This window comes from Anabrus simplex, chromosome 4 (genome assembly GCF_040414725.1).
Source record: "Anabrus simplex isolate iqAnaSimp1 chromosome 4, ASM4041472v1, whole genome shotgun sequence".
In the NCBI taxonomy this organism is placed as follows: domain Eukaryota; kingdom Metazoa; phylum Arthropoda; class Insecta; order Orthoptera; family Tettigoniidae; genus Anabrus; species Anabrus simplex.
In genome coordinates this window covers 88,600,236-88,672,324 of record NC_090268.1, presented here as the reverse complement: position 1 = coordinate 88,672,324, position 72,089 = coordinate 88,600,236, and positions in this window count along the sequence as shown.

Genomic DNA, 72,089 nt, shown 5'->3' with positions numbered 1-72,089 from the left:
CAATTTATCAACAACTAGGCTTACCGAAGGGGTCCCCCGCCTCCGGTATACTAGCCGAAATATACATAGACCACCTCGAACACACCTCAATCAGCAAAATAGATGGAATATTTTTTGGTGCAGATTTGTTGATGACATTTTTGTCATCATCGACAACAAGATTAACTAATGACAACACCCTTTTGGACATAATAAACACCATAGACCCACATATACAGTTTACAAAAGAATCGGGGAGTAACTGCAAATTAAATTATCTCGACATGACTATTATTAGACATGAAAATCATTTAACCTTCAAAATTTATCGCAAGCCCACTCATACAATAAACACAATAAAATAGATTCCATTCACACCAACTCCCATAAAAAAGCAGCGTATCACAGTATGATTTACAAGGCCTTCAACATACCACTACCAAAAACTGACTTCAACGAAGAGATACATCTTATTCAAGAAATAGCAAGAAAAATTGGATACAAGGAAGAAATAGTTAATTCAATTATTCAAAAGATCAAGTCTCGACCCAAAACTAAACTATTAAAAATAGACAAACCTAAGAAGGACTATGCAACCTTCACCTTCAATAACACACACATATACCCATTAACTAACATTTTCAAAAAGCACAATCTAGAAATAGCCTTCAAGACCACGCAAAATAGTAGTTCGTCGCCATAAGACCTATCTGTGTCGGTGCAACGTAAAGCCACTAGCAAACAAAATAAAATAAAATAGTTGTAGCATCATACATAATACCAAGACTATTAATAATAACAATAAATACCTTCGTTCTGGAGTTTACCGAATCAGCTGCAATAATTGCTTAACAAGTTACATAGGACGTACCGGTAGAAATTTCGTTGTCAGATACAATGAACACGTCTTACTCAATATTACAAAAGAACTATACATAACAATAGATCAATATACCAACCACAATTTCAATATTAACGAAATAACCGAAAAAACCAATATCTTATTTAACAAAATTATCCCCATTGTAAAAAATTACTATCTTAGAACAATCAACAAACAACATCACACGCAAACTACAGCGCAGGTGACGGACACACCTAACCCCGCCCCTACGCACAAGACAGCTCCCCCTACCCACCCCTCCATTCCCCTCACAGCAACAGATACTAACACTAGAAGTACACGCTACAGTACACGCCAGACAGCCAAGATGTACGCTTCTCAACCATTCAACAACAGTAAGTAACCTTACGTATGCACACACAAGTAGACACCTTCTGAACACTTATGAACTTCTAAATTTATTTTACTCTTTACAGATAATTATCAATTGTCATAGAACGAAAAAGAGTCACCAACAACAACTGTCTTTACACGTCAGTGTAATCTGCATTTAAAGGTTTCAAGATTATCAACAACTCCAGCAGCACACTCATTTTCAAATCTGTACACATTTAACAATATTAGAACATTTGCAAGCTATATAGTGGTTGGATTTTTTGTGAACATAATGTAATGATGCAAAGTGCCCCATACGAACTCAGCATGTTTACGTAATGATACAAATGCCCCATACGAACGCAGCATAAACTTGCATGAATGTTTATACCCTTCACTTTATAACTAGACATTTACATCTTAAAGTATACTTTTACCTTGTGTTGTATTTGGTGTCCTTTATGTAGTTTATGATTAATAGGTAATTTAACATAAGTTTTGGGTTACCTGACGTACCATTATTATGAGCGTAATACTATTCACTTGAAAAATGTCAATTCAGCTTCTGACACACTTTCTTTCATCTGACAAAGTATAAAGCCTAGATGCAATACGTTACAAGAGCATAATAAAGCTGAACTCGAGCACATTATCTTTTTACATCAGATGAATCATAATAACGAAAGTGGACAAAGTTGTTTTAGGAACATGTTTTACCCATAAAACTTGGACGGTAATAGAATATATGTACATAGAAATATTTTTTATCACGTATTGTGATCTTTTTAATGTTTTTAAATAGTTATCATTTTAATATGTGTATTAAGTCTTCAAACAGACTTAAGTATATAAACATTGGACTAACCACTCAGAAACATGACTACTTAATGACTGTCAAATACAATCTTTTCAATTGGTAAGGCACAACACTTAAGAATATGTAATTAATGTAAATGTACAAGACAGCTGAAGATGACTTTGTGAGGAGTCTAAACCGGTTCTGTTATTAAGAAATGTAATAAATAAGTATTGATCAGGTGGATCTTTCTTTTCTTTCTATGATATATGAATTAGGAGCTCAGAAACTTCTGAAAGGGATGAATATGACCAGAAAGAAGCAGGTGATATTAACCCTAAGCCTAAATTTAGTGAAATTAAAGAACCTGTAAATACTTCAAATTGTAAATATTATTTATTATTATTGTATCTATAATGTGATGTGTTAACCATACGCTAAATAAATAAATAGTGAAATTAAGACGATCTAAACATTGTCATTAAGGCGACACTTCGGAGATTTAAAAAAAAAACACGAAATTTTGGTCATTTTGGATAAACCTTTTATGACTGAAATTGAAAGGATTGAGTTTCTTTCTTCTTGTCACGAAGTTATTCCGATAAATTCAAACAATTTATCACCGTAATAATGCTTTGTTTGCCAATTGCAATTTTACATTTAAATGCCATTTTTATTCCACAATATTCTGCCAAATGTAACAAAATTTGTATGGTATATGTATCACAGCTATATTAAGAAACCTGCGTATGCAATTTTTTATTGCAGAACTTTTTCAAGTACTAGGGAAGTCCAAAATTTTAGAAAGTAAAACATTACAAAAACTTTAGTTCGATATATCTCCTTACATAAATTATGTACAGAAAAATTGATACGTAGTGCTTTTAAAAGAAGTATTATCTACCTAATTACGAATTTACAGTAACATGTTAAATACATTCCGTGAATACAATGGAATTAACATTTTCAAAAAGATTATTTCGGAATAACATAATTGTATATGAAGGAAGTGCTCGTGACATATCTACTTTTATGTAGGCGACATTCCCATAAAGTTTCGTGAAAATCCATGCATTAGGTAAAGTATCTTTATCTCCGAAGTATCGCCATAAATACGTTGAAGATAACAACGATGAAACTATATCTGAATATTACGAAAACTTGAGGCATTTCCGTGAGTTAATTATTGAAGGAATTAATGTCAAAAGAAGACAATGAAAGATCAGCAGGTTCCTCAAACCAGTAAGCGTGTCAAGTGTCGTTATTGAAGGTATGCCTTGACTGCCATGTTCTGATTCTGTACTGCACTAGTTAATTCTGTATTTTGTCGGGCTAAATACTGTATTGCATTATACCTTTTATACTAAATAACCTTTGAATTTCTTAAATTTAAAATATTGTACTCTACACGTTCATTTTACTGAACAGAGTGATTAAATATGTACCTTACCTCATTTCATAACTTATTTTACTTAATTCGGACATTCGTTACTTCGGACTACCTACAGCTTCAGTCCGGATTCATGAGGTTCTACTGTACCGTAAAAGATCACAAGTTGACCACTGGAGGTCGGATAGGAAAGATAATTATGATGATGATGATGATGCTTGTTTTTAAAGGGGCCAAAAATCGAGGTCATCGGCCCATAATGGTACGAAATGAAATAACAAAAAGTGCAAATTCATCCACTGACCAAAATAAAATAAAAAATGTCATGAAGAATGAATGGATGGACATGAACCCAAAAAACAAACAAAAAACAAAGAAAGGAAAAACAGTGGATCAGACGCAAAAAAGATCGTAAATAATAGTATTACTGACCAAGGGACCACTTATAAAGCACAATGATGCTTGATGTCTAAAGGGGTGCATAATACATGTCTAAGGCCCCACAGAATGGCACATGTCGCGAGTAAAGTACAACCATGGTATTTGTCATGTTGGGGTACTAATCAAAAGTAGCGAAGACTCACGGTGTTCCACACAAGATGGTACTACTCACAAGTATTGCACTTCGTACAGGGAACGCAGACCTATGGTGTTTCTCACACAATGGCGCCACTCACAGCCAACGCAAACCGATGAGGCTCCTCACCTAGGTGTACTAATCACGGGCGCCGGTATTCCCGTGGTGTTCCTCACATAGTGGGCACCAATCACAGGCAACGCAGACCCACGGTGTCGCACATATAGCGGTACATCTCACAGGCTACGCCCAGACCCGCGGTGTTGCGCACATGGGTACGACGCACGGGTACTGGAAACTCCTAGGCCAGCCTCTTTACTGCTACTAATCACAAACCTGGATATCGTGCTGATAAAACCAGATGAGCTCTATAGGGAAACTGAAGTAATAGATGGTATTAGTGATCATGAAGCTGTTTTTGTGGTAGTTAAAAATAAATGTGATAGAAAGGAAGGTCTTAAAAGTAGGACTGTTAGGCAGTACCATATGGCTGATAAAGCAGGCATGAGGCAGTTTCTAAAAAATAACTATGATCGGTGGAAAACGGTAAATAAAAATGTAAACAGACTCTGGGATGGGTTTAAAGAAATTGTTGAGGAATGCGAAAACAGGTTTGTACCATTAAGGGTGGTAAGTAATGGTATAAAGACCCACCTTATTATAATAGAGAAATAAAGAGACTAAGAAGGAGGTGCAGACTGGAAAGAAATAGAGTTAGAAATGGCTGTGGAAGTAAGGAGAAATTGAACGAACTTACTAGAAAATTGAATCTAGCAAAGAAGGCAGCTAAGGATTAAAGCATAATTGGCAGTCATACGAATTTTAGTGAAAAATGGAAGGGTATGTATAGGTATTTTAAGGCAGAAACAGGTTCCAAGAAGGACATTACAGGAATAATTTATGAACAAGGGGAGTGGGTATGTGAGGATCTTCAAAAGGCAGAAGTATTCAGTCAGCAGTATGTAAAGATTGTTGGTTACAAGGATAATATCAAGATAGAGGAGGAGACTAAGGCCAAAAAAGTAATAAAATTTACATATGATAACAATGACATTTACAATAAGATACAAAAGTTGAAAACTAGAAAAGCGGCTGGAATTGATCAGATTTCTGGGGATATACTAAAGACAATGGGTTGGGATATAGTACCATATCTGAAGTACTTATTTGATTATTGTTTGGTCGAGGAGCTATACCAGATGAATGGAGAGTTGCTATTGTAGCCCCTGTGTATAAAGGAAAGGGTGATAGACATAAAGCTGAAAATTACAGGCCAGTAAGTTTGACATGCATTGTATGTCAGCTTTGGGAAGGCATTCTTTCTGATTATATTAGACATGTTTGTTAAATTAATAACTGGTTCGATAGAAGGCAATTCGGTTTTAGGAAAGGTTATTCCACTGAACCTCAACTTGTAGGATTCCAGCAAGATATAGCAGATATCTTGGATTCTGGAGGTCAAATGGACTGTATCGCGATTGACCTGTCTAAAGCATTTGATAGGGTGGATCATGGGAGACTACTGGCAAAAATGAGTGCAATTTAACTAGACAAAAGAGTGACTGAATGGGTTGCTATATTTCTAGAAAATAGATCTCAGAGAATTAGAGTAGGTGAAGCTTTATCTGACCCTGTAATAATTAAGAGGGGAATTCCTCAAGGCAGTATTATCGGACCTTCATGTTTTCTTATATATATAAATGATATGAGTAAAGGAGTGGAATCGGAGGTAAGGCTTTTTGCGGATGATGTTATTCTCTATAGAGTGATAAATAAGTTACACGATTGTGAGCAACTGCTACGTGACCTCGAAAATGATGTGAGATTGACAGCAGGCAATGGTATGTTGATAAACGGGGTTAAAAGTCAGGTTGTGAGTTTCACAAATAGGAAAAGTCCTCTCAGTTTTAATTACTGCGTTGATGGGGTGAAAGTTCCTTTTGGGGATCATTGTAAGTATCTAGGTGTTAATATAAGGAAAGATCTTCATTGGGGTAATCACATAAATGGGATTGTAAATAAAGGGTACAGATCTCTGCACATGGTTATGAGGGTGTCTAGGGGTTGTAGTAAGGATGTAAAGGAGAGGGCATATAAGTCTCTGGTAAGACCCCAACTAGAGTATGGTTCCAGTGTATGGGACCCTCACCAGGATTACCTGATTCAAGAACTGGAAAAAATCCAAAGAAAAGCAGCTCGATTTGTTCTGGGCGATTTCCGACAAAAGAGTAGCGTTACAAAAATTTTGCAATGTTTGGGTTGGGAAGAATTGAGAGAAAGAAGAAGAGCTGCTCGACTAAGTGGTATGTTCCGGGCTGTCAGCGGAGAGATGGCGTGGAATGACATTAGTAGACGAATAAGTTTGAATGGCGTTTATAAAAGTAGGAAAGATCACAATATGAAGATAAAGTTGGAATTCAAGAGGACAAACTGGGGCAAATATTCATTTATAGGAAGGGGAGTTAGGGATTGAAATAACTTACCAAGAGGGATGTTCAATAAATTTCCAATTTCTTTGAAATCATTTAGGAAAAGGCTAGGAAAGCAACAGATACGGAATCTACCACCTGGGCGACTGCCCTAAATGCAGATCGGTATTGATTGAACCTATTTCGTACCTAATTTAGTGGTACTACTCGCAAGTACAGGCAACCCATGGTGTTCCCCGCATGACGGTACGAATCAAAAGTACACGGTAGTTTCATGATTCTAATTCAATCATTCCTTGGTCGCCCCTTTTAGTCACCTGTTACGACATTCAGGGGATACCGCGGGTGTGTTCTACATGTGCGTCCCCCACCCGCAGGGGGTAGTGTGTTTGGTTCGCGAGAGGTATTTTATTTCCCTCAAGTCCGCCGTCAAGCCGGTTAGGACCCCTCTATCCGCCACCTGGGACGCGCCACGTGGGAGTATCACCTCTCCCCCTGCTACGCCAGTGATGCCGTAAATTTTCATTGTACATTTCTTTTTAAGTACCGTTAAACATAATGTATTCGGCAAAAGCCCGGAGATACATATGATTCAATTATGTGCTATACATACTCAAAATAGGTATTCTCTATATCTCGAAATTTCGATAACTTGAAGTAACATTTATCTGCCCAGGTGATTCGCATAATAGTTTGCTTTATTACAGAAATTTAATTTTATAAGTATCTCTAAACACTTGGGGATAACCTTTGTTATGGTTTTTGGCCATAAAGTGAAGAGAGAATACCAGAAACTGTCACCGACACAACTCCCTGATATGCATTAAACTCATTAAAATTATGAAGTATTTTAAAAAGCACTGAAGTACGCGAAACTACCACATACAAAACAGATCGCTATGTCTCATACATTAATAACATAAGACTTTGACACGGGGAGAAGCACAGAACCGCTAGCCTCTTTTACTTGTAAGAGGATTGCTCTCCCGAATCCTCAGACTAAAGCACACTTGCTGCTGTAGCGAGCAGGAGACACGATACAGGAAGGCGACGGACGATGCACTCACGAAATAAGGCAACAAATAAAAACACTTGAAAATGAGGTTGGATAAATTAAACAATCACATAAGAATTTATCCTAGGGGAAGGTTATTAACCTTACTGGAGGTTATATTAGTCAAAAATAGGAAGAATAAAACATTAAGCGGAAAATTGGAAGAGGAGTTAAAAAACGGGAAGTTTCCGGGTAAATCGGTAGGGTTGGCAGGTATGCGGTGTTGCTATGACAAGCAACGGTACCCACACCGGAACTGCTTCCAGTGGGGTCCTTAGATGAACCTCTTCGCTATAGGTACCAGAACGAACAAAAATACCCACGCCACCAGACGCCCGGTGAGCATAATATCGTTCTGTCGAGTACAGTCTGAAATTTCTCAAGACCGTATGATGACCTGATCTGAAGTTTGTCTCCTGAATACAGACTATACTCGCTACGTTCTCACTAATGAGCTGACGCAGCTCAGCTAGATGCCTGTCATAACCGTTACAATTCCACTGTAACAGTGTCATAGTGTCGATTATAAAAAGAGAGTTAGGTTATGAGCGACGAGTTGCTCTTAAACCTAAACACTATCAATATCAACATCTACATCCGTAGATGCAGATGTCAGCTCGACGTCCATCCCATCATCGACAGATGGCGGGGTTGACGCCCAGAATTTCAGCGCTTTCCGGGGTTGGGGAGTTCCGCTACGAGGGGAGCGCGCAGGTTTTGGAGCAGGCGTACCTGCTGGCACAGACTCATACCCTCCAGATGGAGGGCATGATTTCCCCTTCGCAGGAGAATTGCGGGAGCGCCCCGGGCGCTATTCTTCTCAGTCTTCTTTTCGAGTTTATACGGGCTGGGACATAATTTCCCAGCCCTGGTCGACGATGCCGCCTCCACCGGCGTGGGCACGACTTTCGTCGACGACATTCGGGGGGGAGATTTAGCCTTGTGCCGGCTTAAGACTGCCAGCTGGCACAGACTTCTTTGCGGTCGAACGTTGGATGGTCCCCTCCATCGAGCTTCTACCCTTTGCGACTTCGCTCTCAGGAGCAACAGTCGCCTCGGACGTAGCAATCACCACGGGTAACGATGTCGTGAAAGACGAACCTGGACGACTCTGAGCTATCGTGCTGTAGTCTAGTGTACTGGCAGGTTTTTTCGTGGAATTAAACTTACAGCGCGCTTCCTGGTAGGAAAGATCATCCAGGGTCTTGATCTCCTGGATCTCCTTCTCACTCAGATATGTCGGACAATTCCGAACCTGAGGAGAATGAAGACCAGAGCAGTTAGCGCATCTGTAAGGAGTTGTGCACTCCTCCGCGCCGTGAGCTACTCTTCCACATGTACCACACACAGATTGATTTGAACAACGAGATACCATATGTCCGAATCTCTGGCAATGATAGCATCGCACAGGAGGCGGGATTTACGGCCTCACATCGCAACGATAGGTTGTTACCTTGACTTTGTCTGGCAACACCGACAACTTGAAAGAGACAATGAAGGCGCCAGTGGCAACGTCGTCTTCGTTGACCTTGCGCATAATGTGCCGGACGTGTGTCTTGCCACGGTTCTTCATGTCTTCTATCAACTCTTCGTCAGTGTTCAAAATAAGGTCGCGGTGAAGGATGACTCCGCGAACCCGATTCAAGGATTTGTGCTCCTTCACATTGACGGGGATTTCGCCAAATTGATCGCACTTAAGCAACTGATCGGCTTGCAGTGCTGAACGAGTCTTCAAACGCAAACTACCGTTGCGCATTTTCTTGAGGTCCTCAAGTTCGCCGTAGACGCCTTCAATGTGTCTACTAAAAAGGATAGATTTTGCCAGCTTAAAATCATGCCCATTGGTTCTAGTAGCAATCAGATACCTAGGGAAGGTGGATTCCATTCCTTCACACTCCGCACGTTCCCAGGTTGTTGAACCTCTCAAGGAAGCAAAAGTTGAGGTTTCGGTGGGGGACCACATTGGACTGGGCGATGACGTTTCGAAGCGAAGCCCGAAAACATCCTTCCCGAATGCCACGCACTCCGACCAGCGGTCTATGTAGACGAACCTAGCAGCCAAGGAAATACCCACCTGGGATAGCCGGTTCTTCCCGGGGTCCTATGTTGGACGATGGCTCATACGGGATGACTGAGGCAATGAGCACTAGGACTCCCTTCCTCCAGTCACCCGCAATAGCTGTACCCCATAGCGTGTACTGAGCACTAAATATATCGGAAAAATTAAAAAAAACAATAATAATATAACCTTCTGGCATCTCTGCGGGGACCTATGTTGTCTGGCGGATACTACTGCAAGGGTACATGACGCTCCCACCCGCCGCTCCTTGTGTGGTTACTGACGCGGGCTTTCGGGCGTAAACGCACACGTAAGAGGACCATCTCCGAGCAGTACGCACATCAAAAATTTGGAATCGGTCTTAAACTAACCCTATAAAACAATAATTAATAAAGAGGGGACCATGGCCACATGACCCTTTTAGTCGCCTTCTACGACGGGTAGGGATTACCTGTGAATGTATTCAGCCCCTCCCATCCACAGGAGGTCCAACACACGATATCAAGCCGCAATCCATGTTCGCACCTTGGTCGCCCCTTTTAGTCGCCTCTTACGACAAGCAGGGGATACCGCGGGTGTATTCTACATGAGCGTCCCCCAGCCGCGAGGGGTATATCAGGAGGCGTCGTCGCAGTCAGTGAACGAATTTGGTAATGTCGACTGTTCCACAGTCTCGCGTATGAGCAATATCCTAAGACATTAGAAAGTTTTTTGATCTCATTTAGGGAAGCACCTAGAATGGTTATTGTCTCAGGATATCTTTAAGTACAGCTCGAAACACTGGCACGTTATAGCTGCCATTTTGTATCCACGCCACTCGCTGCTTGTTAAACCATCATGACTGATAGAAATTAATTTCATTGTTAGCCCGTATTGTCACTTGAACAAGCGTTGTGGTACATTTTAGTAAATTTCCGCCTTTACAATAAAATAAGTATGTTATTGTTACTCAAAATAACATTGACTTAATAGAATGGTACATGTTTCGCCCACTTTAGGACATCATCAAAGATAGTTATAGGACAAAGAAAAATAGAAAGAATGATACATTAAAATGCTTAAAAAGACAATGGGTGATTCTGCTGATGATGTTTGGTTTTCGCAAGTGTTGCAGTTGTGTGAGTTCCTGATGTGTTGATCTTGCGGAAATTAGAGTTCCTTTTTAGTTGAAGGCTGATACAATTACTGCAGGAGCAACTTCTCTTACACAGTGCACAGACCGGTGCCGGGGTCATCACCATAGATGTAGAAAGGTGGTTCTAAATGAGGAAATGCTGGTTGAGATAAAGAAAACTCATATTAATTGTTGATCGTTATGAAAACTATACTTTGACGGGAAGAAGAGGCGAGTGCTTGTGCACCACACGCGGGAAACTGGAGATGGAAAATGATGATGATGATGATGAAATGAGGAGGGGTGAATGATTACTTATGTCTGCGCTGGTCTCGTGCTGATTAGAAATCCGTTTATATATAGGCAGGTACTCTTTGAATAAAATAACTTCTTTACCCTTTTGGTGAAGATTACAATACATATAAAATTCAGAATTTCTAAGCTTAATTTTCCGGGTATCTATAAAGGTATTTCTTAGGTTTTTGATTGACTTCATCTGTGAGACCAAGATCCTGAAGACGAATACTCTCGTCATCGAGATTTCTTGTGTTGTTAATACACTCATGTTCATAAAAACCAGAACACCTTGAAGAACTAGGGATTGTAAGTTCATATTTACAGAACATGTGCATTAGTATGTTCTGTAGAAATGATTAGCATTTGAACTATGTCGGCCCTTAGGTTCAAGGTCCACATCGATATCTCGGCGCACCACCACCGACTGGTAAAATGTGCCTGTGGTTCTCGTTCTCGTTATAAACCGAAGGTAATGGATCAGTGTGACTTGAGCATACGTGCAGGATGCCTCGCAGACATATGCGAGAACCGTACCTTCGAATGAGTGAGTTTGAAAGGGGGAGCATCATTGGCATGAGAGAACGTGATGCGTCCATCTGGGAAATTGCTGCTCATGTGGGACGAAGTGTGTCGGCAGTGCAACGGGTGTGTACGAAATTGTTCACAGAAGGACGTAGAACACGACGAGGTAGGTCTGGTCGAACCACCCAGACCAACCCCCGAGAAGATCGACACCTCATCCGAATGGCATTGCAGGGCAGATTTGCGTCCTCCACAGCTCTGGCGCAACAGTGGAACAGTGTAACACACCGTACCCTATTAGGAGTGACAGTCCGTCGCCGTTCATTATTGTCTCGGTTACCGGCGAGTCGTCCACTTCTCCGCCTACTTTTGACTGACGTGCATAAACATGCTAGACTGCAGTGGTGTATGGAATGACGTCACCGTGGACAGGAATGGCAGCAGATAGTGTTTTCGGACGATTCCACGTTCTGCTTGTTTGAAAATGATGGCCGCATTTTGGTTCGCCGCAGACAGGGGGAGATGTATCACGTTGACCACATTCGCACAAGACATACAGCGCCAACTGAAGGCCTTACGGTGTGGGGTCCTATTGGGTAGTACCACAAATCACAGCTGGTGCGTGTCCAGAGCACTGTGGCCAGTTTGATCTGCGTGAATGATATCCTGTGACCCGTCGCCATAGCCTTTCTGCATAACACCCCAGACACCGTATTTCAGCAGGACAATTCGCGACCACATGTTGCTGCACGAACACGTTCTTTCTTGTTGAAACAGGATGTCAGTATATTGTCCTGGCGCGCCCGATCACCGGACTTGTCGTCTATCAAAAATGTGTGTGACATGGTGAAACGACAGGTGCGGCGCTATGACCTAATGCTAGCCACCAAAGATGAACTGTGGAACCAGGTGAATGCAGCATGGATGGCTACACCCCAGCAAGCCATTCGCGCCTTATACGCGTCGATGCCATCACGCATGGAATAAGTTATCAGTGCCCATGGTGGACCCAGTATCTATTAGGTAACAGGACACATGCTGAACTTAGGTGACTGAAATGCTAATCGTTTCGCAGAACATACTAATGAACATGTCCTGTACATATTGTGAGCTTTCACATATTCTGATTCAGGGTTCAAGTTGTTAGTGTTATGCCTCGGCTGGTGTCATGCGGAAATGCAAGGAACTCCACTCAAGGTACGTGCAAGTTCGTCGAATCTGGTCACAGGATCTCGCCGTTTAGATTTTCGAAGTCCGACTGACGTATGAGAATGTAGATATGTCCAATAATTACTGAAAACTATACCATACTATGATACTAAACTTAAACTACTATTGAGAAATCGAAGAATGATTCTTTTCTTGGAAGGATATTCCGTTTAATGAATATCATATCATGAAAACACAGTTACAAATTAATCGAAAAGCAACATAAATGGACGTCTATTTGAAACTGAGTATCATGACTAATTATAAATGTCCAAAAGTCCCTAAACTTTTGTTGGTTATTATATGTCACCACATTAAACTCCATTCATAACATAAATGAACATGTTAGCTTCGCTATCAACCTTAAAATTCCAATGAAATTAAAAAAAATCAACATACGAGATGCTGAAGGCTTAATTACGTTATTAACTCATTATTCACATCAGTTATCTTTTGGCTAATAAAATGAAATTAAAGAAATTTTATTCACTGGCACTCTTATTCACTATCCCCCACAATGCGTATCTTTCAGTATTCTGTTGTTTTGAAATTATCGCCTAATTCAGTAAATCTAAATAAAAACAACGCGGATGCTCCAATGATATGTTCTCAACGTTGTCGCATATACCAATATATAATCAGGAAATAGGACTACAATTATGATCCCTCTAATTACTAAAGTCACGTAACAAATTAGAAAAACAGCCTCCTTCGAAATTCTGCAATAGCTGCGTCTGCACAACAAATTCCTGAAAATAAGGACATCAATAATAATAATAATCCAAACTTCCGATGACTCTGCGGCCTCTGGTATTCTCCACGAACAATCCTGAAAAATCTGCACTCAATGTTCACTACGAAATCTGTGATCGACCAAAAGAATATTATTTAGCAGGAAATCAAGCTATGCATTGCTCAGAACAATATCTACACATCTCATACGACATGGTTTTCATCTACATGGTGTCATTTATTATTGAAGATTCTATTTCATCCCTTCACATCTGCGCGTAATTCACTCACATTAACTCTTAGGTTATCGCATCTTTGACGATTATCATGTAAGAGACTCTAGTATTCTTCGAAAACCTTATCACAAAAAATTCATTCATGCTTAAGTACACACCATTCATTACCACCATTAAATTCATAAGCATGGCGAACATCAATTCTCACCACAATAAATATATCACCGGGATCTTTTCGAAGACTGTATCACATTATTTAATGCACAACCCTAATGAATCAAACAACACAATTATTCACTTTATCTCGACGATCCTATTCAAAACCCTTCTCATTTTATATGCGCAACATGCGCAATAAATTCTCAATTCATTTTCCAAATACTCAAGAACGTTATTCTCGAAGACTACCTTGTCCTTGCATATTCAAAATTCAATATCAATGCGATAATACTGTCATCTTGTTCGCGAAAGTTACGCATATGATGTGAACATCTGATATTGGATGACTAATTTTACACAGATGCCAAACATCTTATGGTCACCTTCAAATAAATCATATCTACATAATAAATCACACACTGAAGTTCACTTATGACGACATTACCTTAGTAAAATGCAGCGACCATGACTAAAAATCTCCTGAACGATGTCTACTATTAACTGCTTGAACTCAAATGTACTGTATAATGGACGACAGATTATAATTTTCCTGGATTATTCATGTTGAAAATACAATATTTCCTGTCCGTTATGGAATAATGATCGACGATCATACGATATCATTCAAGTTGTTTTACCTATACATGTCACATTTTGACACCACGAATCAATTCTACACTACTGCATAGCAGAATAGACGAAAGACATTTATTTTAGGGTAATTATCGAACTGGTGGCTTCGGGAAAATGACGTGTCCCATCTCTCGAACCTTAATTTTTATCATTTGGCATCCATCTCAACAATCTCCGGGTCTCTTGGGACCACCTCTTAATTTAGCACATTATCATCTGGTAACTTGACATCATGTAATCAATTTCCTTCATGTGTGGAGACATCGTAATACCTTAAACTTGTAATGAAAGATTAGTACAATGTCATATGCAAAAATGGCTTTTACAATACACTGAGTTAGCACTCGCCTTATATCTTGAGAGAGTAGGTATATCTTTTCCCTTTTACAATGAATAATTCGTGCTATTCATACAATATTTTTACAATTATAATTGGCTTTTGATCTCGCTTCTTCCTAATCGTGTACGATACTTCAGATTTTTAGAATTATTTTATTGTCCTTATTGTTTTCTCAAAACAAAATCCAATCCTACGATACAATAATGAAAGTCTGTTTGCATTTAATATATCTTCCGAATTTGGCAGGCTGTAATCTCCCTTCCAGATGATTTTGACATTTAACGCATAACCTCTTTGATACAGAACGCTCTTGAAATCGCTGATCTTTGCAAAGGAACCTGTTTAACAATCCGTCGCCTTCACAACTCGACGTACCAATCCATTATCTCAATATGGGTCTCGATTCTCGAATTACATCATAATAGATAGACAATGTATGACCACCGTATACGAATTCAGGTTGGCCTGTTCAGCAGTTGCTTCTTGGCAGCGGACCGGAACGGTTGTCTTGTATAAAGTGTGTGCGGTTGCAAGTAACGTACGGTCGAGTGTAGTGCAGTGAAGCGTGTGCTACATAGCGTATTACTGTCATTTAACTATCCATGTAGTGCGTGTGACATGGCAGAACATAGTGGGGGTGACGAATCGCCTGATCCGTCCCAGCTACAGGTTGAAGGGGAAGTAGAACTCCGGTGATTGATTGATTGATTGGATTTGATTTGATTTGATTTGATTTGATTTGATTTGATTTGATTTGATTTGATTTGATTTGATTTGATTTGATTTGATTTGATTTTTGATTGATTGATTGATGTTTGTTGTTTACAGGGGCCTAACATCGAGGTCATCGGCCCCTAATGGTACGAAATGAGACAAAATGAAATGACAAAAGTACGAAACCCTCCACTGAACAGAATTAAAAGCGTGAGGACGAAGAACGAATGGATGGACGGATATGAACTTAAAGCGATCAGTGGATCTGACCCACAGTACCTCACATGAACAGAAGCTGACACAAAACAATAGTATTACTGACCACGGGACTGCTTCTACAGCACGATGCTGAATCGATTATGCTTATAGTCGAAACGGGTCCAAAATCGAGGTCATCAGCCCCTCATAATGGTATTTATCGCTAGGAAAATAGAACTATGCTATGCGTAATGTTGCGGTACTAATCAATACTAATCGCGGTATTCCACACATTATGGTACTACTCACAGGTAGTGTAATGCGCACATGTAACACAGACCTATGGTGTTTCGCACATTGAGGCGATAGTTGCAGGCAACGTAAACCTATAAAGGCAACGCAAACCTATGGCGTTCCTCACATAAGTGGACTAACCACATGGACTCGTACTATCCCGTGGAATTCCTCACATAGTGGGAACTGAGCATAGGTTAGGCAGAACCATGGCGTCGCTCATGCCATGGTGTCGATCATATAGGGGTACGAATCACAGGTACTGTAGGACCCCCATCCTGATTCGCACACTGTCGCTACTAATCACAAACCTATTGCGTACCTAACATAGTGGTACTACGCGCAAGTAAATGCAACCCATGGTGTTCCCTGCGTGAAGGTACTAATTACAAGTAGTTTCATGGTTCTAATTGGATCATCCCTTGGTCGCCCCTTTCAGTCGCCTCTTACGACAGGCAGGGGATACCGTGGGTGAATTCTTCGTCTGCCTCCCCTACCCACAGGGGTGTGTGTTTGGTCCGCGATAGGTATTTTATTTCCCTTAAGTCCGCCGGCAAGTCGGTTAGGAGTTAGGACCGCCCTATCTGCCACCTGGGACGCGCCATGTGGGAGTATCACCTCTCCCCCTGGTGCGCCAGCGTAGCAGGTTCGTGGATAGAACTCCGTATAGAAGATGATAATTCATTAATTGATTCCGCTCAATTATCCAGTTCTTCTCAAAATATGGAAGGATCCAAATGATCCACCCCGCTCTGATTCCACTCCTCCTGTTGTAACTGAAACGTATCCCAGAACACACTATGGACCATACATTGTATAAGTGGAATCCACCAATCCACAGTATATCAGTCATTTGCACCCGATAGCTTTGGAGCGCAAATTTCATGAAAATAATTTAAGTGCGAAATCCATTACTCGCAAAGGACGTAATCGCCTTCAGATTGAATTCGGATATGCAGTGCAAGCGAATACTTTCTTAACTAATCCTCTTCTCCCTACCCTTCAAGTTAAAGCATTTATACCAATTTGCAATATTATGCGTGTGGGTATCATCCGTGATGTTGAAAAAACACTTACGGAATCTGAGATTCTAAAAATCTTAAAATCAACGATCCCACTCAAATCTGTTAAACGCCTTAACCGCCGAGTCACACAACAAGGTAGTACATAATATCTAGCCACGGGCTCCGTTAAAATGGTATTTCGTGATCAGGAGCTGCCTTAACACGGTTTCCTATACAGTGTTTATATGGAGGTTGAACCGTTTATTTTTGTTCCTATTCTTTGCCGCAAGTGCCAAAAGTATGGCCATAGAGAAAAATATTGTCGGGCAAACACTACCAGATGTGGTCGCTGCTCACTCTCCCATTCTACTGAAGACTGTATAGAAACATTATTTAATGCGTCCACTTTCAAGGTCCCAATCAGACTGGTTCAGCCTCCCGTCCGGAACAACACCACCAGCTCCAAATTAAGAAAGTCATGAGCACTGAGAATAAGCTTCATCCCCCAAGTTATCCTCCTGATCGGCATCAGCAACAATTTCCCCCTCTTCCTCAGGCTACATCTCCTATGCCTGCCGAACAACCAAGAAAACGCAAATTCACTCAAATTGTTACTCATCAACCTCGGCCTGTAGCTGTACCAGGATATGACTGAGATGGTTACTTAAATCTTACCCGTGTTCCTCCAGCACCAGTTTCTCAATCCCATTCACTGCCGTCCACTTCCCATTCAACCGCATCATCTGTACCACCCGCTTTAAGAGCTCGTCCTGTATCCGGAAGTGTGTCACACCCACCATTGTTAGACAATACCCCACGCCAATGTGTACTGTACCGGGTGGTACATCTCCATGCCGCTAATTCAAACTTTGCGCCAGTTGAAACTCCTCTACTGGAGGAAGTCTGAACTTTATCTACTGTGTTAATTCTCAAGTTTCTCGTTTTCGATGTATTTTTGTTTTGCCTGTAGTAAGAAGTGTAGACATTCTCTTCCAGATGGCACTACTGAAGGACTACAATTATGCACTCTAGTGCGAAGTGAAAGAACTGTGTTTTTGGAGAAAATTTGAATTCATAAGTTTGTTCTTTGTTAAATTTCTTTCAGTTATTGTTTAAGTTGGCAATATTAACCCTTTCTTTCCGCCAGTTTTGAATTCGACCAATAAGGAATTTCTGTAATTGATTTCCCACCAATAATGTGCTTCTTCTTCATCTAGTGTAGGGGCTTTCGTTGTTAGCCAATAAAATTATTGTGGGCGGGTGTTCTAATTCCTGAAACGCCTCGAACTTTCCACGAGGGTATATAAACTGCTGATTTTCGGGTCTCCGCGCCACTTCAGTAACATCTATCAGTGTGTAAAGTACGTAGCAGGGGGCGGGAAGCGCCTCTTTCTTCGGGCTGCAGTTCAACCACCAGGTAATGGCCGTTTAATAACTTCTTTTCTTGCTAGCTCAGCAGTTTAACTCTTGGGGTAGGTCCGAAGCCTTTCTACCATGTAACTTTCCTTTAAAATGTAAAGACACTTGGTACCAATTCTATCTTTTTAAACTACATATTGGGATAGAGAGTGCTTAACCCTCTCGAGCTCCCACTCATATGGCGTTGAGGTGAACTTATTTTCACAACCGTTTCTTCCTTAACATAATGTAAATTGTCTCCTTCTATAAGTCAGCTCTTTAGTATGGGATTAGCCCTTGCATTAAAGGCCTAGCGCCAAGTAGGTTTTGAATAAAGTATATTAGGAGTGTAAGAACACCTCCTCTCAAGTTGGTATTTTAGAGACCATGTAATTGACCTATTTCTTTACTTAATAGGCCTCAGTAGGTTGGGTATTTTTACCCCTGTTTTCATGTACTTGGAGGAGTTTGGTGTGGCCTTTGATAGGCTTGAACTTAAGAGCGGGCTGCTCTTTCTAAAATTTTGTTTTCTGCGCGCCTCGAGGAGGCTTTACTGTGTAATAGGGAGCAAGAGCTCCTGGGCATGATTGGGGTCTTCTGCCCTTTGTTGAATCTTGTATATAGTAAAGTTGGGCTCATTGCTCAAGAATTATGTGTCTGGCTCTCGGAGCCCAAATCCTGTAACACTGTAATTGTACATTTTCGTTTGGTTGCCTTGCTACTCTGTACCTGCCACTCTTGTTATTTCTTTATTTTGCAAAGAAAATATAACCTTGTTAAATTAACTTTAATTTCGTATTTTGAGACCTGTTCACCCCAGCACCTTCTTTCACCTCTGCACATCCACATTACTCCGTAACATGTACATCTACGAAATATTACCAATAAACTTGCACAACTAATCCAACTTATGGGAGATAATCATCAAGTATCTCATGCTCTTCACATGCTAAAGGACAGTGTATACTCTATGTTTTCTTTTTATGAACAGTCTCACGCAATGGAATGCCAGGAGCATCTTAACTAAACAACATGAACTAAAATTACTTATCCAACAAACACACCCTCAGGTTATAGCTTTACAAGAGACATAGTTTTTGCCGAGTCATCATTTTTCTGTTCCAGGTTATAAAACTGAACGATATGATGGGTGAGGATTTGGTGGAGTGGCACTTCTCGTTCACAACAACATGTCATATCAACCATTACACATTACTACTCAACTTCCTTCCACCTTCAGTCTTGGTATACTTTATCGCGATGTATACATTTTCAATATCTATTGCCCCACGGATATTTATCTTTCAGAACAACAATGGTCGAACTATTTCGCTCAATTTGATCATGCCTCAAAGATCATCATCCTCGAAGATCTAAATTGTCATCATACAGTGTGGGGTAGTGACTCTGGCTCTCCAAAAGGTACCCATCCATCTCTTATATGCGTCATATCAACATAATCTCATAACACTCAACGATGGCTCTCCTACAAGATTGATTCCCTCAAGCTCCCCTCCCAGGGCGGTAGATCTTACTCTCTGTCGTAGTTCTATGGTACCATTCACAACCTGGCATACTTTGATGGATATCTTTACAAGCAATCACTTTCCTATCATTATTACGTACGGCCTCAGTAGACCGAATCCGTCTCTGTTTGACCCCAGACATATTTTTACTGTACGATATCTTGAGAACTTTGACGCGAACACCTTCCGCGACTTTATCGCCACTCAACTTTCTTTTATGCCTTCTAATATGTTAACACATGATTCACTCCTGCAGATCGTCTTTCGCTATATCAATATCTATCACCATTTTAAAGTCGTTCAAATCCCTCAACCACGGCAACCTTGTCGTCTGCGATGGTGGGATGATGAGTGCCACAACATTATACAGAAACGTAAAAGATTATTTCGCCTTTATCGAAAAAACTTATCGCCTCAACTACTTCGCTTTAAAACACCATGTTACGGGGGTTACCCGTGGAGCAGAAAGAGGTTAAATAAAACTTTAACAAAGGTTATATTTCTTTAGAATTTTAAAAATTTAACAAATAACAACGTGACAGGTACAATTAGCGACCTTGAAACAAGACTTGGAAATATCCAAGATTCAGAACTTTAACAACTTTGGGCTTCAAGCCCCTAGTTTTACAATTCCTGAGCTCCCAGCTCAAATTTAAAATTCAAGATGAGAACTAATTTTAAGGGCAGAAATCCTTTACTTCAAGAGCACTTGCTCCCTAAATACAATATCAAACCTTCCAGAGGCACTCTTTACCATTACCAAACCTTGAAAAGAGCAAACAGGTTCTCAGTTCCTTACAGCCCGCTCAAGGCAAAATTATATCAAAATCTAGCATCACAAGGCACAAATTACAAATGGGAATAATCTTACACAGGGGTATCTAGTACCAAACCTACTGGGCCTTTGCGCAAAAGAAAAGGAGGTTAAATAAACGGCCCGAAAACAAACTAAATGGAGGCGTACACTGCGCTCCCAGATAATGAAAAATTGAAACCTAAAGGGCTCTCGGCCGATGAAACAGGGGCTAATCCCAACCTACTTGAGGTGGCGCGCATGGAAATAACTGTAATACATTACAGAAAAAAAGGTTGCTAAATGGCAGACACACTTCAAATCAAGATGAAGGGGAGCTCGAGAGGGTAACTCACTCTCTATTCCCGATTTACAATTAAAGATTTAATGTTTTTACATTAGCCGAAAGAAAAGTTACATTTCAGAAAAGTATTGTTACATAATTAAAGACTCGGACCTTCCCCTCGGATTAATTAGCGGATGCAGCAAGAAAGATAGAATTTATGTGGCCATTACCTTGTAGATATTCTGCTGCCCGAAGAAAGAGGCGCTCGCCTCCTGCCTTAACACACACACTTATAAAGACGGCGATCAATTGGCAAGGAAACATGGAATGCCGCAGTTTATATACCCTCAGGGAAGGTTCGAGAGGATTCTGGGCTAATCCGTACACACCCTCTCAATTTTATTGGTTAAGTTCAAAAGTTACACACAAAATCGAGCAAGAAGCCTGTGATAGGTTGAAAATTAATTACAGAACTTTTTCATTGGCCAGATTCAAAACTGGCGGGAAGAAAAGGAAGTGTTGCCAACCCAAAAATAAATAAACAGAGATTCAGTTATGGAAAACCTAGGAATATGAAACTTCTTTACGTTAAAAGTTCTTCCACCTTGCACCAGAGTGCATGATCATAGTTTTTTGGTAGTGACACCTGTGGAAAAATGTCCAAACTTCTTGATGTATAGCAAACAAAACCAGGAGAAATTCAATCAGTTTAGGAAACTTCACAACAATACAGTTACTTAATATTTCAGTGGTGACATCTTATGATTAAAGTTCCAAGTTCGTGTAGTATCAGTTTCACCTTTTGATCTATACAGGAGTTTATTAAGACGCTTGTTTGAATGAGCCGAGTTGAGGTGTACCTCCCGGTACACACCATATTGCTTATTCCCGCCGAGTTTTTAATGCCAAGCGACGGGAAGCGTGGAGGAGCTTTATTTCATCACTCACAACATCCACACCGGTTATGCAACTCTGGAATTCTACTCGAACACTGACTCGTGTTTCTCAACATGCCGCAAGTGCGATAATCCCGCCTGATGTGCTTGAGCAGTTTCTTCATTCGCTCACTCCGGACTATGTCGTCCCTGCAGTTACCCTTTCCCAAGAATATTCCAACCGTTATTCTTCTGTGTTATTACAACCCATTACACTCTATGAATCCGAAGCAGTAATCCCCACATCCTCTCCGTCCTTACCCGGCCCCGATTACATTACCTACAGTATGCTGCACTTGTTGCCTCCCACAGCTACGCAAGTGATTCTTATAATACCATATTATCTACACTTAAAGTGCCATATCAAATAAATTATTTCTTTCTTGAGCCAATCCTTAAACCGAATAAGATAGCTTCTGATTTTCATAGTTACCGTCGGATTGTTCTAAGTTCGTGTTTGAGGAAAACTTTCCTTAAAATAATACTACATAGATTTCTCTTGGTGCTTGAATATCATAACCGGGTCCCAAAAAAACCAATACGCGTTTCTTAAAGGCCGTAGCACTCAAGATGCTATAAACACCTTTGTACTCGATCTACTATTGGCCAAGGCACGTCGCCATAGTACCATCGCTACGTTTTTTGATATTAAAGGAGCATATGACTATTCCGTTACATATGTTATGGGATGGTCTTTCTGCAAAGAATTTCCCACCGGGTTTTATTTCCCTTTTACAGCAATTATTTATATACCATAATCTTATAATAAAATCGTCTCAACATCCTATTTCTAGTCGGCAGACGTCAAATGGTTTGCCGCAAGGTGGTATTTTCAGCGGGATACATTTTGCTCTTTACATGAGCGATTTTGACAGGTTAATAACGCGCTCCACCCGCATAATAGCGTACACTGACGATATCGTTCTATACCTATCTCACACCAACATCGATACATGGCGAGAGCGAATGTCACAACTTATGAGTGAGGCTACCTCGTGGTTGGACTCCCATGGCCTTCAGCTTGCAACATCCAAATGCGTAACGATGATCTTTACCCATCGCCGTAAATATGACCGGAACAATCTTCTGTTCGATACGTATTCTATTCCTATATGTACCCATTATAAATACCTTGGACTACATTTAGATCATAACCTAGCCTGGACTCACCATATTAAACATTTACGTAATAAATCTACTTCTTATTTTAATGTCCTCCGAACTGTTACACGCAGAACGTGCGGACCCGGCGACCGCTCTTTCTTTATATAAGGCCACCCTCCATTCCTGTATGGCCTATGGTGCCTATGTCCTAGATATGGCTTCTAATACTACTTTAACGCATCTAAATAAAAAAATTCAGCGCTCTTCGCATCTGCTATTCACACAACGCCCACTAACGCATTACTTGTGGAAGCTGGCGATCCCCCTCTAAAAATACGCCGACTTATGTTAACAACAAAATACCTCTTCAAGAAATTTGCCATCATAGCTACTCCCCTCATGCCAAAATTACAATTATTTACGAACTTTCCGCGCTTCCCCATCAACGTCTTCCAAAAATGCCGGCACTATACCACGTATATAGTTATTTACATGGATATCGTGATGCTCTTTTGCGCATGCCTATATTGCCGTATTTCTCTTTCTCTTATGAATGTTTCATTCATCATCCTTATTTTATTCTCCCTACTGCCTATAATTATCGCCGTGTTGCAAATCAGCACTGCTCACAGGCACAGATTCAAATCAATTACGTGTCTCCCCCTTTAAAATTACTGTCGATGTATACACAGATTGGTCTAAGTCATCGGCTGGCGTTGGAGCGGCCTTTTTCGGTGTTCAACCTCAGTTTGACCAACAATTTAGATTACCTAATTCCTTCTCCATTTATTCTCCGAACTTTTTGCCTTGCGCCAAGCTCTCCTTTATGTTACACAACACAATTATGAAAAGGCAACCATCTACACCGATTCTATGGGCGTATTACAATCTCTCTCATCCACCTCCTTCTCATACAATTGGTATCTATATAATGTAACACATCTCATTTATGCCAGGGACCACATCACATCATCGTCTGCTGGCCTGATAGAGGAACTTCATCGACCGGTGAGCAATGCTTGTCTTTGTTTTGTCATGTCCAACGGGAGTCCTACACCGTAAGCTGCTACGGCCATTGAAGGCTGCTTGAAAAGGTGGTCAGATAGGTGGACAAGTGCTCCGCGTGGGGTTTCACCCCTGGACTGTGTCGTGAGCAAGACAAGGATATCGCTTGTGGTGACTCCTGGACTCTCTGGTGTACCAACCCCTATGTACTTTCAAAGTTATTAGTGAACATTGGAGTAGTTTAGTATAGTGAAGTGACTCTCAGGGTACCAACCCCTATATACTCTCAAAAGTTATCACTGAACATTGGAGTAGTGTAGTACAGTGAAGTGCTAGTGCCCAAAGCAGTGACGTGTTCACCTGGACCACAATGTACCCCGTAAGAGCTGCAACCACCAGTTCCACTACTACCACCACTACCACCTCAGCAACCCTAGCCAATACAGACTTCATGCTATATAGCATGGCTCACTCCTGCTCAGTGATGTGCACCAACACCGATCCCACACAAGCCTCACGAACCTCACATCAACTGCCAGTAACCCCGGCATCCACTCGGGATTCCTCTCGAGTGGGACCTAAGCGACCTATCACCAGCCCCGCAGAGAATAACTCACAGGACGAAGATTCCAGCAACCGAACAGACACCTGCCTTCGCTGGACCAGAGAACCTCCATCCCCCCACACCTAACACCTCCTCCACCATTGAATCCCCCCCCCCCTCTCAGGAGCCCGAAGACCCATTTCCAATCCCAGAACCCTCCAGAAAGCCACCCTCGGGACTCATTCTTTACTACTCCTCCAGCCACCCCCCGAATATCGCAACCCCAGGAACATTTTCACAAAATTATTACAATTCAACTTCAAGCGGGAAGACATCGCAGATATTCGCCCCACTAACAATGGGGGTAATTATTAAGAATAATTGTGACGACGCGGCCCCTAGTGACTCTAATGCTACACTTCCTAATAATACTAAACCTAAGTTTGACTCATATCCCTACCCAATTAATCATCCAGGTTCGTAAATAGTCTTTGTCTCATCCAAAACTCATAATAACATAGGTAATTTACATCCAATGGCACTAGGTCGACTCCTGTATGAAAGTAAAGTTCCTGTAGAATCTATTCAGCAAAAGGTAGAAACAGAATACAAATAACTTTTCAATCTGCCACGCATGCTAATACATTTTTGCAAAGCACTTTTCTTGCATCACATAAGCTGCAATCATTCGTACCACATTCAAACATATTTCGTATTGGCATCATTCGAGGTGTAGAAGCTGATATATTTGCCTTCATGAAAAGCGACATCAATGTACAGTCAGTACAGCGATCCAGTCGGAAGACCATTCAAGATGGTAAAGTAGATTATGTACCTACAGGATCAGTTAAAATAATTGTATTTTGTTCGAAATACCTCCCAAAATATGTCTCCATCTACCAAGTGTTATTAGAGGTTACTCCCTTCATTTTTTATCCGATCATTTGTTCTAAATGCCAAAGATACGGCCACACTCTTCGTAATTGTCAATCTTCCACATTTAGATGCCGTAACTGTGCATTGAATCATGCCACATCTGACTGTCTGTCTAATGTACAACAATGTTTACACTGTAACCTAAATCATATCACAGGTTCTGCAGAGTGTGAGGTCCATAAGCGACAAGTAGACGTTGAGACATTATCTATACACATTAATTTCTTATTTTCTGAAGCTGCTTCCCGTGTATATCCATCACAGTTTAATCCAAATGATACTCTTCAGAATTTTCCTCCCCTGCCTTCCCATTCAAGTCCAACTCCTGTGACGGTGACGTTTCTTTCAGTAAGATTTTCAATTCATGATATTTATTTCGTATACTCCTAGCATTCAATTGTAGGATTTTCATTGTCATGATTAAAAATTATCTGGAGGCTATCAGGTAATTGGCCAATCACAGGTAAGATATTGGGTTGATCCTTAAGTGAGTGAGTTGAAATATGAACGTATGAATGCAAGGTAGGACTTGTTCCCTTTGTGTAGCGGAGGGGACTGGCAAGACGGTATGTTGTGCAGGTTGCAGGGGTATGCGTTTGCGAAACGTAGAGGGGAGAGGCTGTGAAGGGGAATTGGGGGTATTGCTGAGTTTGAATGGGCATTTGCCGGGGTACATCAGAGGGCTGATCAATTTGCAAATATCCGGTTCTATCATATCCTTGGGGTGTCTGTAGTTATCCGGGTCCGTGTGGTCCTTGTTGGGCTTGGGTATCGCTACTATTTTTGCAGTTTTCCATAGCGACGGGAAGCAGTCTAATATGAGGGCCGCATTGTAAATATCAACCAGGCGTCTAATTACTGACAGTGGCAGTTCTTTTAGGGCTATGTTAGCAATTTGGTCTGGCCCAGGGGCTTTCTGATTTCGTAGATGGTATATTATCCTTTTAAGTTCTGCGATCGAAGTTGGTCTTGGGCTGCCTTCTAGTTTTTTCTCTCGATGTAGCTTCATGGCGTTGTCAACGTGATAGCAGTATTCAGCATTACTTGGTTGTGGAGGATTAGGCTGGAATCTATTTTCGAGGCGTGTTGCTAATAGTTCAGCCTTTTCCTGGTCTGCCTGTGCAATTTTTTCGCCCTTCTTGAGGGTGGGGAGATGTGAATTGTTTCTTTTGAGTGCTCGTGTCATTTCCCAAATGCTTTTGTCTTCTGTTTTAAGGGAGATTAATGTCTGCTCCCATATGTTGTTATTGTAATGTTTTATTTGTTCAGTGCATTCTCTTCTGAGTCTATTATAAACCTTTTTGTCCGCTAGGAGACGATACTTTTGCCACGCCTTCCGGGCAGCTCTCTTGAGTTTTATAAGAGACTTAAGTTCCTCCGGTAGATCAGCAGGTGTGTGTTTTTCAGGAGGAATTCTAGCATGTCTAGCAGCTGTTTTAATGCTGGCCGTTAACTCAGTTATTGTTTGTGTGAGTTCCTGCACCGTGTTGGGTTGGGGGGGGGCGTAATATTCATTTAGTACTTCTTCCAGTCCACATTGCGCCAACTGATGATATTGCGTAGTTTAGGGTTTTTAATTAGTGTTTCACCGATGGTTAATAGGACAGGGTTGTGATCGGAGTCAGTAGCGACTATAGTTTCCACTTGGACCTCCATTTCGATATCCTTACATAGGGCGATGTCAAGTACGTCTGGATTCTGCCTAGGATTCTGTGGTATTCTGGTGGGTTCCGTAGGACCAATAGCATAGATGTTATTTGAATTGACGTACGTTAAGAGTTTTCTACCCGCAGTGTTGTTAGCTCGTGAATTCCACGTGCTGTGTTTACTGCTTAGGTCTCCTGCTAGGATGGTAGGCGTTCCATAGCCAAGGAGTAGGTCTAGATCCTCTGTATGGAGTGTCCGTTTAGGCTGCTTATAAGTTGATATGAGAGTAAGTGGTCCACCCCTTCCCTCAACTCTAATAGCCGTCGCTTCGAATTCCGTTAAATTAGGCACAAGAAGTTGATGATGCTTTAGATGATTTTTGATTAGTGTGGCAGTGCCTCCTTTGTCTCCAAGACGATCTGTACGGTATACTATATACCCAGGGACTCTGAATCTGTGGTTGGGCTTCAGAAAAGTCTCCTGGAGTAGCGCTATATCTATGTTGTATTCCTGGAGTATTTGCTTAAATTCGGTAATCTTCGGCCTAATGCCTTGCGCATTCCAAATGAGACACCGTAGACAACGTGATGTGTGTGATTCATTCACTTCGCTTCTGTCCATGGAAGTTCATCATAAGGTACTCAAGTGCGACTTGGGCGCTGGTTCGGCCTTCCCTTGGGTAGAGGATATTAAACAACATAATGTTTATTTCTTCAACGATGCCTGTAGTTTGTAGTTTGTCCGTTAGGAGGAGATACTGTTCCGAGTGTGGGAGTTCGGAGAGCTGTCGGGCTGCCTCCTCCTTATTCTCGGAGAGTGTGATGTTTGGCTGTCTTGAAATTAGGGCTTTTCTATATCGTGGCCCGGGTTTAGGCACTCTGTTTACTTTAGAGCTGCCTACTACCTGGTCAGCCACTTCTTCTTCTTCTTCATCTTCTGCAATCTCTTCAGTGAGTGGGGGGAATTCCACTTGGCTATGGATGTTAGGCATCGGTGGCTGCCTGCGCTGTTGGCTTTTCTTCTTAGCCTCTTTTAGTATCTTACACCCCCTATAGTTTGCAGTGTGTGTACCTCCACAGTTACAGCACTTAAATTCATTCCATGATGTAACTGGGCATTATTCCGTAGCATGTCTGCCAGGATATTTAACACACCTGGGTGCCAGGTGACAGTTTCGTTGGGTGTGTCCCGGGCGCTGGCAGCGCTTGCATTGTGGAGGTCCCACGGGTCTACGGAATCTTTCCAACTGTGACGAAGTGGTCGAGAATTGAGGTTTCGTCGAAGATTTTCCTCCCCTCGGTATCATTTGTTAGCGTGACTGCGAAGAGTGGGATGGGGCGCCGTACTCTTTCGGTCTTCTTCTCTCCGTCCGTGGTTGTATCTTCTTTCAGGTAGGGTTTTGTCAGTTGAATCACCTTCTTAGCTGGATAGCCTTTTTCCAGTAGTGCTTGTGTAATTTCGTCAGTTGGGGTGTCAACGGGCAGTTTTCGAATGACTGCCTGGATTGTTCTGGCTGGTTCAGAGCTGTGAGTGAAGTTTTCTATACCTTCTTCCTTACTTAATAAGTCAATAATTTTCTTATAGTCAGACATTAAGTCTAGGTGGTACTTAATGGCGCCCCGGGAGAGCGTTCGGATGTTAAATCTGCCAGGCGCGTGTTGATTAAAGAAGTCTCTTCGGAGGTTCGAAGGTTTATTGTCTTTTTCTATTATTATAGGTGGAGGGCGTTCTCTGGTGGCTGGTACTTGCCCGTCCTTTTCCTCGGCGAGTACGTTGAAGGAGTTTGTTGTGGCGATCTCCTTATTACGTTGAATAACAGTTGCTTTGGCTGCGTGTTTCTTTGTGTCTTCAATGTAGCCTTCCGCGTCTGGGGCGCCCTTAGCCCTTTTCTCATTATTCCTTTCTATTGACGGTGGCGTTATGGTGGCCAGTGTCCTCTTGTTTGGGGTCTGCTTACTTGTAGTAGGTGTGCCCAGAGTAGTCGACAGATGTTGCTTGAGAGCAATTCGTTGGTCATTCGGGTAGGCCTTATTGATATATTCCTCCGCTGGTCCACTTTGGTTGGAGGTAGAGATGCTTGCTGTCAAGCTAGCAGGTTTCTGGGTAGGAGACTTATTAGTGGTGCTAGTCTCTTTCTTCTTTTCTTCCCTCTTCTTCTCTTCCTTCTTCTCCTCTTCTTCTTTCCCAGGTGACAAATTCCTCTTTAGAAAGGAGTCCCTATTAGCCTGGGATGGGGTGTGCGTGCGTGGAGCAGGATCGGCCGGAGCTACTCGATCCACCCCGGGTCGGCCCTGTCCAGGCACTTTGTCTGCGTGAGTGCTGCTTGTAGGCATGACAGCAGTGTCTATGGGTGTGTGTAATCCCAGGTTGTGTAAGTATTGTGTTCCCTACCTACCTAGCTGCACCAAGCTATACAAGCCAAGGGCCCGTTGGCCGTCCGAGAGGGTAGGGGAGGGCGGGTCAAACGCCCGTAGGCGGACCGGCTGGACGAGTGCAAGGGTCCCAGCACACAGGTACCGTTGCTCCAGGCGTACGTTTTTTGAGTGGTGCCTCCCACGGCAAGAAGCAAGCGAGTAGCATGGGTGAGGGTTGGTCCGATGGGCGGCGGACCGGCAGACAAATTTGCTCCGAAGGTCCGGGCGGTACTCCGGTAACCAGCGTACCAATCCGGGTACCAATTTTTCAACATACAGAAAAGCAGTTCAAATAAGGTCACGGACATTCTGTAATACTAAAAAAAATTATCTTGGTTGTCTTTTAGTTTATTGTGTAGGAGCACAAATTGTCCATTTGATGATCTGCCACTTAATACAGGATGGATCCAATGTTTTCTATGACACTGACGACGACGAAGAACAACCAAGCACATAACACAACAACGGAATTATTATTTAAAAAAGGAATGCCTTCCATATGAAGAGCAATGGCGATGTTTTGCTACTCACAATATACAACCAAAACCAAACCCCATTGCACTACAGCCCTTGAAGTGCCTTGGCCTATCAAGCGATCGCTGCTCAGCCCGAAGGCCTGCAGATTACGAGGTGTCGTGTGATCAGTACGACGACTCCTCTCGGCCATTATTCAGGGCTTTCTAGACCGGGGCCGCTATCTCACCGTCAGATAGCTCCTCAATTCTAATCACGTAGGCTGACTGGACCTCGAACCAGCCCTCAGGTCCAGGTAAAAATCCCTGACCTGGCTGGGATTGTGGTGGTGATTATTGTTTTAAGAGGAAGTAAAATGAGACTGTTCCTAAAAGGGGCCCGTGGAAGGCCAGGACTTACCCAAGTTGGTTCACAGAGAGCATAAAACAAAAATTGAAAGAAAAAGAATACTACCGAAAACGGAAGCACCTTTCAGAATATTACAATAGGCAATTTAAAACGTTAAGGTCCGAAACTAAGTCTGCAATTAAATCCTCATATAACGATTATGTAAAAACTGTAGAGCAGGATATCACTGATAACACCAAAAATTTTTGGACGTGGGTAAAGAATAAAAGAAAAAAAAAACAATAATCGCAGTACCTATGAATACGACTCTAAAGTATTAGAGAATGATAGGAACATTACGGAAGGGTTCGCAACGTACTTTCAATCTGTATATTCCCAAGATAGAGCTCAGTATAACATTCCAAACGTTCCATCAGGAACCATTGGCAATATCCACATTGATAGCATTGCTGTAGAGGATGTTGAACTAGCGTTAAAAAAAGCTCAAGCCAAAGTCTTCCGCGGGCCCAGATCAGATACCACTGTATCTTATAAAAGGTTGCAAAGATGTGCTGAAATATCCTCTCCTCTTCATTTATAACTTAATTCTGAAAACATCTGTATTTCCCACAGTATGGAAACTGTCCCGAGTACGCCCTGTGTTTAAATCGGGTAATCCAATGTTAATAAAAAAACTACCGACCAATATCAATTATTTCAGCTATAGCCAAGGTTTTCGAATTTTTATTATGTCGTAGACTCACAGTCTATACAAGACCTTTAATATCAGAACAGCAACATGGATTTATTTCAAGACGATCTACAGTAACAAATCTCATAAATTTTACACAATCAATATCCTCAGAACTTGATAGAGGTGGCCAGATAGATGCAATATTTACTGACTTCGAAAAGGCCTTTGACAAAATTGAGCATGACATTCTCCTAAAAAAATTAAATATGCTTGGATTATCTTACCCACTACTATGTCTTTTCAGCTCCTACCTAAGAGATAGAAAACAGTATGTAATATATAAAAGAAACTCGTCCAGAGAATACCCTGTAAATTCAGGAATAGTCCAGGGCTCTAATCTTGGGCCGTGGATGTTCCTGATGCTAATCAATGACTTACCTGAACGAATAAAATTCTCGGACTCTCTTTTATTCGCCGATGACTTTAACGTATTCAAATCGATTGTCACCATTAACGACTGCGAACTTCTCCAGGCTGACTTAAGTAACTTACTGCAATGGACGACTGAAAATCAACTATATCCAAATGTAGAGAAATGTGTATCCATGTCGTTCACTCGAAATAAAACGTGTATTTCCTTTAACTATAAACTAGGTTACGATGACCTGAAACCAGTAAATGAGGTTAAAGACCTCGGGATATTATTAGACCGAGAACTCACCTTCACTCCACATATACAGAAGGTAGTTGCTGAGTCACACAGGGCATTAGGATTTGTGATGAGGAATGTCAAACCCTTTAAACTCCTAAAAACCTCTATACACCTCTACAGCTCTCTCGTCAGGCCCAAGGTAGAATACGCAAGCGTTATATGGAATCCAGCAAACAAAATATATATTGCACAGATCGACAAAAATCCAAAAGAGATATTTAAAATACTTACATTTCAAAAAAACCGGTAATTATCCACACATAGTATACAACGAACTTCTCCTAAATTTTGAAATAGAAAGCTTGGAACTGAGGAGAAAAAAAGATGACATGAAGTTTCTGTACAAAACTGTAAACTCTATTATTGACAACCCTGACTTTTTATGCCTCTTGAACTTCCACGTGCCCCGCTTTAATGCGAGGACAAATGTAACTTTTCATAATAAAAAAGTCAGAACAACCGTTCACAAAAATTCCCCACTCTACAGACTATGCAATGTCTACAACAGTGCAGTTCAGAAAAATAATTCTTTAGACTTCTGTGTACCTCTAGGCCTGTTTTTACAACAATTCACCATCTCCGTGAAAACTCTGTAATGCTGAACCAAAAAATGTATTATAAACATTCTACATTAAGCCCTATCCCACAAATGTAATTATAAGTGTTAGAACTAAAAACTAAAAACAAATAATAGTTTAAATATGAAATTACGATTTTTTATTATTTTTTATATTTTTTTCCTCTTTCATGTAAAGATTAAATTAGATAAGATGTTAAATACTGTTCCTTACTCATTGTAAATATAATATTAGAATAGTTTAGATATTATGATATTAGACTGATTGAAACAAAAAAGTGTAAACATTTGCCACTGTAATTGGGATTAGAAATCCTGTAGTGCGCAGTAAATAAATAAATAAATAAATAAATAAATAAATAAATAAATAAATAAATATAACACTAATCAGAGGGAAAAAATGGAAGGGATCCGACACTTCGAAAAATGAAGGTATCGGCCAAAGGAAGACAAGGGCCACGAAGGGCGTGTAAATGAAAGACTCCCTAGCCCACGCAAACCTAATAGCGTCGGGGTCGGAAAAGAACAAGAGTTGACCAAGAGAGGTCGGATAGGATAGATGAAAGTCAGGATCCTGGCACAAGTGGAAGCAATGTCAGGACTCAGCTAAGGGCCCCGTGGTCGCCAACCCACGCTCCGAAGTTCAAACCCCCTGGGTCCCCTTTTAGTCGCCTCTTACGACAGGCAGGGGATATCGTGGGTGTTATTCTACCGCCCCCACCCACAGGGGGGCCTGGCCGGGAATCGAACCCGGGGCCTCCATTAAGAGGCAGGCACGCTACTCCTACACCACGGGGCCGGCATCACCATATACTGTACAACACACTAATATAATCACACCGTAGAAACACGCAAGTGTGGCCACGTGTTGTCAAGTTGGTGAAAAACACGCAAAAATCCAGCGTGAACAAACCGCAAGTGTGGCCACCCCCCCTCGCAGGTCGTCCAGCTGCGTGAAAAACACGCAGTCCCGCTGCGGGAAACCACGCAAGTGTGGCCGTAGTCTTAGCGGGAGACTCTCAAGATGGCTGGCGGCTGAAGGCTGAGGCGAGCCGGGGCTCGCGCAGGCAGGACGTACGGTGAAGCGCTCCAAGCGGCGGGAAGCGGTACCTGGAGTACCGCGAACAAGCAGATGCCGGGAGACGGAAGCGAGCTGGCGGCTGAACAGGGTGCACGCTCGGGCTTGGACCTCTGAGGATGTTACTCCTTCAAAGCATCAACTTGGAATGGCTGTGGGTGTAAGTGCTGCTAATCCTTCGGCACTGCAATCCCTAAAAACTATTCAACATCTAGCACTTCATATTTGTTTTGGAGCATTGCCAACTACCCCGACGAATGCTCTACTAGTTGAAACGGGTGAATCTCCCCTTCAAATTCGTAGAGAATATCTTGCTTCAAAGCAGGGGCGAAGCGTCAGGGGAGACAGGGTAGACAGCGTGTACCCTTAAAGTTTCGTGAACGAGAGACTGTCTAGTAAATTCAATTCTTTTTATAGAACATTAATTATTTCCAAATACAAGATATTATTGTATTCCCCGCTTTACTTATTTTCGACTCACTTCGGCAATGCTCGGGCTCGCGTCAGTTACATGAAGTTCGTAGATGATAGTAGACGCTGTCCATTCTGTGTATTTTCCCTTTGATTTTTAAAGCTTTCAGATAGAGTAACACTAACGCTATCTGTAGGTGCTGACTGTGGAACTATTACTTTCCTATAGCGAGATTGCTCCGCCCAGTAGACAGACTTACCAGCGTCTCTTCTTGCTCTCATTGGCTAGTATTTGGACCTCAGTTATAAAGATGCTCTTTATTGGCTACCATCTCAGGCATGCTTTAAATGTAATTAATTTGACTTTATTATAAGACACGTCTAAAAATAAAATACTGATATAATAATATTCAAATACGAAACATAGCAAACTTACAGCTAATAAATGAGTGATAGCACCAAAATCCTTCAAGTACATGCATTTTCTTGCCCGCCAATATTTGTTACGGTTACGAATGCGGTGTGAGTCGTGAGAGCAAAGTGGCTAATAGGGTATGCGTGTGCTAGTGTCTTATAATAAAGTGATAGGCCTAAGTGTTATTTTTTTATTATACAGTAAAGGAATGGTGAATAGTTACTGGTGATAAAATATAAAGTGCAATTCTTGTTTTTATGGTGTGGCAGTTTGTGTTTATTGATGATAGGCCTATCATGGCTTCTGAATTGAACAGTCCTGACTTCGATTCAGTTGTGTACTTACTTAACAATAGTATTTCCTCCTTGTCCTCAGAACAAAAGATAATGATAAAAAATTTACAGAAACGGCCTGACCTAACATTATCACAACAGGACGGAAAATTTGTTCGAAAATTTCAGAAAAGCTGGTATGATAAATATCAATGGTTGTGTGGAACTGGTAAAGGTCATGAACAAAAGTTATTGTGTTTTTATTGCTTGATGTTTGGCGTTGACGGGGAAGATTCTTGGCGCAGAATGGATGTAAACTCCATAAACAATTTCGAGTAAAAAGCTAAAAAGCACGCGGCATCTGAGATTCATATAAAGTGCGCCGAGAAATTTCACATGTTGGGGCGGTGCTGTATCGATCATGCCGTTTCAGAGGGCCAAAGACTACAAGCCATTAAACACAATGAAATTGTTTCAAAAATAGGAAAATTGTCAGCAGATTAGTAGACGTTGTTTGCCACTTAAGTATTCAGGAATTGCCGTTCAGGAGTCATGGCGAAAGTCAATGTTCTTCTTTATGTTCATTTAATAAAGGGAATGACTTGGCTACTCTTGACTTACTGGCTTCGGAGAAGTCTTTCATGAAAGACCATTTAGACTCAGAAAATGTCTTCAAAGGTACTTCTAGTGACATACAAAATGATTTGATTAAAGCTGTTACTGTTGCCGTTCAGGAACGTATTCGAAAAGAGATAGAATTAGCTGAATTCGTTTCTGTCCTAGCTGACGAAACTGCAGATGTCTCCGTTAAATCACAATTAAGTATTATTGTGAGGTATTATGTTAATGGTAAAGTCGAAGAGCGGTTTCTAGGCTTTTATGACGTGTTTGCTGATAAGACTGCTAGTAGTTTAGCGGATGTCATAATCTCAGTTCTGAAAGAATGGAACATTGATGATACCAGACTCGTATGTCAGATGTATGACGGATGTACAGTAATGTCTGGTCATAAAGGAGGTGTCCAGGCAATTGTCAGACAGTCTTATCCTCATGCCATCTTCGTACATTGTTACGCCCATCAACTCAATTTGGTTCTTCTTCATGTTGCGAAATCTACAAAAGAGATGAAATTGTTCATATGCAATTTATGTCTTCCACACATTTTTCTCTCGTTCTTCACGTCGTGCAGAATTGCTGAGAGAGCAAGGTTTTCAGCTTCCTCATCCTTCTCCTACCCGATGGAATTATCATTCTCGGGCTGTTATGACCGTGAAAAAATATTATTCCGAGTTGAAGTAGTGTGATGGGCACGGAAACTTAGCAAGGAATTAGTTAATGACCTTGTTTGGTAATTGTTTCTGGATGAGAGGTACTGAAGGTCATCTCTCAAATCGGTATTTTGCTCCGTAGAACACTATGCATAACTGACACAGAAATAAAAGGAGTGCACGTAGGGTTATACAGTCGGTTGTTATCGGATTTTTCTTAGTTTCAGAGACATTAATATAATATTGATAATATGATTAAATAGCTTTAAAAATATCTGTCTACCCCCTTATTTTCCTCACGCATCGCCACTGCTTCAAAGTACCTCCTCAAACGTTTTATAAAAGTATCTAATAGCATTGTACCCAAACTTCAAGTACTATCTGAGAGGTTCAACTCTCCTAAAATGCAAAATAAAAGAACCCCAGCATTAATCGGTGCATTTCAACACGTCTCCTCACTTACAACAACGTTCATACGTAGCCAAGTCCTTCCACTTTGCAACAAGGTATCAAGAACACGTCAATGCGGAAAAATATAGAAGGTTTTCCGCAATGGGAGTGCAGTTCATATGAAAGAGACGGGTCATGAATTTACAGATATCAAACAAGACCTTGTAATTATCAAAATAAATAAAGGAAGACTGATCAACAGTTTAGAAAATACTCATTTTTCTGGAAAAGTTAATAAATAAGGACAAGAACTTAAATGAGATGAATGAACAAAGAAATCCCTTATACAAACATTCAGTGCATAACACTATTGTTTCTACACCCTACTTAGCAGATATAATGTCCTCATAATTTCTGCCGGGTCGAGTGGCTCAAACGGTTAAGGCGCTGGCCTTCTAACCCCAACTTGGCAGGGTCGATCCTGGCTTAGTCCGGTGGTATTTGAAGGTGCTCAAATACGACAGCCTCGTGTCGGTAGATTTACTGGCACGTAAAAGAACTCCTGCGGTACTAAATTCCGGCACCTCGGCGTCTCCGAAGACCGTAAAAGTAGTTAGTGGGACGTAAAGCAAATATTATTATTATTATTATTATTATTATTATTATTATTATTATTATTGTTACGGAGTTATCCGTGGAATGCAGAGGTGAAAGAAGGTTCGGGCTGGAATGGGTGTAACTACAAGTCCGAAAAATGAATTAAAATTTCAATAAAGGTTATATTTTCAATAGACAACAAGATTTAACAAATTTTCACTAGGTGAAATAACAATAAAAAACACAGGTACACTGATAACTTTACAAACGAAAGCACAAGTTTCGGGGTCTTTACAAGTTCTGGTTTCGAGCCTCAGTTCCACAACCCTTGAGCTACTAGCCCTAACATTACCAAGGTACACTCATTTATTCAAAGGGCAGAAAACCCCTTCATTCAAGGAGCACTTGCTCCCAACTTTTAACCTTAAGCCTCCCAGTGACACTTTTCAAACACAAGAAAGAGCTGACCCGCTCTCAATTTTTCAAGCCTATTAAAGGCAATACCAGACTTTACAAAAACTTACCATCGAGGCACAACTTGCAAGAACTAAACAAGGGTATCTCGTACCCAGCCTACAGGGCCTTAAAAGAAAAATTGGTTAATTAAACGGCCCAAAATACCAAGATGAATGGAGGCGTTGTTTGCACTCTTACATGAAATTTTATAAAACCCAAGGGCCACTAGGCCGATGATACAGGGGCTATTCCCAAACTAGGGAGGTGACTCGTATACGAAAATTTTAATACATTAAGAGTAGAAAATCGGTTATGAAAACGTAGCCACCTCAATTCAAAATGAAGGGGAGCTAGAGAGGGTAAAGCACTCTCTATTCCCGGTTTACAATTAAGTAATAAGAAACTTTTACATAAGCCGGCACTAACTTACATTTTTCGAAAGGTAGGTTACATTGAAAACGTTTCGGACCTTCTCCGAGGGCTAAACTGCTGAGCTAGCAAGAAATAAGTAGTGTAGTAAGTAGTAGTGTAGAAGGGCTGCTGGCGGATGAAAGAGGCGCTTCCCGCCTCCTGCTATACTTCCATACACTAAGCTAGATGTTGTACGAGTGGCTGAGAGCCAGGAAAATCAGCAGTTTTTATACTCTCGGGGAAGATTCGAGACCTTTCATGAATAATTAAGACGCACCCACATGCGTTTATTGGCTAACTAAAATTTACACATCCAAAATTGGGGAAGAAAGATACAATTGGCTGAAAATTAATGACAGAAATTATTGATTGGCTAACTTCAAAACTGGCGGAAAGAAAAGATTTATATTGCCAACCCACAAATGAAAGAACGAAATTTAGTTATAGGAAATCTTATGAGTATAAAATATCTTCAAGTAAAGTTCCATCACTTCGCACCAGGGTACATGATCATAGTTTTTTGGTAGATACATCTGTGAGAGAATGTCCACACTTCTTAATAGTAAACAAAAACAATTCGAAATTAACACAGTGACATCTTCTGATAAACGGTTGAATTAATTCAGTTTCAAAGTTCAGAGTTCCAGCTGTAGAGAAGTACTTTAAGGCGGAAAATTCAAATGTGCGACGTATAGGTGTACCAACCGGTACAATTATTATTATAATTTCTAAATAGTACATAACCAGTACTCGAGACTTGGGTAAGTTATTGCATAAGTTGTTGAGAACTTAATGTCAGTGATCAAAAGTCTCGGCACATCATTTTAAAAGAATAGGAGTGAAATAGAGTAGCAAGACTAAAATGGCAATGGGTAGGACACGTAGCTCGACAAGACTACAACAGGTGGACTTCTAGGATTGTTCACTGGAGACCATGGGGACACAAGAGAGGCATTGGAAGACCCCAGAAGAGATGGCTCGACGACGTAAAGCTGTTGGCTGGAACACGCTGGTTCCAAATGGCTCAAGACCGAAGACGATGGAAACATATGGAAGAGGCCTATATCCAGCAGTGGATTGAAATAGGCTAGAAAAGAAGAAGAGAAGAAAGGAGTGAAATATGTTATGTAGTGGCCTATTTGCATGCAAGTCTTGTTTGTACATGTTTATTACCTCGTATTTGCTCGGGAACACTCTTAGTTAGCTGGGGTATATCTGTGCAGTGGTAGCGTATATAGTTTCGCAGTTAGTGCATCAAGCCGTGTGTTACATACTGAGTAAAATAACGGAGTTAAATGACGAACTAAAAATGTAATCGTATCTCTCCGATTGAAAAGGTATTCTCTGCGTAAAATTGGACGCAAAGTAAACAAACCGCATTCCACAATACACTATGCGTTGAACAAATTCAGGTATAGAGTAACCACAAAGAATTTGCAAAGAAAAGTTACTGAATAAGCGAGATGAACGATATATTGTGAAACTAGCAAAACAGAATCCACAATTAAGTGCGCCTAGATCCGCGCAATGCTGGAAGTAAGTACGAAGAAGAAAATGTCAAATCAGACAATTCGTAGGGTACTGTGAAAATATGAGTATCACGGTAGACGACCATGGAAAAGGACGTTTGTCACTAAGGGAAATCGATAAAGCAGAATTAAATTTTGCAGAGAGTATGAAAACAAGGTTTGTACATTCTGGAACAAAGTTATTTGGTCAAATGAGTCCAAAATATGTCTATACGGCTCGGATGGAAACAGTTACGTATGGAGAAAAGTAAATAAAGCCAATAAACCTTGCAAATAAGCTACCCACCGTAAAACATGAGGTGGATCAATTATGATTTGGGGGTACATGTCGTCTTATGGAGTGGGGAATGTCGAAATCATCAATGGAATCATGGACAGATGGGGTTATTTAAACATTTCAAAGAACAATGTCAAACAGAGTGCAGTAAAAATGGGGTTGGGGTCTCGCTACATCTTTCAGCAAGACAATGACCCCAAGCACTGTAACGTGTTCAAATCGCTTACCTAATCTTTCTTCTACGCTCAAACCCAACGCACCGTCTCGCTACACGAACTGTCTGCCTTCACGCCTGCCGCTTGACTGCTTGGACTGTTTCATCGCTCCACGCGAGGCCCTGTGACGTCATCGCTTCTAACATGTTCCACGGCGACCTCGGTTCCGTATATATACGGGCTCCGTGTGCTTGTTGGATGTTCAGGTGTGGATCAAATGTTGTAATAGGCAGTGGAAGCTCTGGAAGTGTGCACGGCTGGCCCGTGTACATACTGGTTTTAAATTTCTCCGTTCCACGTACTGGGTGAGCAGACTTTATATTTCTCCTCATATTAACATTCATTCTAAATTGCCGTTTTTCTTCGGCTTGTTTAATGGAATCCGAACTTTAGTCCTTTTTAAGGGCATTACAAAATTGACACTGCTAAAATTCAAACTCCGAACTCGAGATAGAAAGGGGAATTGAGAATGTGGATTGGACTCGCGATGTGTGATGTGTGAACTTCGCCTTCATTCATGTGATGTGGAAGCTTCGCGGCCTGATCAGCACTTTGTCTCCTTATCCCTCCTGATTTGTCTTCTTTCTTCGCCTCATTGCCCTCCTTTGCCTCTCCCTTCCTTTATTATTTTTATCCTTTTGTTTACCTTTGTTATTTATGATGGTGTATCGCGGTCTGCTAACCCTTTAATGATGTATCTACACTAGGTATGTTCGATGTTCATATGTTTCCCTATATTGTCTAAGCTGAACCACGAATCTGGGGGATTGTGGTAGCATCTTGCAAAGTACTCGTTTTTTCGTATTGTAAACCCCTTTTCAATTAATATTACTGCCAATTGATTTTTTAACTATCTTATTCCGGTTCATCAAATGGGCCTCTTATGGGAGCTTGTATGTAAACAAGAACATTGATTTGCTCAGGTTTAACCTTTTCACTCGAATTTGTACGAGTCAAGATATTGTAATTCACGGGGCATTTACCCCTTTGGTTGTACCTCAAAGACAGTTGTAATTCGCGGGACTTTTATCCCTTATTGTAACCAAAGATAATGTTGATTTTACGGGTCATTTTTACCCTTTGTTGTAACTGTGTGTCCCTATCTAAACTAGATTATTGACTATTGAAATTGTCCCCCGTGATTTGTTTATCTCTCTTTGTTGGATCTATATCTTGTTGTTTTGAAAACTTTATTCAATATATATGTTATTTAAAAAAAAGAATTCTGTGTTTTGGGAGTTCTCTTTTCTGGTATTCCTTTCCTACGATTTAACATGCACTTACCACGATAACTCCTCTTGGGTATGGCCCACCATTGTTTTTTTTTTAATGTTCCGAAGTACGGCTTTGTGTATATTGCCTTCCTCTGCGCTCCGCTCTGCTGAGTTCATTGCCTTGTGTGTCAGAACGGGTCTACTGGAGCATTCTGCCTCTTACGCATCGATATTGAGTTGATACTTGCGAAAGCCGTTTCTATTAATGCTCGGCGATATAGTGGAATCGACCTTTCATTTTGATCTCTTCTAAAAGGGGATTGGTAAGCTCAGGCCACTAGTGTGTAACTTCATGACATTTTACAAAATTGTACCTAACAGCACACAGCTGATATTAGCAAGTAGTGCCTGATATGGAACGTACAGGCGTGCACATTAATGGTGCCCCGACATAAACAATCAACACTGCCCCACTCCAGTACTGAAAAGAATGGGAGAGAGTGAAGGGGTGGTGTCGAAGGCCAATCCAGTACAAAACATGGGGGAAGGGAGTGAAGGGGTAGTGTCGAAGGCACAATGACCTACCTTCTCGCTTAACGCATTGCTGCACGGACTGCATGCAGACAGCCCGCTACAAGACTTCGTTGTGATCGAAATGGGCACAATGGCGGATGTATTGAAGTACAGTATTAGGCTACCTACTCGTCCGGCCCCGCGGTGTACGGGGCAACGTGTCCGGCCGGCGCGGGTTCGATTCCCGGCCGGGTCAGGGGGTTTTAATTGTAAATGATTATATCCCTGGCCTGGGGACAGCGTATTTGTGTCGTCCTTAACTTTTCTCACATTCAACACTCAACACTTCCGCAATTCCAATTACATGCAGATTCATATATTGTGTAAGTAGGGGCAAAAGAACTCTATAGGTCGACGCTCCGAACAAATAGCATTTTAACATTAAAAAAATTAAAAAGTAACCTACTCTGATAATTACAGTATTAAGAGGTAAAGTAGGTTTTTAACGGAAAAGTATTTTATACTAGTTAGGAATATTTTGTAGCTGCGTTATATCGGGTCTACCAATCCTTCTTCACCTCGTTCTTGCCATATTTCTATCCATCTCTAAACTGTCTTAAGACTGCATGGTATTGCTTGTGGTGTTGCTTGGGGACCATGTGAGCCTCCCACGTGCCAATAATACGTCCTCGATTCACCTGTGATAGGATAGGAGCCATCTTATTACAATGTTACAGTATAACGCCGGAATACACACACTGTGTATTCAGCACTACCTGTTCACTCCCTTCCCCTCCTTTTCAGTACTGGAGTGGCCTTCAACACTATCCCTTTACTCTCTCCCCTTCTTTTCAGTACTGGAGTGGGGCAGTGTTGATTGTTTATGTCGGGACACCATTAATGTGCGTGCGTGTACCAACGCAACTGGGAACTCCTGCCCAATCCCCTGACTTGAACCCCATAGTACCTTTGTGGGTCGATCTAAAAAGAGGGGTTCGTGCAAGAAAACTTCAATCACTGGAGCAGTTAAGAAGTATAGTCTACGAAGAATGGGATAAAACCGACCCAAAAAGATGTGAGAAACTGGTTCATTCCATGCAGCGAAGGTGCAAGGCAGTTCTCAAGGCCAGAGGATACTCGTCGGGATATTAAAGCCAAGGTAGCAACTGTTTTTGAGTGAACTTTTCATTTTCTTCAGTTAGTGTACAAACAAGATGGTTACACGATGAAACGCCCGGCTTTAATACATTGCTTGTAGTTGTGTTAATTGTAAGACCACAGATCTGCTTTTTATTATTTACATTGTTTATTAGTGTATCTACTACGATATGGGAAATAAAATACAACACAATAATTGTGTACAAAAGTTTAACCGTTACTTCGTTGCAATAAGTTGGTGTACAAACAAGACTGATGCACTGTAGATTGGGATACATTGATTTATTAAGTAGGAATCGAAACCGCCCAGCAATTGTAACAAGCAAGCACGAGGGCTCTACGTCACAGCCAGAAGCCACCTCTTCGCGAGAAACAAAAAGTGACGACATGTCCTCGCTTCCCCTCCCCACATTCGAATCAAGCTAGCATACAGACCACATCTCATCGCTATTACACAAGGTCGAGGACAGTAGAAACAGACCCACACCCGTAATTCTGGAGAGTAAAGAAGTGAATTGGACAAGGATAAGTTCAAAATTTCTCAATCAATTTCCATTATTTTAATACGAAACAATTTCCTCAGACAACACTTCCCCAGGCGATTTTAACTGACAGACGAATATTTCTTTCTGCCGGTTACAGATCGTACAACAAGCTATCCAACCTGATATGTTTATGAACACAATTCTTAATTCAACCAACAGCGGATATACCCTTTCCACTTAGAAAAGGACAAACAAGAGGATCAACCATTTTAGTACAGTACAAAGTGACTAGGAAGAAAACTAGAAGTCAAGTTAAGAAGAAGCACATTTCAGCAATAATAATTCCTTCAGGATCACAACACCAATTTTTAGTTTTTTAAACAACAAGTGATTTTATTTAGCCTTCGAAACTTAAAATGATACCGTACCAAAGATATTCTAGCTCATAAGATAGTAATTTTTAATTCATTTTAAATTTAACGTCCTTGTAACAACCGTACCTCCCGTCGCACATTACCCCCCCCCCTCCCTCCAACCCATAGTCCTTACTAACATTAGTTTCAAAGTCAACAAAGATTTAACTATGTGATTGCTTTATGCTTTTATCTAAGCTTTTGTGTATGCAGCTGATGATCGCAAAGCGATCGAAACATGTCCTGTTATTATTAATGATTTTATAAATTGTCAAAAGCAAAATAAAAGAAAGGTATCGATTAGGTGGAAATATTTTCTTATATTGATTATATTATATTATCGACACGGCAATGAAGTGGATAGTTTGTAATATTACATCAATCTGAAGTACAACTTACGCTTATTTGGATCCCTGCACATAAAAACATTCCTGGCAACGAAAAAGCAGATAAATCAGCCAAAGAAGCATCCGTGCTATCTACCCTCCCTTGACATTCATGGTTGCAGCAAATGACTTAATTCCTATGTTACAGAAACAACAAACATCATCATGGCAACGGAACGAATCTGCCAGTATGAAAGGGAAATTCTATCATAGAATCCAACCTTTACTTCCTACCTCACACTGGTATCAAAAAACATTCCTTACGACATATAATTAATATAATTCGACTTCGTTTCAACCATGCCCTCACTCCTCTATATAAATTCCGCTTTAACATTGTCAACCAGCCCCTATGTGCAATGTGGTTCAACTGATGCTGACACTAATCACCTAATTTTACAATGCCCGATATACAACCCCACACGAAATCGTTTGTACACAAGCTTAATACATTTAAATCTCTCTCTCAACGAGTGTTGAGTGTATTGTTTTTAATCCCACTCCAGAGATACTCCACATCTTAAACAGGTTTCTTGATGAAGGTAAAATTGCGCTCAAAGAAATGCCATGTAATAATTTTCTCCCGTATTGTACAGTCCTCCACTTTCCGATTCTCCGTCAGATTCTTCGCAAATTCTGGCATTGGTTTGGTTCTTTTTTTTCAGTAGCTAACGCAACAACTTCGCCTCTAATTGCATTGCTACTGTCTTTTGTTACTACTACTACTACTACTACTACTACTACTAGAGTTTTTGTGAGTACTTCTATCAAATACAGTACAGACAATACACGACACTTCCGTATTTAGCCTTGTTAAAATGGGAGGCAAGTCCCAAGTGGCGCTCCTACTGGCTTGACCTGAAAATTCGCGCTAAATTCAAATATCAATGGACATGTATAATCGGAAATGGATAAATAAATAAAGTCTAGAAAGAGTTACTAAGATATTAACTTCAAAGTTGCTAAAGCAATTCTGGATAAATGAATGAAGAATTATTTAACAGGTTACTATTTAAAGACTGAAATTAGACATATAATCAAGATGTGAAATGGACTGCTTTCATTTATGCATTAGCCTACTTTTTTAGCTTTAGCATACCTGCCTGACCTTTCACGACTAGATTTGTCTTTTTTCTCATTTAAGAGCATTCTATCATCACATCAAGATACTTGTCAATAAAAATATTGGCACATTCCTTACACACATGATTCAATGCATTTAGGCCTACATTTAAGAGCTGGACAATTTTCCTTTTAACTTGAAGCCTATGAACAGAAATAAAATCTATAAATTTAGCCGCAAAAACATTCAAAATTTCCCTATAAGCAATACTTGCCATTACATTAAGGTAAAGCAAATTTGCATCATCATATTGTTTCAACAAAATATGTACATTTCTTAACTCACCCATATTTTCTTCAGTGCTTGACAACGCATTACGGCATTCCAAATGGGGTAACTTGGAACACAACCAGCCACACCCATATGCATATGTATTTTACTGAATTAAATCAAACCCACAGATCACACCTACAACAACACATCGGTTTTGAAGGTTAACTGCTGCACTATAAAATAAAATGTGCGCATTATATTTTAAGCCAGTTAAAATATGGGTCGAGCAGGTCAGACGATTATGAAGTACTATAAAAATCTCTGTCACTGGAAGAATATATATGCAAACACAATATTACTTACATTTTTTTGTCACGAGGGAAACTGAAGAAAGACCGCGCATTCTTTACTTCATAGTTACTGCAGCTAAACACAACACTCATACCTTTCCCCTCATGTTGAGAGGAGATATCAAGGAATGACACACGCTACGATTTAATTATGTCAACTCACTGAAAACGAACAAATAACACCAAAAACTTCACACACAAATACACGTGCTCTTATGACAGAATCAGTAGTTCTCAGGTCAATCCGCTAGAGAGCTCTAATAGCTGTCCCTCGATATCTCGCCGAGTGTCGCGTATTGTCTCCACTGTATTTGCTTCTACTGTCATCCAGTTCATTCATCACACGTTACGGGTTTAGGTTATGACTTAGATACTAACAACAAGCTATTCATGTATTTTTGCCATATTCCTAGATCAATACTTCCCGGTAATCCCTATACTCCGCACGGCTCTACTTCTAAATTGACGTTTAGGCCAATTTTGGCTCTGTCTGGTGGTTGTGCACCGAAGTATAGACATCCAACCAATCCCATTTATATCGATTTATATCGGCAGAGCACGATCTCGAAACCTAGTTGCCAAGTTTGATATTTACATTCACCACGCGGTTAACCTATCTAGCTCAACGTGTATGGTATTCGGTACGGTTCGCGATCATTTGCATTTTCCTCCAATAATTAGTGCTTTTTCATATTTTTATTTCTCTAGTATAGTACAGTATAGCGTAGTTTACAGTTTAACATAGCATAAGTACAGTATAGGTTTAATTATTAAATAGCCGCATTTTTATTTACGTCCGTGTATCAGTGTACTTAGTTCGTCGTGTTTACCATGTCTCAGTGTAGTTCGGGAAAGCCAAGTGGCAAGAAATCCAGAGGTGTGGGACAAAGCACGCCCTTGAGAAGCCAGGCCCGTGAAATTGTGTCCAACGTGCGCGAATACTTTGAGACAGAAAAGAACAGTACTACATTGCTTCCCTTAGCACAAGCCGTACAGAGAACTGCTGACGCTACCAAAGTAAGTAAATACACAGTAGTGGCAATTGGAAAGGAGAAATACCACGCGGAGGAACAATCTCCTGGATCCCCTAAGTTTGAAACGCCGGGTAAGAAAAGGAATCGGGCCAAACCAGTGACGAACTTGGACAGTTTCGAGAAAGATGCCATTCGTCGTCATATTTATGACTACTACCGAAGAAAAGACCACCCTACTCTTGCGAAGCTGCGTGAGTCTCTGAAGGAAAGCGAACTATTTAATGGAAACAAGACTTCACTGAATGTTGTGGTAAAGGAACTGGAATTCCGTTACAAGAAATTAAACGGTCGGCGAGTGTTAATGGAGAGAAGTGATATTGTGATGTGGCGCTGCCGGTTTTTAAGGGACGTTAAAAAGGAAAATTTTGATTCGATTGTGTGGTTAGATGAAACATGGATTAATGCAAACCATACCGTAGGCAAAGGCTGGACAGATGATTCTGTGGAATGGGCAGTGCCCATTGGAAAGGGGGGTACCGCAAACGGATTTGTGATGATGATGATTGATGCTTGTTGTTTAAAGGGGCCTAACATCGAGGTCATCGGCCCCTAATGGTAGGAAATGAAATAACAAAAAATTCAAAATCATAAACTGACCAAAAGAAAAAAAAATCGTCATGAAGAAGGAGTCGATGGACATGTAGCAAAAAAGAAAAACAAACAAAAACCAAATAAAACAAGCAAACAAAAAAATTAGTGGATTCAACTAAAAAAAAAGATCATACATAATTTATTACTGACCAAGGGACCACTCACAAAGCAGATTCCTGAATAGAGGATGCTTGATGTCGAAAGGGGTGCAAAATCCACGTCTAAGGCCCCACAGAATGGTACATGTCGCGAGTAAAGTAGAACCATGGTATTTGTCATGTTGGGGCACTGATCAAAAGTAGCGAAGACTCACGGTGGTCCACACAAGATGGTACTACTCACAAGTATTGCTATTCGTACAGGGAACGCAGACCTGTGGTGTTTCTCACACAATGGCACCACTCATAGCCAACGCAAACCGGTAAGGTTCCTCACCTAGGTGTACTAGTCACGGGCGCCGGTATTCCCGTGGTATTCCTCACATCGTGGGTACCAATCACAGGCAACGCTGACCCACGGTGCCGCTCATATAGCGGTACAACTCACAGGCTATGCCCAGACCCGCGGTGTTGCTCACATGGGTACAACGCACGGGTACTGGAATCCACCAGGCCAGGCTTTTTACTGCAACTAATCACAAACCTATTTCGTACCAATTAAGTGATACTACTCGCAAGTACAGGCAACCCATGGTGTTCCCCGCATGATGGGACGAATCAAGAGTAGTTTCATGGTTCTAATTCAATCATCCCTTGGTCGCCCCTTGTAGTCTCCTCTTTCGACAGGCAGGGGATACCGCGGTTGTATTCTACATGTGCGTGCCCCACCCGCAGGGGGGAGTGTGTTTGGCCCGCGAGAGGTATTTTATTTCCCTCAAGTCCGCCAGCAAGCCGGTTAGGATCCCCCTATCCGCCACCTGGGACGCGCCACGTGGGAGTATCACCTCTCCCCCTGCTACGTCTGCGTAGCAGGTTCGTGGGGTGTGTACTTGCGGCGATCCTCCTAAAGTAGTGTGTGGTCGACCTGTGCCGAGTACCATCTCCCTCATTTTGCGAGATGACGAGCAGTCAGCAGACCTCGTCATCTGTTTTATGAGAGACAGTAGGTTGTTTTATCGTCTATAAATGCAGTATTTCCTATTAGTCTTTATAGTATTGTTTACTACGTTTTATTCTATTGACACCATTGCCCGGTTCCAAGTCCGGAATGGGAAAGGAGGAGGGTTAGCTGGCTTCGCAACCAGCTGTAAAAACAGCTAACGCCGAGTGTCGAGCGGTGGTAAATAACTCAACCCCCATAGGGACCAACGGCTTCGGGCAGACGAGCCCCTTTGGATGGGGTGATGGTCCCCCCAGTGTAGGAAATGACACTGGAACCCATCGTCTGTGTCTTTGGCCCAACGGAGAAACGGACGAAGGAACCTCTTTTTGTAGTTCTCATCGGTCGTGGAGCGGATGAGGTCATGCCAGACCGACTGGCTGTGAAGGTGCAACTCAATGGTATTTCGAGTCTGCGGCAGTCCATTTCAGTTATCGTACTAGAACCTGCATGTCGCATTTAATTTGTGTCGCAGGGTATAGTTCCGAGATCATAGTGTGTGGGTCACTTCCTTGCAAGCTGCGATCCACCTTAAAATTCCGCTTGTGGCACTTTTTCCTGCTGTCTCTCCCTTCAACTCAAGTCCACCGGCGATAGGATAAGGATGGTAAGGATGGTGGAGGCAAGTTTTTGGGTGAAACTGGAAGTCTCTAGTTCGGACCTGCACGTTGGCAGCAGATGTGTTATGTCGTCTTTCTGAGACCCCGAGACTACTCAGGAATTCGGTCCTGCATCTGTGTTTGGGCAGGCCTATTTACGAACACCGCTGCCCACCCTGAATGGAGAAGGCCCTAGAAAATGTGGGCTAAGCGTCGGTAGTCACACTCTCAGCCGGCTGGGAGGCCGCGCCCAGCGGGTGCAGTTGAAAAATTAAGATTACCAAAACATTGATTATAGGAACCTGGAATGTTCGAGCCCTACTTGATTTGAAAGACAATAACAGACCTGAGAGAAGAACAGCGCTTGTCACCCATGAGCTTGGGCGAATGAACATTGATATTGCTGCCTTAAGTGAAACCAGACTGTCCAGCGAAGGTAAACTTACAGAGTTCAGCTCAGGCTACACCAACTTCTGGAAGGAAAAATATGAGGGAGAACACAGCATTCATGGTGTGGGATTCACTGTGAAGACCACAGTGGTGAATGATTATCAGCTAAATTTAACCGCAGTCAGTGAAAGAATTATGACTCCAAATCCCACTCTCTGGAGCCAAAGCAATGGCACGTCCTTGATTATATCATTACCAGGCAATGTGATAAAAAAGATGTCCTTGTTACAAGGACCGCAAGAAACGTAGATGAGTGCTGGACAGATCATAACCTCCTTTCTTGCTGGTTGAGAATCTCAATCTGTCGCAAACCAAAAAGATCCATCCACAAACTGCCCAGAAAGAAATTCGACACTTCTAAACTTCAAATTGAATCCATTGCTACAGATAACAGAACTGTAATCTTAAACAAACTGGCTAGTCATCCAGTCAGCAGTGATAGTACAAATCATCACTCATCACTGAGTCAAGGAAACAATTGGTTTTGTGAGGGAAAAAAAAGACAGGACTGATTTGATGAAAATAATGAAGAAATTAAATGTCTGATTAATGCCAAATGGGAAGCCCACCTATCCTATCTTCAAGATCAGTCTTCCAATGTGATGAAATCATATTTCTTGGAACTTAAAGGAAAATTTCAGGCACAAATTAGTCAAATTAAGAATAACTGGTGGCAAAAAGCTGCAGAACTGTAAAGGCTATATGCAAAACTTCTATGCTGGCATAAAGGAGATAAGAGGACTGGGGCAAAAGTCATGGCAACTAATTTTTTTTCTTGTAGATATGTGAACGGATCACAAATGTATATGTGTCGTGTGGAAGTTCTGCAGGCATACTATGTATGCAGAACAACAGATGGCAGTGTGATAGCTGGTAGTAGCGCAGCGAGGGCTGTGAAATCAGTCAGTTGGTGAGTGTCGTGCGAGATGGAAGTAACCCGTGTCGAGCAGAGCTCTTACATCAAAATAGCCGCTCTCCGAGGGAGAAATGCGATCGAATGTCACAGTGAATTAGTGGAAGCCCTTGGGAACAATGCCCTACCATACCGTACAGTAGCACGGTGGGTAGGAATGTTTCAGCAAGGACGTGTGTCAACCAGTGATGAGCAACGTTCGGGACGACCTGTCAGTGCGCGGACCGACGTAGCACGTGCCGTCATCGAGCAGCCTGGATGAAGGCAGACGATGGACGCTACTGGTGTTAGAGAGGGCAAGTGGCATCGAGAAACACACCGTCCACAGGATATTGCGTAATGAGCTGCAACTGCGCAAATTCACATCGCACTGGGTACCGCATGCACTGACGGAAGTTCAAAGGTGGGTGCGCTATGCAAAATGCTCCTACCACCTTCCACGCTGGCAACAGGATGGCGATCAATTCTTGTCATGAATAATCGCCATCGATGAATTTTGGGCCAGGGCATACGAACCAGAACTGAAATGTTAGTCCGCGGAGTGGCGACATGCTGGATCACCAAGGAGGCAGAAGGTCCGTCAGAATCCTTACCCAGTCAAATTGATGGTGATCGTCGCGTATGACGTCAGGGGTGTCATTGTTTGTCACTTTGTTTCACATGGCAGAACAGAGATCACACATTACTACAGGGACTTCCTGGTGCGACAGGTACGACGTGGCATTCGGGAGAAACGTCCGGATCTTATGGACAGTGCAATATTCCTGCACGACAATGCAAAACAACAAAGCAGAGTGTGTAGGGCAGCTACTGCAACGTTGGGGATGGGAAGAATTTGAGCACCCACCGTACTCTCCTGACATTTCAACCTGTGACTTTGATCTCATTCGAAAGATTAAAGAACCACTACGTGGTAGGCGGTTTGCAACATGGGAGGACATTGCTAATGCTGTATGCCAACAGGTGACCCGATTCACACATGCTGAGGCAAATGGTATTCAGCTCCTCCCACATCGTTAGCAGTATGTGATGTCAGTAGCATGGGACTACCTTGAGGGTCTTTAGGCCCAGGTTTGTCATGTCCACTTTATACTGTGTTGTCATTCTTTTGCACCGGGAAGGCCTATTGCCCTGTATACTACCGTAATAAATTAGTGTATTGTGATATTTCAGTACTATTCATTGTCCACACATGTAGTTAACACCTTGTCCTTTCGTCTGTATATATCACATTTTCCAACCGGACTGGTATCTTCAAGAAAATAATTGCGTTGACTTTTGCCCCTATACTCATATATGGTCCAATTCGATCTACACCGGGGTCATTGAAGACTGCTGACAACTCCATCATTTTAACTGATAATGGAGAAATTTTACAGTTTTGGAAGGAACATTTCTTTTCACTTCTACTGTAACTGTCTCAAATGTTGCTGAGGACTTTCTTCGTAATGTCTCTCAGCAGTCCCAACAACCATAGATGGCAGTTCCACCTACATATAGAGACTTCACTAAAGCACTCAATCAACTAAAACCAAGAAAGGCTCCTGGTCCTAATAACATCCCTCTGGAACTGATACAAAATGGAGGTATACTATTCAAGACCAGACTTTTCACACTCATCCTCTTGATTTGGGAAACTCGCTCCAGAAGAAGAAGAAGAAGAAGAAGAAGAAGATGATGATGATGATGATGATGATGATGCTTGTTTAGAGGGGCCTAACATCTAGGACATCGCCCCCTATGTCATAATCACAGCCAACGCCAAGGCCCGCGGTGCTGGTCACGTGGGTACGACGCACGGGTACTGGAAACCCACAGTGACCCTCTCTCTGCTACCACTAAGCACAAACCTATTGTGTACCTAACATAGTGGTACTACTCGCAAGTAAAGGTGACCCATGGTTTTTCCCGCGTGATGGTACTAATCAAAAGTAGTGTCATGGCTCTAATTCAATCATCCCTTGGTCGCCCCTTTTAGTCGCCTCTCACGATAGGCAGGAAATACTGTGGGTGTATTTTTCTTCCGCGTCCCCCACGCACAGGGGGTAGAGAGAGAAAAAAAAGAAGAAGAAAGAAGGGATCCGTCACTTGGAAAAATGAAGTAACGGACGAAGAAAGGCAAGGGCCACGAAGGGCGTGAAAATGAAAGACTCCCTAGGCCTCAAATGCTCTAATACTGTCGGGGTCAGGAAAGAACAAGAGTTGACCAAGGGAGGTCGGACAGGATAGACGAAAGGGAGGAGCCTGGCACAAGTAAGTGGAAGCAATGCCAAGACTCAGCTAAGGGCACCGTGGTCGCCAACCCACACTCCCAAGTTGAGAGCCCCTCGGACCCCTTTTAGTCGTCTCTTACAACAGACAGGGGATACCGAGGGTGTACTCTTCATCTGCGTCCCCCACCCACAGGGAGTCATTAGAACTCTAGGACATGAACGGCTTGTTCACTCCAATATGACCTAATGTCTTGTACTTCAGTGCAAATTGTTATATAAAACATATTGATTTATGAATAATCCTAGTACCGTATAGCATCCACTAAGAATTCTGATTTGGAGATAGATTTCTTGGCTGATGACGCCTGCAATGACAGGCGAAACATATACCATACTCAAACTTAATATAATGATAGTGTTATAGTCCTAAAGACTTCACTAGTATTGAATAGGTGGTTTCAAAAATTAATTGTTTAATATTTAATAATCGAATTTCAATACAGTCAAAATGAAAATAATCACTTGAGATCTGAATTTACCAAATGTCAATTGGGAAGGTAATGTGAATGACAGGGAGCATGACCAGCAAATGGCAAATAAATTAATATGGCAAGGACAGCTGATTCAGAAAGTGATGGAACCAATATGAGGGAAGTATAATCTGCATGTGGTGCTGATAAACCAGATGAACTCTACAGAGAAACTGAAGTAATAGAGGGTATTAGTGATCATGAAGCTGTTTCTTGTCATAGTTAAAAATAAATGTGATAGAAGGGAGGTCTTAAAAGTAGGACAATTAGGCAGTACCATATGGCTGATAAAGCAGGCATGAGGCAGTTTTTAAAAAGTAACTATGATCCATGGAAAACAGTAGGTAAATAAAAATGTAAAAAGACTCTGGGATGAGTTTAAGCAATTGTTGTGGAATGTGAAAATAGTTTTGTACCTTTAAAGGTGCTAAGGAATGGTAAAGACCCACCTTCTTATAATAGAGAAAAAGACGGACTAAGGAGGTGCAGATTGGAAATGGCTGTGGAAGTAAGGAGAAATTGAAGGAACTTACTAGGAAATTTAACCTAGAAAAGAATTCAGCTAAGGATAACGTGATGCAAGCATAATTGGCAGTCATACAAATTTTAGTGAAAAAAGGAAGGGTATGTACAGGTACTTTAAAAGGCAGAAACAGGTTCCAAGGAGGACATTCCAGGAATCATTAATGAACAAGGGGAATATGTATGCGAGGATCTTTAAAAGGCAGAAGTATTCATTCAGCAGTATGTAAAGATTGTTGGTTACAAGGATAATGTCCAGATAGGGGAGGTGACTAATTATTAAAATTTACACTTGATTACAATGACATTAACAATAAGATAGAGAAGTTGAAAACTAGAAAAGCACCTGGAATAGATAAGATTTCTGGGGATATACTAAAGACAATGGGTTGGGATATTGTACCATATCTGAAGTTCTTATTTGATTATTTTTTTAATGAAGGAGTTATACGAAATGAATGGAGAGTTGCTATTGTAGCCCCTGTGTATAGAGGAAAGGGTGATAGTCATAAAGTTGAAAATTACAGGCCAGTAAGTTTGATATGTGTTACATGGATATGCGTTACATGTAATCTTTGGGAAAGCGATCATGATGATGATGATGATGATGATGATGATGATGATGCTTGTTGTTTAGAGGGGCCTAACATCTTGGTCATCGGCCCCTATGGTACGAAATGAGACAAAATGGGATTACAATTTAAAAGTACAAACTTCATCCACTGACCCGAATTCAAAACGTGATGATGAGGAATGAATTGATGAATATGAATTTAAAACAATCAGTGGAAAAGACGCGCAATGCCTTACATTCCCAGAAACAATATTACCGACCAAGGGACTGCTTCCATAGCCCAATCCTCAATCGGTTATGTTTGTCTGAATGGGTCAATATGTATGTCAACGATCCCGCATAATGGCACTTATCGCTAGTAAAGGAAAACCATGATATTTCTCAAGCTGCGGTACTAATCAAAGATAGCGTAAACTCACAGTTTTCGAAACATTAAGGTACTACTCACAAGTATTGTACATCGTAAAGGTAACGCAGACCTATGGTGTTTCTCACACAATGGCGCCACTCATAGTCAAAGCGAACCGATGAGTCTCCTCACCTAGGTGTACTAACCACAGGCGCTGGTATTCCCGTTGGGTTCCTCACATAGTGGGTACCAATCACAGGCAACGCAGACCCACGGTGTCGCTCATATAGCGGTACAACTCACAGGCTACGCCCAGACCCCGCGGTGTTGCTCACATGGGTACGACGCACGGGTACTGGAAACCCCCAGGTCAGGCTCTTGCCTGCTACTAATCACAAACCTATTTCATACCGAATTTAGTTGTACTACTCGCAAGTACAGGCAACCCATGGTGTTCCCCGCATGATGGGACGAATCAAAAGTAGTGTCATGGTTCTAATTCAATCATCCCTTGGTCACCCCTTTTAGTTACTTCTCACGACAGGCAGGGGATACCGTGGGTGTAGTATTTGTCTGCGTCCCCCACCCACAGGGGGTAAAGAGAGAGTAAAAAGAAGAAAGAAGGGATCCGTCACTTCGAAAGATGAAGTAACGGACGAAGAAAGGCAAGGGCCACTAAGGGCGTGAGAATGAAAGACCCCCTAGGCCCCGAATGTTGTAATACCGTCGGGGTCAGAAAAGAACAAGAGTTGACCAAGGGAGGACGGACAGGATGGACGAAAGTGAGGAGCCTGGCACAAGTAAGTGGAAGAAATACCAGGGCTCAGCTGAGGGGCCCGTGGTCACCAACCCACACTCCCATGTTGAGAGCCCCTTGGGCCTCTTTTAGTCTCCTCTTATGACAGGAAGGGGATACCGCGGGTGTAATCTTCATCTGCGTCCCCCACTCACAGGGGTAATGTGTTTGGTCCGCGAGAGGTATTTTATTTCCCTCAAGTCCGCCGGCAAGCCGGTTAGGATCCCCCTATCCGCCACCTGGGATGCGCCACGTGGGAGTATCACCTCTCCCCCTGCTACGCCAGCGTAGTAGGTTCGTGTGGTGTAATAACGACCACCTGTATATTTTTTAGCTTTGGTGTCTGTCTGTCTGTCTATAACTTGCAACCTACTGGAGATATTTCGACCAAACTCCATGTTTAGCATCCACCTGTGCGTAGGTAAGTTTGTAGGCCCATATCATGTCAATTTCTCGGAAGGGACTGGGGGTTTATAGGGAACCGAAACAGATTTTACTCTCCCACAATCTATACAAGACCAGCCTGACAGGAAATTGATCAACCTTGATTTTTCCTGGAGATGTCAACCAAATTTCATATTTGGCATCCATCTGTCCAAGGTTAGGTTTCTAGATACATTCCTTTTCAGATGATGATGCTTGTTGTTTAAAGGGGCCTAACATCGAGGTCATCGGCCCCTAATGGTACGAAATGAAATAACAAAAAGTTCAAATTCATCCACTGACAAAAATAAAATAAAAATGTCATGAAGAATGAATCGATGGACTTGAACCCAACAAAAACAAAAACAAACAAAAAACAAAAAACAACAAAAAACAGTGGATCAGACTCAAAAGAAGGTAGTTAATTAGAGTATTACTGACCAAAGTGCCATTTATAAAGCACAATGATGCTTGATGTGTGAAGGGGAGCTAAATTCACGTCTAAGGCCCCACAGAATAGTACATGTCGCGAGTAAAGTTGAACCATGGTATTTGTCATGTTGGGGCACTGATCAAAAGTAGCGAAGACTCACGGTGGTCCACACAAGATGGTACTACTCACAAGTATTGCTATTCGTACAGGGAAGGCAGACCTGTGGTGTTTCTCACACAATGGCACCACTCATAGCCAACGCAAACCGGTAAGGTTCCTCACCTAGGTGTACTAGTCACGGGCGCCGGTATTCCCGTGGTGTTCCTCACATCGTGGGTACCAATCACAGGCACGCTCACCCACGGTGCCGCTCATCTAGCGGTACAACTCACAGGCTACGCCCAGACACGCGGTGTTGCTCACATGGGTACGACGCACGGGTACTGGAAACCACCAGGCCAGGCTCTTTACTGCAACTAATCACAATTTCGTACCAATTTAGTGATACTACTCGCAAGTACATGCAACCCATGGTGTTCCCCGCATGATGGTACGAATCAAGAGTAGTTTCATGGTTCTAATTCAATCATCCCTTGGTCGCCCCTTATGACAGGCAGGGGATACCGCGGGTGTATTCTACATGTGCGTCCCCCACCCGCAGGGGGTACTGTGTTTGGTCCGCGAGAGATATTTTATTTCCTTCAAGTCCGCCGTCCGCCACCTGGGACGCGCCACGTGGGAGTATCACCTCCCCCCCTGCTACACCTGCGTAGCAGGTTCATGGCCATACCTTTCTAAACTCCAGGAATGGACTGGGGTTTATAGTGAACCGAAAGTGATTTTACTCTCCGACAATATATAAAACACCAACCTGACTGGAATTCGACCAACCTTGATGGAAATCCATTTCTTAAACTTTTCCTCATGTGCATTTTTCGAAAGTAGGATTAATAAGGGAGATGTCATCAATGGTCTGTTTTGTCCAGCAGACATAGCCCAAAAGGTGTTGTACGTAGAGCAGATTCCTTATCTATATAAATAAAATCGTTACCACCGTGAGTCTGTACATTTACTATTTTGGCGAAATTTTCATACAGCTATCCATTTCAGGTGTAATAATGACTATCAGCATATTTGTTAGCTTCAGTTTCCTGAAAGTACTCATATTTTACTGCCCCCACCCCCGAAAAAGATTGAGGCACAATCTGCCAGACGAGCTAGAAAATTGAAATTTGACTAAATTATATGTCGTAGCCTGTAATTGACGGAAAGCTTCCAAGATCTTTAAATATTTAATTTTTAACCCCTGAAAAATATCGGAATATCGAGGCAATTTTAATGTCAGTTCAGACCTTCGTTTCGAAGTATTTCGCTGCTAAACGGTAAGTCGTATCAAAAAACGGATGGCACAGTCAGTCCAATTTGGTGTGATCTACAACTTTGATCCTATGATGCTTCGTTGTATCTCTATTCCTTATATGTTAGATTTGTCTCTTTTTCTCGATTATACCTATTTTTTGCCCTTTGTACACGTATAATTTGTCGTTTGAATCACTTATACGAAATATAGAATCTTCTAATTCTGCACGAACTTTGGCCCACCCAGTATCCTTACGTGAGCTAAGTTCTATGTTTGTAGCTCTCATATTAGTACCCAAAAGTAATGCACTGTGAGAAAACTTAATCCAAATTTCATCTTATTCAATGTTTATTACTCAATTCTACCCATAAATAGACGAGACAGGAGAAAATATATTACGACCAGCCATTTAGACCACTAAACGAGGCGTCTTGTGGTACAATCCGTTTGTCGATATGATGTACCGTTTAGCAGGAGTTAATCTGTAAATGAACGTTTGCAATATTGTAAACATGCACATATTTCGTATGTCGTTCTGTATACTGTACATTCATTGAAGTCGAACCGTAGCGATGTAGAAAGGGTGTGTTTACCATTTAATTAATAATTTACATCAATAGTGACTCTCAGCATGAGGGTGTCTGCTACTGTAATCATTCCTCTCCACATCGACTTTGATTGGCAGTAGGAGTGCGATCCTTCTCCAACTCCTTTCTTACTAGCATTAGTAAGGAGGGACTACCATTGTAATTAATAATTCCCTTCTTGATTTGACTTGGCAAAGGTCAAGGAAGCGGGCAGTTTTGTTCAAAACTCCCCTAACCAATTGTGTTTGGGAGTAGGCATGTATGCAAGCCATTATAAACAATTTTACCCATCTAAAATGTGACTGGCATTAGGCATAGTGGCCTTGCTATTATAATGCAAACTCACCAACTCTGTGTGACTGTCATTAAGAAAAGGGGCCTGTCATTATAATGATAACAGCACAACTCAATTTTGACCCGCAGTAGGAAAGGATGCCTGCCATTATAACGAAAACTCCCCAAAATCGATTGTGACCACGCATTAGGTAATGGGGTTTCCCATTATAATGAAAACTTACATACTCGATTGTGATTGGTAGTAGGCAAGTGAGCCTGCCGTTATCATCACAACTCCGCAACTCACACTTTACATTGGAAACAACGTATGGGAACCTCTCCCTACCATTTCTGGATAATGCTAAGAGACATGCAATTTAAAAAATCTTATTCACTGCATGTACAGTAATTTATTTGATATCCGTATACAATGTAGAATACCGTAGCGAAGCACGGGTACAATTGCTAGTTTCTGAATAATACAGATAAGTGAAAACTAAAAACAGCATTTATTTACCTCTGCTTAAAGTTATTTATGACACAGAAGTGCCATGATGCTGATACCAATCAAACTTTTCCGAACTTGGCACATTTTTTAGCAACTCATCATTTTTTAAATGTAATCATGATGATGATTGATGATTGTTGTTTAAATGGGCCTAACATCTAGGTCATCGGCCCCTAATGGTACGAAATGAGACGAAATGAAATGACATATTAAAAGTCTAAAATTCTCCACTGACCAGAATTCAAAAATGTGACAACGAAGAATAAATGGATGGACATGAATTTAAAACAATCAGTGGTTGCGACCCGCAATGTCGCACAGGCACATAAACGGACGTGACAATATCGTATTACTGACCAAGGGACTACTGCTATAGCATAACACTGAATCGATTATGCGTGCAGTCAAAAGGGGGTCCTAAATCGAAGTTATCGGCCCCTCATAACGGTACTGATCGCTATCAAAATAGAACCATGGTAGCTGTCCTGTTACGGTACTAAACAAAAGTAGCAGAGACTTGCGGCATTCCACACATTATTGTACTACTCAGAGCTTATGAAATTCGACATTTAACACAGACCTATGTTTTCCCACTTTGCGACGCCATTTACAGGCAACGCAAACCTATGGTGTTCATCACAGAAGAGTACTAACCACAGGGACCTCTCCCTATCCCGTGGTGTTCCTCATAGAGTGGGTACTAATCATAGGCAAGGCAGAACCATGGTAGCTATCATCCCATGGTCCTGCTCATATGGTGGTACTATTCACAGGTACTGCAAAAGCCGACCGCGCGGTGCTCCTGTGTGCTACTAATCACAAACCAATTTCGTACTTAATGTAGTGGTACTACGCACAAGTAAAAGCAACCCTTGGTGTTCCCCGCGTGATGGCACGAATCAAAAGCAGTTTCATGGTTCCAATTTAAACATCCCTTGGTCGCCCCTTTTAGTCGCCTCTCACGACAGGCAGGGGATACCGTGGGTGTATTATTCGTCAGCCTCCCCCACCCACAGGGGGTGTGTGTTTGGTCCGCGAGAGGTGTTTTATTTCCCTCAAGTCTAAATGTAATCAAAAAGTCCTGCCAAGATATTAAAAAAAATAATTATATTGCAGCAATAATATTTGTACCGGGCGGAACACCTCCGCGCCGCTAATTCAAACATTGCGCCAGTTGAAACTCCTCTACTGGAGGAAGCCTGAACTTTAACAACCATGTTAATTCTAAAGTTCCTCAGAAGATGTCTCTACTGTAAATTTTGAAGAGTTCTGAACTGTGTCTTTTTCGATTTATATTTGTTTTCTCTGTAGTGAGAAGTGTGAACATTCTCTTCTAGATGGCACTACTTAAGAACTACAATTGCGCAACCTGGTGCGAAGTGAAGGAACTGTTTTTTGAGAAATTTTGTGTTCATAAGTTTGTCCTTTGTTAAATTTCTTTCAGTCATTTTTTGGGTTGGCAGTATAACCCTTCTCTTTACGCTTGTTTTGAATTTAGCCAATCCCGAGTTTCTTTAATTAATTTTTAACCAATAATGTGTGTCTTCTCCGATATGGATATGTTGCTTCATCCTAGCCAATAAAGTTGAGGGGGGTGTGGGTTCTCATTCATGAAACGTCTCGAATTTTCCGCGAGGGTATATAAACTGCTGATTTTCTGGTCTCGGGGCCACTTCAGTAACATCTCTCATTGTGTAATTATGTAGCAGGGGGCGGGAAGCGCCTCTTTCTTCGGGCAGCAGTTCAACCATCAGGTAATGGCCGTTTTATAACTTATTTTCTTGCTAGCTCAGCAGTTTAACCCTCGGGGTGGGTTCGAAACTTTCCTCATGTAACCTATATTTAAAATGTAAAAGACACGTGGTATAAATTCTGTCTCTTTAACTACAAATTGGGATAGAGAGTGCCTAACCCTCTCGAGCTCCCATTCATTTTGTTTTGAGGTGACTACGTTTTCTCAACCGTTTTTCTTCGTTTCATAATGTAATAAAGTTTTCCTATCGTGTCACCTCCGTAGTATGGGATTAGCCCTTGCATAAGCGGTCTAGAGCCAAATAGGTTTTTAAAATGGTGTATTAGGAGTGCAAGTTACGTCTCCACTCAAGTTGGTATTTTGGGACCATGTAATTGTCCTGTTTCTTTATGGAATAGGCCTCAGTAGGATGGGTATCATTCCCCTTGTTCTTGTGTGCCCGTAGGGCAGCTTGAAAGTGGAGTTTGGAGTGGCCTTTGAATTGGCTTGAACTTTGAGAGCGGGTTGCTCTTTCTTAAATAGTATTTTCTGTGTGCCTCAAGCAGGCTTAACTGGGTAATTGGGAGCAAATGCTCCTTGGTATGATTGGGGTTTTCTGCCCCTTTGTTGAACCTGGTGTATAAGTAAAGTTGGGCTAATTGCTCAAGAATTGTGAATCTGGGGCTCGAAGCCCAAAATCCATTAATAAACTGTAATTGTACTTTCTTAACTTGTTGATATACAAATGAGTTCCTGTTATACTTGTTATTTCTTGACCTTGAAAAGAAAATATAACCTTTGTTAAATTTTAAATTAACTTTAATTTCGCAAGTTGAGACCTGTTCATCCCAGCACATTCTTTCACCTCTAACTACCACGGATAACTCCGTAACAAGTGGTAGCAGAGCGTGGTTGAATGGGTCTCAATTTAGCCCCCTTTGACGGCTAAACATTGCTTTGATTCGAACTCTAACAATTTTCTCAGTTGCTAGAATTTTTGTTTAAATTTTTTTTTCAAAGATTTTCTGTCATCATGTCCGGCCCTCGCGAGGTTCTCCATCCTTTCTATTTGCGTAAAGAGGAATTAATTTATGAACTATCTCTCAGAAACGTTCAATCTGGAGGCACGGTTGCAATCGACTCCAATAAGCTAAAAGATTCCCTTGATTTGCCTATTACCATCCCGACTTTGGGAGAGAAAGAGATTGACGACGCTCTCTCCACGATCAATGTTAATACTACTGAGCTAGCATCTGTAGTTAGTTTTTTTAAGTAAGTGATCCATCTCCTAATCAACTCAAACGAGTACAGGCTAGGCTGTTCCACTTTTATAATAGGGTGTGTGATCTGTTGTCTCTAAAGTTAAATGACCTTCAGGGTAAGGAAGCTAGTGCCCTTGCCGAAACCTTGTCTAAAATGTCTGGCAAAGTTAGCCATTTGTTATCTGGATCCGCTATTCCTAAAGTCGACCAGCCTATGGTAGTAAATATTGTAAGTGTGGAGGATTCCTCTAAAGAGGAAGGAAGTAGTACTGAGGCGACTACACAACGAACATCTGCCCCATTAGGAACCGAGTCCGATCGTCGCACGTCCATTCCACCCTTTGTGTTAAATAATGCTTCTTCTGAATCTGCTTCTCCGCCACTTAGGCCCCTTCCTACTACGTCTCCGGGTTTCAGCAGTTTGCCCCATCCTTCAGTAATGTTGCTCAGAGGTATTTCTAAGTTTTCGGTTAACTCTACCAGTGACGTAATTTCATTCTTAAGGTTTTTAGTTGAGTTTCAGGATCATGCCCTTGTTTTTTCTCTTTCTGCTTGTCAGATTTTGCAAATCATCTATCCCTATGCAATGGGTGTTCTCTCCGACAAAATAGTTAGGGCAATTGCGGAACAGTCATCCATAGAAGACTTCCATGCCCATCTGTTGGCAAATTTTACCCCCGGCCGAGCTAGGTCTTCGCTCATTCAAAAGTACTACTACCGAGTACAACGGTTGGATGAAAATTTAGCAGACTTCATCCAAGACATTAAGTTTTACACTAGGGTATTTGCCCTTCATTTTCCCGAAGATCAAATTGTTCAGGCCATAGTGAAAGGTATTTCCCCATCATACCGCTCATACTTGTGTTGTGCGTCGCGTCCGCAAACTTTCGCTGAGTTAGAGGCTATGGCTGTCTCAGCCGAAGGAGTCAGATACGCCGGTAACTTGCGTGTAGCGAAAGAACCCCCTCCATCATCTGGTAGTTTTCGGCCTCCACCTCGCCGACCCATCACACCCCGTAAATGGTACGCTTGCGGGTCGCCTGACGATCTTCGCAATAAATGTCCAGTGATCAAATCTAGTAGGACAAATAATGGAGCAAGTTCATCCCAAGGTTGTTTTAAATGCGGCGCGTTTTCACATATAGCCAAGAACTGCCCTAATGCTAACAGCACTCCCTCCTGCTCAAATTCTGGTGCAACTTCCACCAAGCACAATAATAATAAGTGACTAGGGGTTTTGGCTGTGTCGGCGAACCCTTCTCCTCGAGGCTCAGCCCCTAGTAAACATGCCGAAATTTCAGGGAAAACTCTGTCTTCAAATTTATCTTTTGAAGGTCCCAAAGAATGTCTTAGGATTGCGGCGGATACCTCCGCACCTGTTCTTTTTCTCAAAATTGAATTAAATAAGGAACCGGTAACAGCTTTATTAGATTCAGGCAGTGTTTGTTCTATTATTTCGGCTGAATGGTACTCCAAATTGAAAACTGTTTGTAGTCTTCCTGATTTTTGTTCGACTTCGGTTCAATATTTCCGCAAATTCCTCTCCATTAGAAACTTAAGGTTTTCTGTATGCCAAAATTCGTATATCTAAATTTACTTGGAAAGTTAAATTGTTTGTGGTAAAGCACTTATCTTGCCCCATTATATTGGGAGCCGACTTCATCTCCCATACTGGCCTAGTGCTCGATCTTCAAAGTAAGTCGTGCACTTTCAAATTTGCTTCTAATTGTAAAATCAGCTTATTGAAATGTAATTCTGTATCATGTTCATCTGTTTCGCCTACCCAGGATGAGATGTTGTTAGATCTTAGACATCTACCTGAGGAGCAGGCTGATAGTATTCGTAAGTTGTGTCAGTCGTTTCCAGAGGTGTTCTCGGATACTCTTGGTGTTACTGACCTTATTGAATACAAGATTGAGGTTACGGATTCGACTCCTGTCCGTTTTCCACCTTATAGGCTATCTCCACCTAAAATGAAGGCGCTGAAAGAAATCATTGATCAGATGCTGAAGGACGGTATTATTCGGCTCTCTAAGTTGGCGTATTCTTCGCCTATTTTTCTAGTCCCGAAACCCCAAGGTGGCTTCAGGCCTGTCATTGATTATAGGGCTCTCAATCGGAAGGTGATGTTACAATCTGTGCCCCTTCCAGACCTTCACTCTTGTTTTTCATGGTTTCGGAAGGCTAAGTTCTTTACCATATTGGATCTGAATCAGGCCTATAATCAAATTCCTCTGGCTGAAGAATCTAAACATCTTACAGCGTTTGCCACGGATTGGAATTTGTATGAATACAACCGCGTGCCTTTCGGGCTCCCCACGGGAGCAGCTGTACTCACTAGACTGCTAGATAGGGTCTTCTCCGACATCAAATTCGAGTTCTTGTACCACTATCTTGATGATGTCGTCGTATTTTCGGAGACCTTCGAAGAACATCTAGATCATCTGAAAGAAGTTCTCAATCGCCTCTGTAAGGCTGGGTTAACTGTGAATTTGTCCAAGGTTGCCTTCGCTAAGCCCTCCATGTCATTCCTAGGGCATATTGTGTCGCCCGATGGTGTCGCAGTCGATCACTCTACAACACAGGCCATCCGTGATTTCAAGCCTCCCAAGGACATCAAAGGTATTGCTAGGTTCATTGGTATGGTGAATTTCTTCAGGAAATGTATTCCAAATTTCGCCAATAGAACGGCGCCCTTGAACTTACTTCGTAGGAAAGGCGTCAAATTTGAGTGGGGACCTTCTCAACAAGCCGCTTTTGAAGATCTCAAATTAGCTCTGTGTAACGCCCCTGTTCTGGCCATGCCAGATTTCTCCAAGAAATTCATCGTCCAAACCGACGAGTCGTCGTCGGCGGTAGCTGCAGTCCTTCTTCAAGAGACTGAACTAGGGAGGCGACCCATCGCCTATGCATCTAGGACTCTATCGGCTCAAGAAGCCAAATATTCCATCCATGAGCTCGAAGGTTTGGCAGTCTTATTTGCTTTAGAAAATTTCCGTCTCTATCTGGAACATGTCAAGTTCGACTTGGAAACTGATAACCAAGCCTTAAGTTGGGTCTTAGGTAGGCCGCGTCGTACTGGTCGTATAGCCCGGTGGGCCATCCGAATTTCGGCCTTCCAATTTGATGTTAGGCATATCAGAGGTACTGAAAACGTGGTTGCTGACGGACTAAGCCGTATGTTTTCCAATGATGTGGAGGCTCCTGATCTGGATGATAGTTCTTCACCTCCCGTGTCCATACTGTCTGAGGTTAATGCCATCTTAACAGATGCTCCCATGCTCTTTAGGGATATTGAGAAATATCAACGTGAAGATCCGACGCTGGCTCCGATCATGGAAACCCTTTCTTCTGGGGAACATGTCGTCCCGTATGTTTTGAGGAATGGTGTTTTATGCTGCCCGTCGAGGCATGATCAAAAAATGAAAGTTGTAGTTCCAGCTGTTCTTGTACCAATGATCTTCAAGTACTATCACGAGACCCCATTAGGGGGGCATTTAGGCATCTTCAAAACCCGTGAAAAGATTCGTGAAATGTTCATCTGGAAGGGTATGGACGGAGAAATCCGTGAATTGGTAAAATCTTGTAAATCATGCTGGCTTAGTAAACCTACCATGTCAACTAAGCAAGGGCTTTTGTCTTCTCATCAAGCGTCGCGCCCCATGGAACGTCTCTACATCGATTACGTAGGACCCTTTCCCCAGTCAAAGGGAACGCTAACTAGTTCATCCTTGTATGTGTAGAAGGTTTTACTAGATTTTCTTGCTTATTCCTGACTAAGCTGGCTACCGCTCAGTCCCCCATTACTTGTTTAAATTCCATTTTTGCTTCTTTTGGTCCGTGTCAATATATCCTGTCCGACAATGCTAAAACTTTCACTTCAAATCTTTTCCGTAAATTTTGTTTTGATCTAGCCATCTCGAATGTGACTACTTCTGCTTATTATCCTCAACCATCTCTGGCTGAACGGGTTAATCGTAATCTGAGGTCGGCGCTGATTGCCTATCATCATGAAGATCATTCTAGGTGGGACACGTCCCTGCATTGGTTAGCTTTTGCTTTGAATTCGGCGGTTCATGAATCTCATAAGTTTACTCCAGCTTCTTTGATGTTCAAGTTTGTTCCCAACACGCCGCTCTCTAACCTCTGGTCTCTGAGTGACATTCTACCTGAGACAATAGATCCAGGTAATATTAAGGATCTTTGGAAGAAGGCTAAAGCCAATCTTAAAGTGGCTCATGAAAAGGTTAAGGAAAGATATGATCGTGGACGTAGACCCACCCATTTGTAGGTAGGTGACCAGGTGATGGTCAAAAATATTTTTTCCGCGGGCAAGCTTGCCCCCAGATTTCATGGGCCGTGTATTATTCTCGATTTTCTTACGCCGGTTACGTTGTTATTAAGCAATCCAGCCACCGAGAGGATATTTAGGGTTCACCTGTCCCAGGTGAAACCTGTGTAACTTCCGCGCTAACATAGCTGATTTTATATTTGTTTGTACATTTTGAAAGTATTCGGAACGTTATATATTTTTGGGTTTCATTTTGAGGCCTTCTGCCCTTGAAATCAGGTTCTTTGTATTTAGGCATTTATTGTAAAACCTTCCCCGACCAGTTAAACTGCCATCCTGTCCTCGCCACGGCCATTACCATGCTCCCGTCTCCTGCTCATACAAAACAGTGGCTAAGTAAAATGAAAAACAAAAACCTCCACGCCGCTGGCCCCTCCTCTTCACCACAATGACTGTACCCTAAAATCATTATGGTCCAACAAATTCTGCCCCGAGATCTTAATGTTTCAGTGCCCCCGCAGCCGCGCGGCGCCGTGCCGCTCCTGGGGTAGAGCACGGGCCAGATCTACTTCAGGGAGGTCAACCAGTGTTCGGCGAGCCGGAGACCTCCTCCCGGCCAAGGCTGATGTGCGGCGCACCTTCTGCTTCTTGCCCGCGGTCTGTAAACTTTCGCCGCGTGTGCGGCGTGCTTTAGCACCACTACCCCTCTCATAGTGCGGGAGAGCGGTATCTCAGGGTACTTGAGGGGTCCGAGCGGCCTCCTCTGGACACAAGCTGCTGCGGCTGGTCTCGCCATCAAGTAGTATACTTAATCAGCTATATGGACACTTCATATCAACAATTACTACATTTTTGGATTCAACTGCAACCTTTGGTGGACTTAGAAATTTTTTTTTCCTTTCAAGAATTAAAAGTTTTTCCTTCTGAATTCAACTACTACAAGCATAAAGACATTACATCAAAAGTTACTACAAAGAATTTTGAAACTGGATCCAACCAATTTAAGAAAACTTGTTTGTAAATCCTTCTGCAATTAATTTCTATATCAACATCAAAACTTAGCCCTTTAAAAAAAAATTTGTTTTCTTCTGTGTCACCCCGTGGAAGGACTTTTGGGTAGGGGGGTGGTCTGTACCGGGCGGTACACCTCCGCTCCGCTAATTCAAACATTGCGCCAGTTGAAACTCCTCTACTGGAGGAAGCCTGAACTTTAACAACCATGTTAATTCTAAAGTTTCTCAGAAGATGTCTCTACTGTAAATTTTGAAGAGTTCTGAACTGTGTCTTTTTCGATTTATATATGTTTTCTCTGTAGTGAGAAGTGTGAACATTCTCTTCTAGATGGCACCACTTAAGAACTACAATTGCGCACCCTTGTGCGAAGTGAAGGAACTGTTTTTTGAGAAATTTTGTGTTCATAAATTTGTCCTTTGTTAAATTTCTTTCAGTCATTTTTTGGGTTGGCAGTATAACCCTTCTCTTTACGCTTGTTTTGAATTTAGCCAATCCCGAGTTTCTTTAATTAATTTTTAACCAATAATGTGTGTCTTCTCCGATATGGATATGTTGCTTCATCCTAGCCAATAAAGTTGAGGGGGGTGTGGGTTCTCATTCATGAAACGTCTCGAATTTTCCGCGAGGGTATATAAACTGCTGATTTTCTGGTCTCGGGGCCACTTCAGTAACATCTCTCATTGTGTAATTATGTAGCAGGGGGCGGGAAGCGCCTCTTTCTTCGGGCAGCAGTTCAACCATCAGGTAATGGCCGTTTTATAACTTATTTTCTTGCTAGCTCAGCAGTTTAACCCTCGGGGCGGGTTCGAAACTTTCCTCATGTAACCTATATTTAAAATGTAAAAGTCACTTGGTATAAATTCTGTCTCTTTTACTACAAATTGGTATAGAGAGTGCCTAACCCTCTCGAGCTCCCATTCATTTTGTTTTGAGGTGACTACGTTTTCTCAACCGTTTTTCTTCGTTTCATAATGTAATAAAGTTTTCCTATCGTGTCACCTCCGTAGTATGGGATTAGCCCTTGCATAAGCGGCCTAGAGCCAAATAGGTTTTTAAAATGGTGTATTAGGAGTGCAAGTTACGCCTCCACTCAAGTTGGTATTTTGGGACCATGTAATTGTCCTGTTTCTTTATGGAATAGGCCTCAGTAGGCTGGGTATCATTCCCCTTGTCCTTGTGTGCCCGTAGGGCAGCTTGAAAGTGGAGTTTGGAGTGGCCTTTGAATTGGCTTGACCTTTGAGAGCGGGTTGCTCTTTCTTAAATGGTATTTTCTGTGTGCCTCAAGCAGGCTTAACTGGGTAATTGGGAGCAAATGCTCCTTGGTATGATTGGGGTTTTCTGCCCCTTTGTTGAACCTGGTGTATAAGTAAAGTTGGGCTAATTGCTCAAGAATTGTGAATCTGGGGCTCGAAGCCCAAAATCCATTAATAAACTGTAACTGTACTTTCTTAACTTGTTGATATACAAATGAGTTCCTGTTATACTTGTTATTTCTTGACCTTGAAAAGAAAATATAACCTTTGTTAAATTTTAAATTAACTTTAATTTCGTAAGTTGAGACCTGTTCATCCCAGCACCTTCTTTCACCTCTAACTACCACGTATAACTCCGTAACAATATTGATTTAACAGATTCTACTTTCAGTCTATTTCTGTCATCTGTCCATTGTGAATTCATTAAAGGAAAAGTTATATCCACATGAGGATTACGGTCAGGTAAAAAGGAATAGAAATGAGCCAATTTAAGTAATTCAGAATATTGCTCACTGGATTCACATTGCCTTAAAAACTGGACCACCGGGCGAGTTGGCCATGCGGTTAAGAGCGTGCAGCTGTGAGCTCGCATCCGGGAGATAGTGGGTTCGAACCCCACTGTAGGCAGCCCTGAAGATGGTTTTCAGTGGTTTCCCATTTTCACACCAGGCAAATGCTGGGGCTGTACCTTAATTAAGGCCACGGCCGCTTCCTTCCCATTCCTAGGCCTTTCCTCTCCCATCGTCGCCAGAAGACCTATCTGTGTCGGTGCGACGTAAAGCAACTAGCAAAAAAATAAATTTCCCATTTATTACTTATTGACATGGATACAAGATAATTTTCATTATTATTCAACACGCTGCTCCCGGGCGGAAGCAGATAGCATTAGTGTAGGTCAAGCCTGTTACCATGGCACATCTGGTAATGTCAGACTCTTCTTCAGTACGACCAATCAAAGAAAATCCATTCCCTTTCAAAAAATTTAAGGATTAAAAAAAAATTAGGACGTCAGGATACATGCTCAAATTCAGGACAATCCCACTTTTTCAGGACGTATGGCAACCCTAAACTTAGCACATTGGGGCGAAACGCTGGCAACCAGGAATGAGTTAGCTGGAAAATTTATAATGTCCAACTAATTTGGTATTATAAATTTACTCATTCGGGACAAATATTTAAGATTCCCTATGGGAATCAACATCTATATCATCCGATGGCCAGGCAGGTATAAGTTTTTGAAAATGAGACTCTCTCATAGTGCATTGGCACTGCTGGTGGCTCTAAAAGCCTACACAGTGGCCTTCACATGGATAAGTATAGCACAGGGGTTTGTCAGCCGCATAGGTCCTACCCTTCCGAGGGCCCGGCTCAGACTGAGTACTTCAGCCTTGTAACGCACCGAGCGCGCTGTTGTACATCACGGCACTCACCTGAACCTCCACGTGACAAATACGGCAGCTGCTATTGGCAGAAACATCTTCCGATTGCTATTGGTCGATATGAGTTTGACAGCTGCTTGAAAACTTGGACCACGTGGGACGACCACGTTTGTAACACTTCGATTTGTTTCTTCTCTGTTATCTTCGTTTTCATGTTTGAAGAAGTGTAAGATATTTGAGGTAAGCATCCTTATGGTTATTGTTTTACTAATCTCCTGAGGCCAGAACATGAAAACATACCACACCAAGGCAAATGAATTTTGGAAAAATTGAATCATAATCGCCTAGTCCTAAATTTGCTATTTATTTTATTTAACGTTTGAATATTGTTTGCGGGATATTCCATTCTATTTTTAAACAAAATCCTATTAAAAGGATAGTAGGCCACAGGAGGTTAAGTAAGTTATTAAGTTGATGATTGATAGCTACTCAAGTTCCCAAAAACTTATTTTAGCTGTCACCTTTTTATTGCCTTTTTGCATGGTGGTCGATAAGTGGATATACATCCACAGAGAGGGAGACCCTAACTTACTGCTTGATGCCCACTTTCCAGGTTCAGCAGTCACGAATAGTGAAGTAGAATTGAGCGGATCCTTCAGACCCGATAGAAGTGGCTGGAAGGAAGCCGCAGAGATTGTTACCCCCGGAAGGGTGAAGTGGGCATTAGAATCTTTTTCCCCTTACAAAAGCCCAGGAATGGACGGGATCTTCCCGGCGCTTCTTCAGGAAGCGGGTGGGGTCCTTATAACATACCTGGTCAGAATTTTTAGAGCCTGTCTCACTATGGGGTACGTGTAATCCTTGTGGCGTCAGGCGAAGGTAGTATATATACCCAAACCCGGAAGGTCTTCATATACTAGACCTAAGGATTATAGACCCATCAGTCTAACGTCTTTTCTTCTTAAGACCTTGGACAGACTGGCGGATAGACATATCAGGGAGAAAGTATTAAGAGACTGTCCCCTGCATCCTCATCAACATGCGTATCAACCAGGTAAGTCGGTTGAGATGGCACTACACCAGCTAGTTTCTAGGCTGGAGAGTGCCTTGGATCAACAACATGGTTGTATTCCTGGATATAGAAGGGGCCTTTAACTATACATCTTTGGGCTCCATAGAACTTAGTCTAGAGAGAAGAGGAGTGAGCAGGATGCTCATAAAATGGAGTATGGCCTCACTGCAGGGCCGTCAAGTTCTGTTTACCCTCAACGCAGTTATGTTGAGAGCTAATATAGACAGGGGGTGTCCACAGGGAGGAGTATTATCACCAACATTATGGTGTCTGGTAGTGGATGAACTACTTACCAGGTTAAATGTTAGAGGAATTTACGCCCAAGGCTATGCAGATGACATTAGCCTGATGGCGGTGGGAAATTTCCCCAGTACGGTTTCAGAGCCCGTACAGAGCTCCCTTCGTAGGGTGGAAAGATGGTGCCACGACACGGACTTGTCGGTTAATACCGACAAGACGGAGCTCGTGGTATTTACCAGGAGGAGGAGGCTAGACGGACTGTCAGAGCCTTTCCTATTTGGGAAAAAATTAGTTAAGACAACCTCAGTTAAGTACCTACGGGTAATCCTTGAGGCAAGACTGAGTTGGAAGAAACACATAGACCATAAGGTGGATAAGGCTCGCAAGATTATGTGGGCCTGTCGCAGGGCCGTCGGACCTAGGACCTAAGGTGGTCCAGTGGCTCTATATTTCTATTGTACGGCCCACGATCACCTACGCATCTTTAGTCTGGTGGCCAGGTTCGGAGAGTAAAACTGTGACCACCAAGTTAAACAGTGTCCAAAGACTTGCGTGTCTAGGAATAACAGGGGCACTGGATACTACACCATTATGTGCAATGGAGGCCATCCTAGGTCTTCCCCCCTTACATTTATATGTTAACGAAATAGCGGGAATGAGTGCCTACCGCCTCTCGTCACTCGGAGGATGGTCCTTCAAGAATCCGAACAGAGGTCATGCCTCTATTCTCACAAGGCTTCACCAGACCTGCCCTACGACAATGATGATCGGGGACCTGATGAAGCCTAGTTTTAATTTGAGTTATAAATTCACAGTGGTGATACCCACAAGGGAGGAGTGGGCCGGGGATGCTGGGGCTCGTCTTAAGTCGGGGGGCTGTACATGCTACACAGATGGCTCGCAGACAAAGACGGGCACAGGTTCCGGGGTCTGGGGGCCTAAGACAAGGCTCTCCCTACCTATGGGTAAATACGCTACTGTTTTCCAGGCCGAAGTATATGCAATATTGGCCTGTGCTGTATATATATGGAACATGCCTGGACACTGAAGATGCATCACTATTTGCAGCGATAGCCAGGCACTTAAATG